The 69,888-nt window shown below is 45.0% G+C and overlaps 6 protein-coding genes and 1 long non-coding RNA gene across 21 annotated transcripts in view; 4 read left to right on the top strand and 3 right to left on the bottom strand.

Moving 5' to 3' along the window:
• LOC100861104 (zinc finger protein 596) overlaps positions 1 to 7,133 on the bottom strand; it is a 16,851-nt gene extending 9,718 nt beyond the window's left edge. For 4 of the 14 annotated variants that reach the window (XM_018042065.1, XM_018042064.1, XM_018042067.1 and 1 more), the window contains exons 1-2: positions 6,924 to 7,096; positions 3,591 to 3,730 (exon numbers count right to left, since the gene is read on the bottom strand). The gene's annotated coding sequence lies outside the window, so the exon portion shown is untranslated. Of the gene's footprint in view, positions 1 to 3,590; positions 3,731 to 6,923 lie in introns of all 14 variants that reach the window. The other 10 variants (XM_018042076.1, XM_018042075.1, XM_018042068.1 and 7 more) reach the window with 7 other exon arrangements.
• Positions 7,190 to 8,964, top strand: LOC108634092. Its single transcript, XR_001917372.1, has 3 exons — positions 7,190 to 7,322; positions 8,051 to 8,211; positions 8,691 to 8,964. It is a non-coding gene; the product is annotated as an uncharacterized LOC108634092 (long non-coding RNA).
• On the bottom strand, positions 18,100 to 22,255 carry LOC106503657 (beta-defensin 107A-like; the record flags this gene model as incomplete). Its single annotated transcript, XM_018041809.1, has 2 exons — positions 18,100 to 18,219; positions 22,049 to 22,255. Coding segments are annotated over 2 exons (327 nt in total), but the record flags the coding sequence as incomplete, so codon positions are not given.
• LOC106503658 (beta-defensin 105-like) lies at positions 28,384 to 30,271 on the bottom strand. Its single transcript, XM_018041808.1, has 3 exons — positions 30,202 to 30,271; positions 29,855 to 29,896; positions 28,384 to 28,720 (listed from the first exon to the last, which is right to left on the bottom strand). Exons 1-3 carry the CDS (start codon positions 30,269 to 30,271, stop codon positions 28,551 to 28,553), a joined length of 282 nt encoding a protein of 93 aa, XP_017897297.1. The 3' UTR covers positions 28,384 to 28,550.
• LOC106503663 (beta-defensin 15) lies at positions 32,611 to 42,950 on the top strand. Of its 2 annotated transcripts, none has more exons than XM_013975374.2 (2): positions 32,611 to 33,030; positions 42,383 to 42,950. In XM_013975374.2, the coding sequence occupies exons 1-2, from the start codon at positions 32,982 to 32,984 to the stop codon at positions 42,655 to 42,657; spliced, it is 324 nt and encodes a 107-aa protein (XP_013830828.1). In that variant the 5' UTR covers positions 32,611 to 32,981; the 3' UTR covers positions 42,658 to 42,950. The 2 variants fall into 2 exon arrangements, with proteins under 2 accessions (XP_013830828.1, XP_017897568.1); XM_018042079.1 differs by lacking the exon at positions 42,383 to 42,950 and adding an exon at positions 35,554 to 35,710 and having other exon boundaries at positions 32,982 to 33,030.
• Positions 44,110 to 49,068, top strand: LOC106501767 (sperm-associated antigen 11-like). The gene is made up of 3 exons (XM_018041807.1): positions 44,110 to 44,193; positions 45,193 to 45,339; positions 48,688 to 49,068. The coding sequence occupies exons 1-3, from the start codon at positions 44,139 to 44,141 to the stop codon at positions 48,828 to 48,830; spliced, it is 345 nt and encodes a 114-aa protein (XP_017897296.1). The 5' UTR covers positions 44,110 to 44,138; the 3' UTR covers positions 48,831 to 49,068.
• LOC102187559 (sperm-associated antigen 11-like) lies at positions 61,472 to 66,837 on the top strand. Its single transcript, XM_005698678.2, has 3 exons — positions 61,472 to 61,597; positions 63,693 to 63,883; positions 66,463 to 66,837. Exons 1-2 carry the CDS (start codon positions 61,543 to 61,545, stop codon positions 63,878 to 63,880), a joined length of 243 nt encoding a protein of 80 aa, XP_005698735.2. The 5' UTR covers positions 61,472 to 61,542; the 3' UTR covers positions 63,881 to 63,883; positions 66,463 to 66,837.

The following is a 69,888-nucleotide window of genomic DNA, read 5'->3' as shown; positions in this document are numbered from 1 at the left end:
GCAGGGCAAAGGCTAATAGAATTCTGCCATGAGAACACACTGGTCATAGTAAACACCCTCTTCCAACAGTACAAGAGAAGACTCTACACATGGACATCACCAGATGGTCAACACCAAAATCAGATTGATTATATTCTTTCCAGCCAAAGATGGAGAAGCTCTATACAGTCAACAAAAACAAGACCAGGAGCTGACTGTGGCTCAGATCATGAACTCCTTATTGCCAAATTCAGACTGAAATTGAAGAAAGTAGGGAAAACCACTAGACCATTCAGGTATAACCTAAATCAAATCCCTTATGACTATACAATGGAAGTGAGAAATAGATTTAAAGGATTAGGTCTGATAGACAGAGTGCCTGATGAACTATGGATGGAATTTCATGACATTGTATAGGAGACAGTAATCAAGACAATCCCCAAGAAAAAGAAATGCAAAAAAGCAAAATGGCTGTCTGAGGAGGCCTTACAAATTGCTGTGAAAAGACAGGAAGTGAAAAGCAAAGGAGAAAAGGAAAGATATACCCATTTGAATGCAGAGTTCCAAAGAATAGCAAGGAGAGATAAGAAAGCCTTCCTCAGTGATCAATGCAAAGAAACAGAGGAAAACAATAGAATAGGAAAGACTAGATATCTCTTCAAGAAAATTTGAGATACCAAGGGAACATTTCACGTAAAGATGGGCTCAATAAAAAATAGAAATGGTATGGATCTAACAGAAGCAGAAGATATTAAGAAGAGGTGGCAGGAATACACAGAAGAACTGTACAAAAAAAATCTTCACGACCCAAATAATCACAATGGTGTGATCACTCACCTAGAGCCAGACATCCTGGAATGTGAAGTCAAGTGGGCCTTAGGAACCATAACTATGAACGAAGCTAGTGGAGGTGATGGAATTCCAGTTGAGCTGTTTCAAATCCTGAAAGATGATGCTGTGAAAGTACTACACTCAATATGCCAGCAACTTTGGAAAACTCAGCAGTGGCCACAAGACTAGAAAAGGTCAGTTTTCATTCCAATCCCAAAGAAAGGAAATACCAAAAAATGCTCAAACTACCGCACAATTGCACTCATCTCACACACTAGTAAAGTAATGCTCAAAATTCTCCAAACCAGGCTTCAGCAATACATGAACCGTGAACTTCCAGATGTTCTAGCTGGTTTTAGACAAAGCAGAGGAACCAGAGATCAAACTGCCAACATCCAATGGATCATAGAAAAAGCAAGAGAGTTCCAGGAAAACATCTATTTCTGCTTTATTGACTATACCAATTTGACTGTGTGGATCACAATAAACTGTGGGAAAATTCTGAAAGAAATGGGAATACTAGACCACCTGACCTGCCTCTTGAGAAACCTATATGCAGGTCAGGAAGCAACAGTTAGAACTAGACATGAAACAACAGACTGGTTGCAAATAGGAAAAGGAGTATGTCAAGGCTGTATACTGTCATCCTGCTTATTTAACTTCTATGCAGAGTACATCATGAGAAACGCTGGGCTGGAGGAAGCACAAGCTGCAATCAAGATTGCCGGGAGAAGTATCAATAACCTCAGATATGCAGATGACACCACCCTTATGGCAGAAAGTGAAGAGGAACTCAAAAGCCTCTTGATGAAAGTGAAAGAGGAGAGTGAAAAAGTTGGCTTAAAGCTCAACATTCAGAAAACGAAGATCATGGCATCTGGTCCCATCACTTCATGGGAAATACATGGGGAAACAGTGGAAACAGTGGCTGACTTCATTTTTCTGGGCTCCAATATCACTGCAGATGGTGATTGCAGCCATGAAATTAAAAGATGCTTACTCCTTGGAAGGAAAGTTATGACCAACCTAGACAGCATATTAAAAAGCAGAGACATTTCTTTGTCAACAAAGTTCCATCTAGTCAAGGCTATGGTTTTTTTCAGCAGTCATCTATGGATGTGAGAGTTGGACTATAAAGAAAGTTGAGTGCCGAAGATTGATGCTTTTGAACTGTGATGTTGGCGAAGACTCTTGAGAGTCCCTTGGACTGCAAGGAGATACAACCAGTCCATCCTAAAGGAGATCAGTCCTGGGTGTTCACTGGAAGGACTGATGTTGAAGCTGAAACTCCAATACTTTGGCCACCTGATGCGAAGAGCTGACTCATTGGAAAAGACCCTGATGCTGGGAAAGATTGAGGGCAGGAGGAGAAGGGGACGACAGAGGATGAGATGGTTGGATGGCATCATCGACTCGATGGACATGGGTTTGGGTGGCCTCCGAGAGTTGGTGATGGACAGGGAGGCCTGGCGTGCTGCAGTTCTTGGGGTTGCAAAGAGTCGGACACGACTGAGCGACTGAACTGAACTGAACTGAAAGCGTAAGAGAGACTGGCATGGAAAAGAGATTGAATATTAATATTCAGATTCCTTTGCCTTGGAGCAGAACATCATTTAAAAATTATATAACAATTTTAGTGATAAGACTACAAACTATTAAAAACCTTAATTAATAGAACTTCAAAGCTTAAGTACAGGACTGAAAATAAGAGATTATAAGACATCAGAAGGAAAAATGACTTGACAGGGCTCCAAAATTTCTGAAGTAAAATAAAGATTTATTAGTAATTTAAGAGAAGAGACCATAATGGGAGATCAGAGAGAAGAGAACAGACAGTGCTAAAAACTCACTCATTTATGCTGATGACAGGCTTTAAAATGAGCAAAAGATAAAAGAACTAAGTAAAAGTCAAGTAAAAACTATTAAAAGGATCAGAGAGAAATTGAAAACTGCAAAAGACAAGTCTGCAACTTATAAAATCCACATTAATGGTAAAGATAACAAAGGAAATGATATGACAAAAATAATGTTATGATTTAATTCATAAAGAAGGATTAAAACATATAAAAAATACACAGAACAATACAGTAGAGACAAAAGTCTTAGTTGACAGGAGACGTGGAAGGAGGGAACGGAGAGCTATTGCTCCCACCATAGGGCCATTATCATTGCTGCCATTCATCACTGTGACGGTACTTATTATAACAATTATGATTTACCATTGCTGTTAAAAAACACTGGCTCACCTTTCTCTGTTCACACAGGGCACCGAGTTTCCTGAACGGACTACAGAGGGTTCTACAAATATATACAAATATTCTGATGGTTTCAAGTCATTCCAGGGCCCTTTCCAGAAACGAGTGTCCATCAATTTCCCAAGTTTCTCTCAGGAGGCCAGAAGTGGCCATTTCAACAGAAGATACTAGATGAGGACACCCTGGCCTACCTGAGCCTCTGGGAAACGTTCTAAGTCATATTGGGGACCAGCAACCATTTGATCCTGCTTGCAAGGCCTGGGAAGGAAGCCCACGGCTGGCCAGGCTCAGTGAAAATTTTCCTAAAGTCTTTAGCGGCCCTGGAATAGATACAACAGGAGAAGGATGGAAACTACAGAGGAGGTCCTTGCCACCTGGACGCCCTGCAGCATTTCCTAGATGTGCCCAGAACCAGGCAACTGATCACCTGCTCTACATCCTACGAGTATAGAAGAGGGCTAGAAGGGACCACCTGGCTGCCCACTCACAGCCCCAGGCTTGGACGCAAGATCTCAAAGTACATACCTCTAGGCTGTAGGGTGGAGCAGACCAGTCTGGGCTGAGAAAGGCTCTAGTCTTATTGTTCAGAGTAGGTGGGGCCCTGGAGGGCTGGGAAACAGGGCATAGTCCCTGAGTCTGGCCTTCTTCCCGGGAGGCCAGATTCCCTGGAAGACACATACACACATTCTTAAATGAACATGAGTGTACATGTATATGAGTGTACATCCAAACTGTAGAGACTTTTTATCTCCATTTATCCCAAAGGAGAGACTTCAGTTCACCCACTGCATCCATCAAATTTGACTGTGTAATTAGCCCCAGAGAAAATTTTAGCTAAATACAAAAGAGAGTATGTCGAATAGGCCACATAGGCTTACCACAGTAAAGTTTAAGTGAAAAAATAAACAATAATCAGTAGTAGAAACAAACTATTCTAAAGACAATCACAGTTTAAACAATAGGGTTACAATACAATCAAATCATCATTGCCAGTTAACAGTTACAGTTATTGTCACCATGGAGAACGAACATGATCAATACCATAGAACAGGGCTACGGTTGTTATCTTAAAAAAAAAATGTTTAACTTTAAATATACTTAACAGAAACAAAGGGCTTGAAAATGAATGAGCCAGTTGTTCAACCTTATAAATCAAGAGAAACTAAAAGGAAACGAGTAAATTGACATTTCAAATTGTTAGGAATTAAGATATTAGTAAAAGTTAAAAGAAATACAAAAGATTAAATAAAAGATTAAATAATAAAATGAAGAAACAGATTATTTGACAGGAATCAATTAAGTAAAAGTTTTGACAGTCAAATCAAGGAATTAAAAAAGACACATGAAAAGCTTATTTCTCAGGCAAGATCTGTCCTGTGATCACTCCTCAGTGTGGAGAACATGCCTTCAGGGCTTCAGCTCAACACACCCTTTCCAATGCCACAACCACACAGGGGAAGGAATTACTGAGTGGCACAGACAGTCTCCTGGGGCTTCCCTGGTCGCTCAGGCGGTAAAGCGTCTATCTGCAACGCAGGAGACCCGGGTTCGATCCCTGGGTTGGGAAGATGCCCTGGAGAAGGCAATGGCAACACTCTCCAGTGCTCTTGCCTGGAAAATCCCATGGACGGAGAAGCCTGGTGGGCTACTGTCCATGGAGTCGCAAAGAGTCGGACATGACTGAGCGACTTCACTTCACTCATAGTCTCCTGCTGTCTAAAGATTCAAAAGGATTCACAGGGATTCAGAAGCAGTAATCAGGAGATGAACAGGTGGATTTTTCTGTCCATTTTTTCAGAACACCCTCCCACCCTACAAGAAGCCCCACATATTTGGTGGCAGCAGTGGGTATGTGAGCTGGACTGGCCTTCCCTGTTAGTCACAGACCCCACGGTCTCCTTAGCATCTGCCAAGCACAGGGTCACCTCAGGGGAGGATGGAAGAGATTTCCCTTCCTCCTGCTCCTGAGCTTCTCAGTCTCCCTCCCACTCCTGGCTCCTTAACCCCTCAACAGCACTCCTGTTCTTTCTTCCAGCTACCTTCACAGAGGCAAGCACCCTCTAATCTCTTCTCATTGGAGAGATACTTTTGCCCTGCGCTTAGTTTAAAAAGTCTAGACGTGGACTTCCCTGGTGACACAGTGGATAAGAAGCCGCCTGCCAATGCAGGGGACATGGGTTCGATCCCTCGACTGGAAAGATTCTGCATGCGGTGGAGCAACTAAGCCCATGAGCCACAACTACTGAAGCCCGTGACCCCCAGACCCAGTGCGAGGACAACAACAAAAGCCTGGACCCTCCCTTATCAAGCGGACTCATGACTTCCGCTCGATGGAGTCAAGTGATGGAGTAGGCTAGGGGGTCAGCAGGAGAGCCCTCAGAGAGGAACTAGCACCGTCCCCACGGGAACGACATGGCCTGCCTGGGACAGTAACAGGGTCTGCCCTTCTCAACCCTGCCTGCTCCTAAAAATCACATCTCCTAATTCTGAGCAAGAGCCACTTTCTTTCATGACTTTAATCCCAGTAGTCTCAAAGGATTTAACTTCTCTTTCCCAGAATATCACACTATGGCTATCAAAAAACATATTAAGAAGACCTAATCGGCAGCACTGGAAAACATGAAAGAAAGGAGTAGCATTGGAAAACATGCAATGGAAAGAGCTCAGCAGCTTATTCACCACGAGCAGAAGCGCTCTCTTCCAACTAATTCTGAGGACAATCCAGCTCACGCGTGATCACTTTCCAAGACAAGAGGAAAGGATGTCTAGGGGGACCTCTCTGAAGAGGAGACTGTGAAGAGATGCCCTGGGGAGCACCAGGGCCCCAGGACCAGGCGAGACTCGGGAGAAGGACTCAGGAGAGGACTCGGGTCTGCAGAATCCAGAAAAAGGGCCCAGGCTTGGTTGGAAACCTCAGTTCACAGACCACTCAATTAAAAGCTCATCTAAGGGGATAAAGATATTGAATATTAGACTAACTGATTAATCTAGGGTTTGACTGTGAATATAAAAAATTACCAATACCTTAGCATGAACACATTAAGACAGCATAAACTTACTTAGCACTAAGGACTGTTTTCAATATACGACCTACATTGGAAAACCACTGAGACATCATCAACTGAATCTGACACAATACACGTGAAAGGGAATTAAGTTAGAAATTTAAGAACAAAATGAATGAATCTGGGATCTACTTTTCTTTTGCCCCTGGCTGCTACTGTGGCTCATAATAACTCCCTCCTCCCATTCTGTCCTTTTCTGTCTGTGGATCATCCTTTTGTGTCTTTTCGTTCATCCCCCTGCTTTTTGCCCAGGTCACTCTCCTTCACTCTTTACTGTGTCTTTCCAAGCCCACTCCCTCAAACTCAACTGCCCCCTTCTTCTATCCCACGCTGTCTCCCTGGTTCTCCCTAGATCTCCCTTTCTCCTCATCCCCTTGCCCACGCATTCACAGGACGAGCACGCCTTCCAGTGGGGCCCTGGGAACGACAACACACCCTGACATGCGCTGCCAATGGGATGAGATCTGAAACCACGGGGTGTCACGGGACGGGGGTGGCCGGGCGCCCCCGCCCCGGGTCTCGGGGGCCTCTCTGAGGAGGTGACTGCGAAAAGATCGCCTGGGCAGCAGTAGGGCTGGGGCCCAGGACGACGCAAGGCTGCAAAGGAGGACTCCAGAGAGGACAGGGGTCTGCGGGACCCGCGGTCGGGGCAGGCGTGACGGCCCGACTCCGCCCTCCAGGGCCGGGGGACACGCCGGGAGGGACCTGACCCGGCGCAGGGACAGGAGGGAAGACGGGGACGAGGACCGAGGCTGGAAGGTCGGGGCGAGGACCAGGCGCAAAGCGGTTTTACCAGAAATAGGTGTGGGTCCGGCCCCCGCGGCAGAGCGCCTCCAGATTAGGCGGGGCTCCCCGCGGCTGGGACGGTAAGAGCCACGGGGGCCCGGGAGTGCGGAGGACCCGGCGCTGAGCGCGTCAGCGCGCGAGATTGGACGCGAACTACTGAAACTCACTCGGTGAACCGCGCCGCCAGTCCCGCAGATCTGCTTCCCGGTTGGCAGGAAGTGGCGCCGCCGGGGGCGTGGCCGGGGGCGTGGCTTTGGGGCGTGGCCGCCCGCCTCCCCTCCCCTGGGCGTTTGCGGTCGGTGGGTACCCCGTCTTTGAGTCTCCGTCGCCTTGGGACCTTGTCCCGTGTCCGGCCACTGGCGCCGCGCCCACGTTCCCTCCAGTGAGATGTTTACAGTGCTTTCAGGTAAAAGCCTAGGGTCGTGAGGCCACTTATACTGAATGCAGAGATCTTCTCAAAAAATAGAAAAGGATTTAAGTCAAAAATCCTTTCGGGGAGCGTGTCCTGTGAGTCCTGTGATACGTTTGACATTTGGGTGGGAATGACGTCCCACATGCTGTGTAACTCATTATTCTCTTAATATATTGTAGTTTCACATTTTCGTTTGTGTTTATTATCGCAGTTACTTAAAACTAACAAGGGACACCAGGTGGCGCCTCCCAGAACCAAACTCTGACCACCCCTCCCCGCACCCCCCCAACCGGGTCCCGCAGCCCCTGACAGCAGCTGTAGGACTTAAATGTCCAGCCCAAATCCTGCTCATGTGCCCTAAGATCCGAGAGCACCTGGCCCCCTACCTCCTTGTTCCAGGATCTTCAGCAATAGGATGATTTGCTCACTAACAAGTGGTCTAATGGGCTCTAGACCAGTCAACCAGTGATATGGTGCTATGAACTGAATTGTGACCCCCCTGCCCCCAGTTTTCATACATTAAAACCTTGTCCTCCCAATGTGATGGTGTTTGGAAATGGGATCTCTGGGAGGTAATTAGATGAGGATGTGGGAGGGCGTTGGAGGAGGTCACCAAGAGAAGATGGAACCACTGGTCAACTCAAGAACTGGACCCAGGCAATTAGAGGTCTCTCATCCCCTACCCTGTCTTTGAAATGTATATTGCTCTGTTCCCTCACTAGGGTCATTTCTAGGAGGCAGCTATGAGAGCAAAGTGGTGTCGAGACCATATGGATGGTGTGTGTGACTGAGGCTCCATTAAGGCCTCTCAAAATGCTTAAGATTCTGGGAGATGGATGTGGAGATCTACCCACCTTGTAGCTGCCCAAGACAAGCCTCACATGTAAGTTCCCTTTCTTATTAAAACAGTTGCCTACCATTCTCGGGCCAGGCTTCCCTCATATCTCAGTTGGTAAATCATCTGCCTGCAATGCAGGAGACCCAAGTTCAATTCCTAGGTCGTAAAGATCCCCTGGAGAAGGAAATGGCAACCCACTCCAGTATTCTTGCCTGGAGAATCTCATGGACAGAGGAGCCTGGCAGGCTACAGTCCACAGGATTTTAAGAGTCAGACAAGACTTAGCAACTAAACCACCACCATTCTCAGGCCAGAGGGTACCCAGATATTTGGTTAAATACTGTTGTGGGTGTGTCTCAAGGGTGTTTCTGGGCAAGATAGACATCTGTGTTAGTAAACTGAAAGGACAGTTGCCCTTTCCAGGGCTGGGGAGGGAGAAGCTCATCCCAGCCTTTGAAAGTCTGAATGGAACAAAAGGCTGAACAAAAATGAACTTGCTCTCTCTCTGTCTTTTTGTCTTCAAGCTGGGACATCTGTATTCTCCTGTGTTCAGATTTGGACTGTGTCGACTGAAAAGATGCTCAACTTGAGAGCTGTGAGTTAAGTTTTATTGGGGGCAAAACGGGGACTGCAGCCTGGGAGGCAGCACCTCAGGTAGCTCTGAGAGACTGCACCAAAGAGGCAGTCGGGAAGGTCAATACACAAGATTTTGGTGAAGAGGAAGTTCAGTATAATTATTTCAGTTCAGTTCGGTCACTCAATCATGTCCAACTCTCTGCAACCCTATGGACTGCAGCACTCCAGGCTTCCCTGTCCATCACCAACTCCCGGAGCTTGCTCAAACTCATGTCCACTGAATCGGTGATGCCATCCAACCATCTCATCCTCTGTCATCCCCTTCTCCTCAATACCATTAAACACTCATTTTACAAAAGGCTTTCGGCTAGTCACGTGGAGCTGATGTGATCATGAAGGGATTTAGTGCTTTTCTAGATATGAAGAGATGCAAGGGTTGGGATCATGAAATCAGCTTCTGAAAATATCTTAAATATCTAAAGACCTGTTTGTTAGGGAAATTAAATGAATAGTCTTGTTTAGGCTTCAGAGGCAAAGCAGAGCAGGCCTCTGACCTTGCTTCTAACCTGCCTGGACACTGCCCTGGGAGTGACTATGAGTGACTGCCTGCTATGAGTGTAAGACTTGCAGCACTGTAGATAAAACGGGAGAGAAATCTTGAGATTTTAGAGACCCTGGAGGAGGCCTGGCCAACCAAGCCCCAGGCTTAACTACATTCCAAGTTTTACACAACAAAACAAACAGCATTAACATGAAACCAGAGCTGCACTGCCAAAGAATGCTCAAACTACCTACTGCACAATTGCACTAATCTCACATGCTAGTAAAGTAATGCTCAAAATTCTCCAAGCCAGGCTTCAGCAATACGTGAACTTCCAGATGTTCAACCTGGTTTTAGACAAGGCAGAGGAACCAGAGATCAAACTGCCAACATCCAATGGATCATGGAAAAAGCAAGAGAGTTCCAGAAAAACATCTATTTCTGCTTTACTGAGTATGCCAAAGCCTTTGACTGTGTGGATCACAATAAACTGTGGAAAATTCTGAAAGAAGTGGGAATACCAGACCACCTGACCTTCCTCCTGAGAAACCTGTATGCAGGTCAGGAAGCAACAGTTAGAACTGGACATGGAACAACAGATTGGTTCCAAATAGGGAAAGGAGTACATCAAGGCTGTATATTGTCACCCTGCTTATTTAACTTATATGCAGAGTACATCATGAGAAACGCTAGGCTGGAAGAAGCACAAGTTGGAATCAAGATTGCCGGGAGAAATATCAATAACCTCAGGTATGCAGATGACACCACCCTTATGGCAGAAAGTGAAGAGGAACTAAAAAGCCTCTTGATGAACGTGAAAGAGGAGAGTGAAAAAGTTGGCTTAAAGCTCAATATTCAGAAAACGAAGATCATGGCGTCTGGTCCCATCACTTCATGGGAAATAGATGGAGAAACAGTGGAAACAGTGTCAGACTTTATTTTGGGGGGCTCCAAAATCACTGCAGATGGTGATTTCAGCCATGAAATTAAAATACACTTGCTCCTTGGAAGGAAAGTTATGAGCAACCTAGATAGCATATTCAAAAGCAGAGACGTTAGTATGTCAACAAAGGTCTGTCTAGTTAAGGGCTATGGTTTTTCCAGTAGACATGTATGGATGTGACAGTTAGGCCATAAAGAAGGCTGAGTGCCGAAGAATGGATGCTTTTGAACTGTGGTGTTGGAGAAGACTCTTGAGACTCCTTGAACAGCAAGGAGATACAACCAGTCCTTCCTGAAGGAAATCAGTCCTGAATACTCATTCGAAGGACTGATGTTGAAGCTGAAGCTCCAAATCTTTGGCCACTGATGCCAAAATCTAACTCATTTGAAAAGACCCTGATGCTGGGAAAGATTGAAGGTGGGAGGAGAAGGGGACGACAGAGGATGAGATGGTTGGATGGCATCACCGACTCAATGGACATGAGTTTGAGTAAATTCCAGAAGTTGGTGATGGACCGGGAGGCCTGGCAGGCTGCAGTCCATGGGGTCACAAAGAGTCAGACATGACTGAGCAACTGAACTGAACTGAATTGAGAGCTGCACAGATTGATGATGACGTCAGTCTGTGACCCTCCTGGGATTATAAGTGGGAACCCGAACTGCAATCTTTTAAGTCTCACCCACGGAGTGGCCGTGCTGCCTGGGATCTTTTCCCGGCTGGGACTCCAGATGTGCTGTGCCATGGGACTCCCCAGCACTGATTAAGTCTGGATGTTGATCAAAACCCAATTTAATGTTAGTAGTTGAAGTAATATACATTCACTAATTATTAATACCCATTAATTAATATGAATTTATATTAATAAGTACTGAATTAATGTTTGTATTACTTATTTGTATATAATGAGTGGCTTATTTTGTTAACAAATTCTTTGAACCTGAGATGAAAGTGAAAACTTTTGGCAAAACAAACACAAATTTACAATGACCTATGATAACCAAAATGTTAAGATTTTTAGCAGTATATGTCTTGTGGCGTGTTTTACTTTTCTTTGTAAGACTTTTTATTTTTCCCTTAAGGTCTCACCCCAGTTTGAGTACATATCCAAAATCCACTGTTCTATTTTGCCATGTTTGAATGACTACTTCTCGTATTCCTCTGAGTGGCCTAGGAAAGGAGCCCTGGTCCCCTGAGGGGCCTTGGACTGTGAGAGAATACATTTCTGTCCTTCTGAATCACCAAGTTTGTGGTAATTTGTTATGGCAACCTTAGGAAATCAAGGTTGCCTAAAATGTCCTAAGAAAGATGCCATTTGTGACATCTTTCATTAAAAAAATTTTTTGTTGTTATTTTTGGCCACATTGGGTCTTTGTTGCTCGGAATTGACTTTCTGTGGTGTGGTGAGCGGGGCCTGCTCTTTAGCTTTGGTGTGCCGGCTTTTTATGGGAATCCTTGTCTTGTGGCAGAGCATGGGCGCTAAGGCATGGGCTCAGAGCATGGGTGCTAAGGCGTGCCGGGCTCACTAGCTGTGGTGCTCGGGCTTGCTTACTTTCCCTGTAGCATGAATCCCATGGGGCCAGGGATGGAACCTGTGTCACGTGCATTGGCAGGTGGATTCTTAACCACTGGACCACCGGGGAAGTCCCCATCTTTCAGTTTTTAATTGAAAGATTTTTAAGTTGATTAAATCAAATTGATTTTAGACTTTGAAGTGATTTCCTAAATTTTGCAGAATTTTAGGTAAGATGCAAATAGTATACACGCACAGGAGCTGTAAAGGAAAAAGCTTACAGTAAATCCAGCAGATACAGGTCAGCTTGTGGAAATTTTGGTATCCAGTATTTTTTTCCCTGTATTTACATCTGCCTTATCACACACACACACACACACACACACACACACACACACACACACGATTTGAATGATATTGCACCATCCATAAGCACCCATTAAGCCCCACACCATACTGCAGCCAGCACCTCCTCGCTGACCTTCTGCCATCTGTTCTGCCCAGACCTGCAGAAATCCAGACGCCTGGGTTTGCATTCTATTAGAGGTGTAGACAAGAGTTGTGCATGGTGCTTCTGACCAGTAGGGGTGTCAGTGGCCTGCACAAGCATTTCATAGGCTTCCTGGAGGACGGAAAATTGCGCAGTGGCTCAGGCTGGCACGGCCCCATCTCCATGCCTTGAAGTACAGCACAGGCATTTCTTGGGCCAATAAGGGGCTCAGGTGCAGGGGCTCAGGTGAGCCCAGGACTCCCACCTTGTGCCTCTGCTTTTGGCAACAATGATCCTGGGTCCTGAGCTACAGTGGAAAATCTCAGGATTCTCAGGCAGTCGGTAACATATTTTTCGCCTTTCCAGGATGGCAAGAACAATGCCAGGACCCCTTGGTGGAGTTAGAAGTTTGGGGTGGCTCTGGAGAACGAAGGAGGCTTCCTGGGTCTTCCAGGCCTGCACAAGACAGTGCCGATTCCTGGAGGGAACTTGCTCACATCCTAGAGGCTCAGCCAACCTGGGGATGTCCTCCACTGAACCCCCCACCAACAGGGTACCTCAGGACGGGGACCAGGAACATTTCAGGGGGCTAGTCTCATGAGAGGAGACCGAGTGGTAAAGCTTCTGTGTACATGTCTAAATTTGGGGGAAACATCTGTAGTGGTCTCTAGTGAACAGACAAAGTGTATTCAATATTATACAACAACCACCACCAAAATAATCCACCATAAGATGCACAGTAAATATAGTGATGGAAACAACAGCAATGATAGGGTGCTGGTCACAGTGACATTAATGTAATGATAATAACAAACCCAAGGGGATGGGAGATTAGAGCACAGACTCCTTAGAGTAAATGACTAGGTACCCAAACCTAGTCCTTGTGGGGTATTTTAGACCTGGACTCCTAGATTTTCACATAGAAAATTAGGCCTTAAACACAGGCAGCCTGCTGGCATAAGAAATCAACCAGGCCCAAGGCATTGGTGAACTTGCTGTAAGGCATGTCTGGGCAGGATGGTTCATGCCTTCAGTTCCTGGTCCCCCCACCCTCCCCTGCATGTAGACAGGCATACTCAATTTTGGGGTCACCTTGAATCTCTATGTGTAGCTTCTATTTTAGAAGAGCAGGGCTTGAAAAGGAAGATAGAGAACCAAGGTTTGGAATAAGGCCACCAGGACAGTCAAGCTCTAAAGATGTTTAGTCCTTGGTCAGTTTACTTAGACTCATAGTAATCCTTCCAAGTAAGGCCCTGTTGCTTCCCTTTGTCTGGGTCCACAGGACTTTGTCATGGCTTTCTCTTGCCAGCATTTTAGAACCACTAACTCTTGGAGAACTTGAGCAGAGGAGTTTTAGAGACAAAAGAATTATTAGGAAAATGTCCCATTTTCTATAACTCTGATCCTATTCATTTTCTTTCTTTTTAAAAAATATTTGTTTGGCTGCACCAGGTCTTAGTTGAGACATGCGGGATCTTTTCTTAAGTTGCTTAAAAAGATCCCACTTCCCCGAGCAGGAATTGAACCCGGGCCCCCTGCAATGGGATCATGGAGTCTTAGCTACTGGACCACCAGGGAAGTCCCTGATCCTGTTCGTTTTCACTGATGGGACAGAGATAGTTCCAGAGTCCTGCAAAGCCTCTGACAGCCACTTCACCTACGTCAGCCTTCACCTGACCTGGTATGTGGTTCATACAATCAGAAGCGATGATTCCAAGGTCAGGTAACTTTACACGGGGCTCCTCCGTGTGTAGGTCCTGGGGATTTCGTCTTGGGTGTAGGATTCTCTCAAGCTCTCATGTTCTCTAAACTTAACCAGGTTTTTGTTTGTTTGTTTGTTTATTTGGGCTGTGCTGGGTCTTTGTTGCTTTGAGGGCTTTTTTCAGGCCGCGGTGAGTGGGGGCTGTTCTTCGTTGCGGTGCTTGGACTTCTTATTGTGGTGGCTTCTCTTGTTGCAGGGCATGGGCTTTAGGGCACGCGGACTTCATAGTCCTGGCTCATGGGCTCAGGAGTTGCGGTCCCGCCTCCAGAGTGCAGGCTCAGTAGTTGTGGCGCACAGGCTCAGTTGCTCTGCTGCGTGTGAGATCCTCCTGGACCAGGAATCGAACCTGCGTCTCCTGCATTGGCAGATGGACTCTCCACCACTGAGCCACCAGGGAAGTCCCTTCCCGTGCTTTTATAAATTTGTTCTGTTACCTGGGGAGATGTGGTTCAAGAAAGAATAAAGTGGCAGAGGAGAACCACAGAAGTTCCTGTGCATGAACAGATGGTGTAATGTCCCTCAGCAGCACACTAGGGCCAGTGGAATGTCTTTGTTTGGATAATGAGGACATTTGATACTTAGTCAGGGATATCCAGGGTCATGGAGGTCCCATGAGAGCAGAATGGGCTTCCAGGGAGGACAGGGAGTCCTGGTTATGCTGGCTGCTCCGTTCTTCAGTGATGGGAATAGGCAGTTTAAATGGAAATGATTGTCAAACGGGAACATAAGCTACGTTTTTATTGACAATAGAATGGAAGTTTACCAACAGCTATCCTTCTGTTTCAGTTAAAGTGACTTAGGCTAGTTTGAGGAACCCATGGTTTTAAAGAGTGACTGGGCCTCTTTTCTGTGAACCCTCTCGAGACTCCAGTAACTAGGCAGTGGCTCCTCTCCTGTTCTGAGCTCCCCTGGGGCTCCCATCAGCTTGTGGAACTTGCCACCACGTCTGTTAGTTTGCTGGACATGGATCTGCCATGACAACTAAAGTGGCACTTCCACCCCTTAAGCTGAGCAGGAAGGTGAGCCATGTGTTCATTTCCATTCAGCATCTCCTTTCCCAATGGAAAAGTGCATGGCAGAGAAGTAGCAGCGGGTACAAAGCCCAGACTTCGGATCTGAGTCGTGCCTCTCGATTCTGGGACTCCCTGGAGATAAGGGGCAAGAGCAGTGACCACCATGCACCTCGGATGCTCCTCTGTTCGTCAGTTTCAGATGTTACGGGGCAGGAAGCTTGGTTAGAAAACTTGTTTTAAAAATTCATTTTGTTTGCTGAGGATTTCCTAGTACGAAGCATTAGAGTGGGCACAGAGCTCTGATTTTATGCATATTCTAGGTGATTAGAATCAGCTTGGCTCTGGAAACACTGGCCTAGATGAAGGCTGCTTCCAGCTCTGCTACTGCAGTGTTCCAAGTCTTCCTGTAAAACGGAGTATGAGTCTAATACCAGCTTCTATGATTGAACAACTCACATGATGTGTGTGTGTGTGTGTGTGTGTGTGTGTGTGTGTTAGGTGTGCTCATGCACACACGTGCAGCATGAAAAGGTGAAACTATTCCTTATTCCATAGAAAGCTCAAACCCAGTTATTGTTAGGTAACTGACAGTGAGAATTTGCTGGTTTGATAGACTGTAGAGACTGAAGATGGTGCAGCTCTGAACACCCAACAATGTTAGTGATGAGAGAGAAGGGAGGATGAGAATTACAATTTGCAGATTCTAATGAGCAATTTATGTAGATTGATGTAAGGAGTGAATTGTGTGATTTATGAGGCAAAGAAAGCTTTCCTGAGGAAGCCATTTTTCACCTGAGTGTCTGAGTAAAGGGTAACAATATTGACTAAGATCTAGAATATTAAATGAAGATCAGTTGTGGAAAGAAAGTAATATATTGAAATAAAGGTAAGTTACTTTTGAGGTGTCTATCAGAAATCCATTTAGAGAAGACCTAACCCTGGTGGCTCAGCTGGTAAAGAATCCACCTGCAGTGTGGGAGACCTGGGTTCTATCCCTAGGTTGGGAAGATCCCCTGGAGAAGGGGAAGGCTACCCACTCCAGTATTCTGGCCTGGAGAATTCCATGGACTGTATAGTCCAGAGGGCCACAAAGAGTTGGAAATGACTGGACAACTTTTACCAATAAACTTCGGCAAGAAGTTCAAGTTGGAAACAGAGTGTAGTTTTTCTTAGACAGGCTTTACTCAGGTGAGCAGAAACCATACTGAATATTTGAAACAGAGTGGATATACTGCAGGTAACTGGTTGCACAGGGACTGATGGGTCAAAAGGGCTAAAAACCAGAGGACAGAGTTACCACCTGCATGCCACAAGGACAAATGATGATCAGAGATCTTTGAAGTTGATGCTGACATCATTTTTTTTTTTTTTTTTTTTTTTTTTGCTACACTGTGCGGGTTGTGGGATTTTAGTTCCTGGACCAGGTTTTGAACATGGGCCACAGCACTGAAAGCGCCAAGTCCCAAACGCTAGGTCCTCAGGAAACTCCTGACCCTGGTATCTTCAAGAAGAAAAGAATGACTAAGAGGCGTCTCTCACTAGACAAGTCCCAACTGTGTGATGAAGACTGAAGATGTTTCTATAGATTAGGAAGCAACTAGGGTGACAGAAAACGTATAGTACCTTTCAAGTCATTTAGTGAGGAAAAAGAGAAAAGGAGAGAAGGGAGAGAGAAAGTCTAGGTAAATTTAGATTCTCAAAGGCAGTTAGTTTTATCTGAGCCTGTTGATCAGGCACTGCTGGGAAAGCCAGAACCGGAGACCATTCCTCTGATTCCAACAGGTCATGTCCTCAACCTGTTGCAGTTTTCAGAAATGAGCCGTAAAGATAAGTGATAATACCAGAATATTTTCCAAAAACAGTTTATTTCTCAAAGCCTTTTACAAATTGTCTCGCCCCAGGAAAGTTTGTTTTTCTGCATTCTCTCCTATGTATTAATATATCTTTATAGGAAGCAAGCTTAACCCAGGAGATGAGGGAATTCTCTAGAGCAGAGCTGAGGGATTTTGCTGTCTTCTGCTTTGAAAGGGTATGGTGTCAGCCCTCGAGGATGAAAATGGCCCATAAGATAGGTTTTGCTCTGCCTGAAATCTGGGACTCCATATTTTGGCAAAACAGGATAAACGTAAGCCTCAATTTGCTCCAAAGAGCAAGGATCCCAGGAGAGATTTTGGAAAGTGTCCACTTTTTTTTGCAGCTGCTTTCAACTTTTTGTTCAATCTGACTTCTCATTTGAGCTGCTAAAAACTGTCCCATCTTTACTGTTGGCCTTGTTCTGTGCTCATCTAGCAGTTTTCTGTGGACATCCTGAGAACATAAGACCAAATGAGAAGTCTGAACAGAGGAGTCACTAAGCCTGTAACTGTGTGATCTTGACCTTGGATCGCTTCACCTATAATGAGGGTGTTGAATTAGATAATCTCTGGGGAGCTTACTGCTTGAACAGACCATGATTTAATCAGCTCTGACTATAAGTGGCCAGAATGAGGATGCTACTAAGTCTGTGGCCAGCTTAAATTTGGACAAGGTCCAAATCTTTGTGGAACTCAATGTTCTAGATCAGACAAGGAACAGGAGACATTTTAAATAATTCCTCCGTATAAAGGAGAGAGAGGAGGGTGCTGCTGAGGAGGTCACAGCTGGTGTCCAGCAAGGGGTCGGTTTACCACAGAGTTGAGTCTCCTCACATTGCAAATAGCAGAATCTCGGTGGAGACAGCCCCAGGTCACATGTCTGGTAGAAGCCAGGAGTATAACCTTAAAACTCAATTCTTTGACTTGCTCTTCAACCTTTCCATTCTACCTCTTTTACTAATTAGTCTACTCACTTTATCCATCAATAAAGTAATAAAGCCCCTATATGAGGAAGGGGGATGCAAAGCAAACAAGACAGAGAGCTTCCTGCCCCGCCCCCAACTTCTCCCCACCCCAGAAGCTTAGAGCCTAGGAAGGCTATCTCCTGCAGCATCAGACTGGACTGACAGCTTCAGAGAATCCCGACGTAGACACAAAGGAGGGAAGATCCAGAGAGGTTCGCTGAACTGAGATCAAAGACAGAGTATCTTCACCTCTTTGATCTGTGTAGCTGCTGCTTAGCTTTTAATTATTGACTCTTTTTCTGCAGCAAAATGGTGTCAGTTCAGCTCTGCAGCCCCCAATCTTATCCTCAAAGGAAAGGCATTCGACTTCACAGCGACCATCCATTTTCAGACAGCGTATCTGTCTTTGAAGGCTTCTTGGGGCTAGAAAGCAAAGAAAGCAATTAGTCTTCAGTTATTTAGTACTTAATTACCACAAACTTCTCCATCCAGGCCAGCTTAGAATTCCCTGTCACCCAAATTCCAAGGAGATACAGAGTGTGAATCTAGCTATCAGATAAAGCAGATGTGACCTAAACAGCTATCAGATAAAGCAGATGTGACCTAAACAGCTGTGTCTGAACTCACATCCCTGGTTCAGTATATACAGTGTCCTTCCATTGTATTCAATTAGGAAAAATGAAAAAGTTCCCTCTGCTGTTGTCTTGATTGGACGTATCCAAACAGAATGTTTCTTCCTGGGAGGAGACGATATACTTTTGAATTCCAATGAACAATCATTTCCAAGAAATGCTTTTTTTTTTTCTTGTCTCCAAAATAATAGTCTCTGATAAGTAACAAAAGATAAAGCTTGTGCCATGTGCATTATAGGCAAATTAGTACTTTGGCATATGGTTGTGGAATTTCACACTTTTGCTATAAAGATCGAAAGAAACATAGTGCAATAGCCTGCTCCATAAATACCATCAACAGAATATTATCTTTACCAGCAACCTTAGGGCGACTGAGGCAGTGTGTGCTCATTCAGAACAAAGAGACTAAGCTGAAAAGAGTAAAATGTTTCAAGAGAGGAGTGATCGAAAAAATATTCTCTGGAAAAATAATTGAAAGAGCTGACAGTTATTCTCAAAAAGTGTAATGCTTATGCTTGCAAAGCTACTCTGGGAGGGAAGTGTGCATATTAGCTGTCACGCATCCCAGACATTACCATGCTGAAAGCTTGTTGATACCCAGCGTAGGACTAACCAATGGGAAAAAAAAAAAAAAAAGCGAAGAACTTAGATTTCTGCTCAGAGTAAAGGGAAACATTTTCAGTAGTCCAAAGTTGAACTCAGGATATTGTGAGTTATAGATCACTGAAATTTATCCAGCATCAGAGCAGTCAATTGACATGTCATGTTTAAATTGAATTGGGGCAAAGAATAACAATAATAATGATAAGAACAATGAGAATTGAATAATAATAATAGTTAACTCCATCAAGTGCCCCTGGAACTGTTTAAGCAGTGTATATAGAGACTGTCCCCAAGAAGTCATTTTCACCTTTCATCTGTTAGTAAGTAGTAGAGCCTCTGAGTTTTGGCTGGCTGCTCAGGGAAGATTCCCTTGGAGAAAGAAATGGCAACCCACTCCAGTACTCTTGCCTGGAAAATTCCATGGGATATAATCCATGGGATCGCAAAGGGTCACACGACTGAGCTACTTCACTTTCACTTTTCAGATCCTTAGCTAAAGATGACTGTTTCTGGTTTTCTGTTTCCGTCTGGCCTCGTGAATGAGTTTGGACCAATGAAATAGGACTGGAGTGATACGAGCTGTTTCTGTGTAATCTTTTACTCAAATTTTATTCCTTCCTTTTAGAGCATCTTAGAATCAGTGACATAGTCACCTATTTGGGATGGTAAGATTGACCTTCCTCCCTGGTCCCAGCATGGCTTACCTAATGCAGAAGAGCCTTCTTCCCAACCTACTCAATTCCCTATTTTGGAACTTTTACATGAGAGAGAAATAAACTTCCTTTTTTTCTATTACTCTAGTTTAAGGTAAAGTTAACCAGTTAGCCTCTGCTCTAATTAATATAATAAAATGTCTTAATCTTGAAAAAATGCCCTATTGTTATTATTTCCATTTATAGGAAATAAATTGAAACACAGAGTTCATAAATCTTATGAGGACTGGAGCTGAGATCGGCCTCAAATATGTTGGCATTATAGTCTGTGTTCATCACCTCTTTTATCAATCATTAAACCCACTTTCAATGCTGAGATTCTATGTGATTGTTGTGGTGGTGGTGGCCCTAGACTGTGCTCCTTATTGAGAAACAAGCAAGTCTGAGCTGAGTTTTGGAAATAAGATGCTCTTACACATCTCCTTGTACAGTTGATTCGAATTAGCTGGAGTCTGGATGGAAGGAGATGGAGAGGACAGCTTAAAACTCATTTCCTTAGCCTGGATTCGTTGTCTGACTTCACCCCCACCCTGCCCCCACCCCCAGCACCCCAAGAGACTGAGGCCGAAGTTAAGAAACTGACTTTACAAGAGATGCTTTGAAACATGAGGGCAGTGTTCCTCAGGTCTGTTCTTTATTTCTAGTCCTGCGGGTTTTCAAAATTTTCAAAAGTGCGATGCAAACAACGACCTTCCAGGAAGCCTTTCCTGGTCTCCCCAGTTGGAAACAAACTTCTGCTTCTGTGGCTTCTCTTTTACTTTTCTTCTTCATGGCACTTGTGAGCACTGTTTTGTATCATAGTCATTTGTGATATATTTGCATTCTAAACTTATTGCATGCTTATTTGTTATTATGGGCAACCTATTTTTGACCAACACAGAAATAATAGGCTAATAAACAGTAAGTAAAAGAGCAAAGGCCACACTCTAATGTTCACCTCCACTTTACCTCCTTTTGTTGTAGTCCCTAGAACAGTTTCTCATTAGTGGTAACACACATTCAGTAGATATTGGGACAGGGGAGCTTGGCATGCTGCAGTCCACGGGGTTGCAAAGAGTCAGACAGGACTGAGCAACTGAACAACAAAAAGCTAGGTACTATGGATGTGAGAGTTGGACTGTGAAGAAAGCTGAGTGTCGAAGAATTGATGCTTTTGAACTGTGGTGTTGGAGAAGACTCTTGAAGTCCCTTGGACTGCAAGGAGATCCAACCAGTCCATTCTGAAGGAGATCAGCCCTGGGATTTCTTTGGAAGGAATGATGCTGAAGCTGAAACTCCAGTACTTTGGCCACCTCATGCGAAGAGTTGACTGATTGGAAAAGACTCTGATGCTGGGAGGGATTGGGGGCAAGAGGAGAAGGGGATGACAGAGGATGAGATGGCATCACTGACTTGATGGACGTGAGTCTGAGTGAATTCCGGGAGTTGGTAATGGACAGGGAGGCCTGGCGTGCTGCGATTCATGGGGTCGCAAAGAGTCAGACACGACTGAGTGACTGAACTGAACTGAACTGACCTGAACTGACTGAGGCCAGATTGCGCAGTAAGTAAGTGTAGCAATTCAGAAACCACGAAGAAGAAATAGACAAGATGCTGTGCGATGCATGGAGAACCTCATGAGGAAAGGCATCATAACAGAAGGAATGAAGGATGTTTGAGAAGGGAATGAACAAGAAAGTTGATTAGGGATAAAGTCTTGGCTGTATTGAGTAAAAAGAACCCATTTCTAAGGATTCAAGGACTTCAAAGAAAACTAATCGAGGTGTTAGTGCTTTAAAGGATATAATTTTCCATCAGTGTGTAAGAGCCAGAAAAAAGGTCCAGGATAATCTAGGATTAGGAGATTTGCACCAGTTAGTTAGACTTGAAAAAATAGACTAAGGACCATCATAAGTTTAGTTTCTCTTAGGCTACAGAGGCTACATTTCTCTAAATTACCAAGTTCTTTTGGAGTTTGTCTCTAACTTTTTCTCTCATTTTAAAGCAATCACTTTGTCATACTTTGCAGTTAGGTCAAAGATTATAAGAGGAAAGAGATTTAAACATAAAGAGAACTCTGAACCCCTTTGTAGAGCTTTTAGGGAAATTAATGAGATACTCTTCTGGTTGAAGTTGGCCTGGATCAGTGTGGCCACACTGATTTGTGTCTAAGCTTAGGAAAAGATTTCCTGTAACTGGTTTGTTCTGGGACCTTTTCAGGACATAGGGCTGAGTCATGTACTCTTCTGAAAGCTGAGCTTTCTTCTCAAAAGACAGATCCTGAACAGACTGACATCCTTACATCAGTGAAGATTTCCCGCTTACCTGAGAAAATCTGACCAAGAAGAATCGTGGCAGCAAACATGAAGAAGAAGGTTTTCATGGCTCCAGGCTTCAGTGGAGAGAGGATGAAGGAGGCGCAGTGGCAGGAATCTCGCTGTTTTATCAAGGGAAATTGATCAAAACAAGTTCTACAGCTCTGAAACAGTGGGACGTCAATTTTGGTTTGTAGTGTTCATTGAGAGTGAACTATTCTCCATGCTCCACTGAATAGTATGTGGGCTGCTGGGTCAGGTTTTACCTAAGTAAACACTTAGGAGAGAGTACCTTGTCTTCTCCTGTCTTCCTACCTGGAATGCTGTCTTCTACATCTCTGTCTAGATTTCTCCTATGTTCCCTAAACCCCTTCTCAAGCCCTACCACTTCCATAGGGTCTATAACCCCCATTCCTTTTATCCTTACCTAAGATTTTACATGCAGTTTGCTTTTATAAGATTCACTCAGCCATTATTGATTGGCACCTGGTATATATCTTTTTCAAATTATACTCTATGAGAAAAATTTATCTCCTCATTTGTATTATAAACTCCATAAAGGAAAATAACTTTCTTCTCATCTTTTTTCTTCCCATTCATTCCTTACAACAGTATTTTTAACAATAGGTGCTCAAAATATATGTATTTGACTTATTGGTTGATAGCTGCCTGGTTAGAGGAATCCGTGAATAATCAAGCAATCGGTATGAGAACTGTCATTAATGTTCAAAGTTTTTACACATGTAAGATATTATTACTCAGGGTAATAATGTTAGTATTACATATGCCTATAGTTTATATTTTCTGGGAATAGCATTTATTCAACAAATATGTGTTGGACAATAAATACCATGTGTATTTGTATATTACTAAGAAATTTGAATTTTATCCTAAAATCAAAGGAAAGTCATCAAAGGGTTTTAAGTAAGGGAATTATCCGAAAGATTTGACATGAAATAGATATAAAGGGTTTTATAAATCATTATGAGAAGAATAAACATTTCTATAGAAAAATGGACTAAAGACATGAAAGAGCAATTAAATAAAGGAAAGTGAAAGTGTGAAAGTAGCGTCCAACTCTTTGGAGTTCCCATGATCTATGTAGTCTGTGGAATTCTCTTGGTCAGAATACTGGAGTGGGTAGCCTCTCCCTTCTCCAGGGAATCTTCCCAACCCATGGATCAAACCTGGGTCTCCCACATTGCAGGCAGATTCTTTACCAGCTGAGCCACAAGGGAAGCCCAAGAATATTGGAGTGGGTAGCCTATCCCTTTTCTCCAATGGATCTTCCCAACCCAGGAATCGAACCGGGGTCTCCTGCATTGCAGGCGGATTCTTCACTAACTGAGCTATCAGAGAAGCCCAATTTATAAAGGAAGAAACATGAAAAAAATCAAATGAGGAATTCCATTTTTAATAAACTGAAATGAGCTCCTAACAGATGATCATTTCCATTGATAACAAGTGAAAGTCTGGAGGAAAAAACAACCTACGTGAAGGATATGAAAGTTACAATAAAGACAGACATGTTTTGGAGAAAAGTCAAATTTGGAAAAATGGACCAGAATGGAATGAGTTCTCTGATTACAACGTGGCATGAAGCAGTTAAAGCTCCAAAAATAAATATGTAAAAATAATCTGCCACCTTGCTAAACTTAGGACAGGCACAAGGACAGAATCAAAGTTACTTAAAGCTGGGGACTTCCCTGGCGGGTCAGTGGTTAAGACTCCACTCTTCCAGTGCAGGGGGCGTGGGTTCAGTGTCTGGTTGAGGAAATAAGACCTGCATGCAGTGTGGCCAAAAAGAATAAGAAAATAAAAGAGCATTCTGGAGGCCTGAAAGAGGGGCAGGTATTCCCATGCAAGGTTACAAGCCCAATACAGGCTGGGTGGGCTTTTTATCTCTCGATAAAGAAGCGTTCCCAGCCCGAACTTGCCTCCTGTTGCTGAGTAGAGGTCAAAAGACAACACACGCAAGACTGCCATTACCAGCAGAATAATAGAAAATGTTATTACCAACTGTATGCCTAAACATTCAACTGCTTATATAAAATAGGAATGTTATTGTTAATCAAAAGATGGCTTTGAAAGGGCATCTTTTCACCCCAAAATACAGAATGAGCTCCACATACTAAAAAAAAAAAGGTTTAGTTGGCTCTTCATTTTTAGTTTCTAAAGGTAGAAAATGACTTTATTGATTTGATATCGTTTTTCTTTCTAAATACAGGCATTTGAAACTATAATTTTTTTCCTCTAAGCATTGGTTTAGCTGCATCCCATAAGTTTTGTGTTTGTTTGTTTTTTTACATTTTCATTCACCTTGAAACATTTTCTAATTTTTCTTACGATTTTTTTCTTTGGCTCATTATTTATTTGGGGGGTGTGTGTGGTTTAATTGTAACACACTGGAGACTTTCCTAAGTGTGCTTCTGTTATTTCCTCGTGGTTGGAGAACCTATTTTCTATGATTTCAACTCTTTTTATTGAGGATGTTTTCTGCCTAACATATGGCCAGTCCTCGAGAATACTTCATGTGAACTCGAGAGAATCTGTGTTTTGCTGTTGTTGGATGGGCTGGGCCGTAGATGAGGTCTCATGGGGTTTACTTTTTATAAAAATGTTCTTTTGTCTCTAGTAGCCAGTTTGTCTTAAATTCTGGTTTGTCAGCGTTTAGTGTAACCGTTACAGCTCCCTTTTGGTGACTGTGCGCAGGCTGTCTCTCTTCTCACCCTTTTCCTTTCTGTGGTCCGTGAGAATCACACCCATCCCTCTGCCTAATATCCTAAGGGCAGCTACCCGGCGCTGTTCTGTTCTTGTCCTACCGTCAGAGGCGGCCCCAGCCACAGCTCTTTCCAGGCGTGAGCACTACAGGGTGACTGGTCTAGCTCTCCAGGCGGCCTTCCTTGGATTCAGTCTCTTAAGCATTGATGTGAACGTGATATTTTCCTCACCTTTCCCCATGAGAGGCTGAGTGAAGTCACAGTCACAGCACCACAGAGAAACCCTGCCCCTGCCTTCTCTAGGTTTCTTTTATACCCTCAAGTAGGTGCAAGGCTGTGTTTCAGAACTCGTTTTGAGGTCAGCCTCTTTACTCTCCTTGCCTTTGCGGTTTAGCACCTCAGTCAGGACTGTGGAAGTTAACGATACTTAGCATTTTGTCCTCTGCCTTTTGGGAATTTGGGCCAAACTGATCCGTCTTGCTCTGTAGGCACCGTCGTTTCCTTTCAGTTATTGTGAGAGGGCTTTGAAGTGGAACCCAGAACCAGGAAAGGGTGCTAGCCATCTAGCATAAGGCTTACAAAAGCTACAGCTTCGGAATTGATGGAGTTCAGTGCTTGCTGACCAGGAGCATTATGTAGACCAACTCAAGTGGGGACACTGTAGGAGAGGCCCAGCCCCAGGGTCTCTCTTCCTTGCCACTTCTCTCTGCCCCATCCATCACCTAGAACCTTCTTCTTCAGAAGATTCAGCAGAAACCAATAATCAGAGATCTCCATAATTTACTGAGGAATCAACAGACACTTACCTGAGGCATCCGCTTGACATCTGAAAGGACTGACTTTTCAAGTAACAAGAAGCTAATGTGAGCTGAGACTATATTATTCTGTAGGAAGGACTGGGTGTCTCAGAGGAAAAAAAGGTAACTGAATAGAGAATTTCTAAAAGGAGCAAAGTATGGAAGAGAGGAGAGAGCAAGAGGAAGAAGGGAAATTTGTGAATGGTTGAACATTTATGAGAGGTGCCCTCTGAGACCATAAGCCATCTGACTCTGGATGCTGTTTAGGGTAATGATTAAGGTAATAGCAGGGCACAACCACTGGTCCTCCACTCTGTAGGACTCTGAGACACGTACATGAATTCTGTAAAAGAGCATTAGTTTGGATCCAGAATACTTTCAGTTTTTGGAGTCAAGCAGTATGGGATGTGGGATGAGTAAGGAGTACCCTGGCTTTGTGATGTTCTATGAGTCATCAGCTGCATGCTCACTGTGGAGATCCGGGGAGAAGGACCATCCTCTGGCAGGTGGTGACTCACCCAGATTTTTAGGATCAGATCCTCCACTTCCCACTTCCCTGAATTGTTTCCTGTGAGAATGAAGGAAACACTGTGTAGAGTCCCACAAGCATTCTGTCTTAGATCTCTTCTGGAGAACAATTGATCCAATGTAAATAGTCAGGCTCTGTTGTCTGATTTATTTACATTCATGTCAGACATGAAATGGTACCCACACCAGAAGCTTGAAGAAATAATTTAATTTGGACAGGTGGTGATAAAGTGTTGGAAGAACTGAGCTTGTAGAATGGGAGCAGTGAGGCAACCCTAACATTAGCCACAGCTGAAATACCCCTCTGCTGGATGGTTGGAGGAAAAACAAGAGGCTCTGGTGTGAGCTCAGGAGCAAGGACGAGACGGTGGGAGCTGGGCCTGAAGCAGGACTTCTGGTGAGGGAGGTGAGGATGCAGAAGCTGAAACCAAGAGAGATAGCGAGGGAGGGAAACCCCGAGTTCTCCTGTTCTCGTATCCACCATTCAGTTTCCAGGCACTTGCAATAGACTGATACCAGCCAGAAAAACCAGAAAGATTAGAGAATGTACTTTGCAGACAATATGCCAGTTATACAGAGCACAGTAGGAAAAAGACAGGCATGGATCTGAGCGCAGAAAGACCAGTGAGGCCATGGTCCTCTCAAATGTGGAGCAACATAGTCATATATTAAAATTGAGTGAGCGAGTTTGAGTAGGGCCTTTATTTTGTGAACTGCAAATTTTTTCATAAGGCAGAGTTATAGAGTCAACCATTTATGCACTCCCATGTTGAACACTTTAAATTAATCTGTACCATTTCACCCATTGGCAGGAAGAGAAGGGCTTCCTTGGTGCCTCAGAAGGTAAAGAATCTGCTGCAATACTGGAGACCTGGGTTCGATTCCTGAGTTGGGACGATCCCCTGGAGGAGGGCATGGCAACCCACTCCAGTATTCTTGCCTGGAGAATTCCATGGACAGGGGAGCCTAGCAGGCTACAGTCCATGGGATCACAAGGGAAGAGAAACATAAAGTTGGTGTCCTGGACCTTAACTGAGTGGATGTGAAATGTTTTTTAAAAAATACACATCAGACACTCTCTAACACCTGTTGTCTTGTGTCTTCTTGATTATAGCCATGCTGAGTGGTGTGAGGTGTGGTTCTGAGTTGCATTTCCTTGAGGAGTAGTGATGTTAATCATCTTTTCAAGTACCAGTTGGCCATTTTAATGCCATGTAGATGAACCTTGAACATGTTATGCTAAGTGAGATCATCAAAAAAAGACAAGTACTGAACGCCATCTATTATATGTGGACCCTAAAAAAGCCAAACATGTAAAACACAGAGTGAAATGGTAGTTACCAGGAGATGGGAGTGGAGGGCTGAAGTCAATGTTGTTTAAGGGCACCGACCTGCAACAGGTAGTAAATAAGCCATAGAGATCTAATGCACAGTATAATGAATACAGACAATTTAGCTGAGAGACTAAAACTTAATTATCCAAGCAGTAAAAAGAAAGGATAAGTTTGTCCTGTGATAGAGGTACTCAACATCACTACAACAGAATCATATTATAATATAGAAATGTATCAGACTAATATGTATGTCTTGAATTTACATAGGTTTATGTCAAAGACAGTCAATAAAAATACACCAGAAGTACCAGAGTAAGGGAGTGACAACATATTGGTACAGAAAGAAATGATGTGGAAAAAAGTAATTTGTTACAGAACTATTAACTCCATTAACAGTGATGTGGATGCCACGTCCATTTATGCTGTGTTAGAATTAGTCCATAAGGATGAATACACAGAACGTGGTGGTGGTCGGCACACCCTTTGCTGGTTTCCAGCTAGGACCTTGAGCAAATGACAACCTCCCTGGTCTCAGTTTCTTCAAATATAAACAAGGACAATAAAATCTACCATACAAGATGTTTGTGAGTCGTATGAGAAAAGTACACGGGCAAGATTCATAAGTTATAAGGGACTCTATAAAAATATAGTAATAGTATCTGACTGTGTGAGTAGCTGTTAGGTACCAACTCATGTCTTGACTTTTTTTAAATTTAAGTACAGTTGGTTTACAGTATTACATTTTTTCAAGTGTACCACATAGAGATTCCATGTTTTATAGATTATACTACATTTAAAGGTATTATAAAATATTTTTATTTCCAGTGCTGTACAATATATACTTATAGCTTATTTATTTTAGACATAAACAGTTCATACCTCTTAACCCCCCAACTCCTACTCCCCCCTTTCCTTCCTTCTCTTTCCCCACTGGCAACCTTTTTAGAGATTATCTTCAAAAAGAAGCAAAGGACCAAAACAAAGGGAGAAGGAAATGAGAATGATCCTGAATTCACACTCACTGTGTGACTAGGTTAAGCTACATAACTCCTCTCCACGTTCCTTGAACCTCCAGTCCCATTTCCGAAGCCAGAAGAGAGCTGGTGTGGCTTACAGGATCCTCCGCCGGCAACAGAAAAAGTTCACTTTGCAATTTCCAACAATCTTCTCGTCCTCAGCGCATATCTTCCTGCATTTGCCCCGACCGAGCCAGCACGGCTCACAGGGAGACGTATCACCTGCACCAAGAAAGAGCTGCTGACTTGACCTTCCTGAGGACTCTCTGGGAATGGGGGAAGGCCCCAAGGCCAAAGAAGAAGGGAGGGTTTGTGCTTATGACTATAAAGAGTGTTTTCAAGAAACAGCCTGGACTTCTCCAAAGACCTCCACTTCTTTTCAGAATAGAGTTGGGGAGTTTAATGTTTAAGCAAGAGGAAGATGCAATCCCTTTCTCTATGTGTTTAACAACTGCATGGGTCAAAAGTATAAGCACAGTGGGACAATGTCATGTATGTTACAGACTATAAAAAAATATATACCTGATGCTGCTGCAAAAGCCACAAAATGAAAATGGGAGAGAGATCTTGTGGTTTTGAAAGATCTTTGAGGGTAGAGTTTCAAGACTTAGGTTCAGTTTTGTTTGGGCCAGGTAATGGCCATGTGTCCTCACTAAACTGCTTAGTCTCGTCTTCCATAAAAATGGTGGTTATGATAGAATCTGCCTCAAAGGGATGTTTTGAAGATCAAATGACATAAAGCTCATAAAGTTGTTAAGAGCTTGCCTGGGGCATAGTAAGCACTCAGTGACAGGCAACCTTAGTCGCTCTCCCACTCTGAAATTCTGTCTGAACACTTTTAAATGTTGTTTAGAATTACCCAGGAATATTTCTTTCAGTTCTGTTTATAATATGCTTTTTTCCTATACTGGGTAAGTTTACAAAAAAGATCACTGGGCTATTCATTATGACCAAGTCATTGGCAGTGGTGATGGATTTTCACTGAAGTACCCTGACCCCCTTTTTAGACCACTGGTATACATGCAGGACACAGTTTACTGGATTTAGGAGCAGAGGCTGTTGAGAGCTGGGTGAGCGTGCTCTCAGAGCAGTGTTAATTGGCTGGTACAAGCTTGGTCCTGTGACCTTGGTTTAGTTAGTACCATAATGTCATGAGAACAGCCATGAAATCCAAAGCACCATGACCAAAATGACAAACCAGTAACAAAGAGGTTTCTCTGTGAAATGGAAAAATCCAGATAGATGCTTAGAACAAGAGGAAGACAAGGTGGAGTTAGTCTGGATATCAGTTGGTCTGGGATATCAGGCAGTTCTATTTCCACGGCTTCCTTGTCTCTGGGAGTTCAAGGTACCCGACAGGGCCAGAGTTCCTACAAGTAAAAAAGGGATTTATCTTACCTGCTGAAAGTGGCTGGGAATACTGGAGTCCTGCCTGGCACCCTAAATTCAAAACAAAGCACATTTTGAATATGAAAACCAATGCAGGGAAATAACACTGGGAAAACTCTTACACAGAGGTTGAATCTTATTCTATTTTTGAAGGCTGGAACTCCTGGTATCCAATAAGTTTCTTTTTTTTTTTTTTTAAGGAATCATAGTTTGCTTTTAGAAAACGCTATTGCTAGTTCAAGACTTGCCATGAGAAGTGCCCTGGGGAGCTGACTGTCGCTCCTCTTCAGGGTGGTGCATAGAAGTCATCAATCTTTATGATCTGCCCCGTCAAAATCCCACCTACTCTCGTTTACCTGACGGAAATTGAGCCAACATGAAGAAAAAGGCCAAGACAAAATAAAACATCTTCCTGCTCGACGCCATCTCTGCAGGAGGACTCTTCAGAAGGGAGATTTGTGATTCCTTTGAGAGGACGAGAGGCTCCCTTATATTTGAAAGTAATGTGATGTGCTCTTGGTCAGTGAAGTGAATCCATAAAGAAAGTACACTTACATGCTCCGTTTCCCAGGATCAAGGACCGGGGTGATGCCCTTGGCCTCCACAGGTCCTTGTGTTGGGGGAATGCCTGCTGGGCTGGTAGAAGGGACGCCAGGCCAAGAGCTGAGAGACCAAGGCAGCTCAGCCCTGGTGCAGGGAGTAGGAGGAAGCCCCAGCCCACTCTCCCAGCTCAGCGAGCTCATCTGTCAAGCGAGGACCAGCTCACAGTTGTTGAGACTGAGCACAGTCACTCTCCTACCTCTTCCGGCTGGTCTGAGGATCTGGTGTGACGATGGCAAGAATGAGTTGAACACGTGGAATGCTCCCAGGAGCCCTGGTGCCCTGTGAGAGAGCTCGAGAAGCGTGGAGTATCACTTCCCTAACTTTCCCAAGGAGAAAGGGAGGGGTAGCAGTCATTTTGCCAAGTTATTTCTGAGTCCTTGAACCTGTAACAACCCCACTGAGAAGACCAAAGCCATAACTACCACATCTCTTTAATTCATTAAGAACACGGGTATTGGGACTTCCTTGGTGGTCTGATGGTTAGCACGCCTTGCTTCCACTGCAGGGAACCTGGGTTCTATCCCTGGTTGGGGAACTAAGATACCACAAGCCTCAAGGTTTGGACAAAAAAATAAGTAATGCTATGAAAATGGATGAAATAACCTAGGGAGCTAATAGACCGAACACACACGCACAAAACCATGGGTATGAAAGTGAAGTGAAGTGAAGTCGCTCAGTCGTGACTGACTCTTTGCGATCCCATAGACTGTAGCCTACCAGGCTCCTCTGTCCATGGGATTTCCCAGGCAAGAATACTGGAGTGGGTTGCCATTCCCTTCTCCAGGGGATCTTCCCAACCCAGGGCTTGAACCCAGATCTCCCTCATTGTAGACAGACGCTTTACTGTCTGAGCCACCAGGGAAGTCCTATGGGTATGAAAATTATACCCATATACCCATATCAGGCTTCCCCGGTGGCTCAATGGTATAGAATTTGCCTGCCCATGCAGGAGACATGGATTCAGTCCCCGGTCTAGGAAGATCCCACATGCCCCAGAGCGACCCAGCCCGTTAGCCACAACTACTGAGCTTATGCTCTAGAGCCCGTGCTCCCCAGCAGGAGAAGCCGCTGCACCAAGGCGCCCCGCACCGCAACTGGAGAGGAGCCCCTACTTGCCACAACTAGAGAAAGCCCGCATGCAGCAATAAAGACCCAGCGCAACCAGAAAACAAGTAAATAAATTTAAAACATCAACGAGATGACAAGATAATAGATAAGATAAATGAAACTGTGTATCACTGAGAATATCCAGAAGTTTGTCTTTCCTTGGGGGGCTTCAGTCTGCTTAGGTGAGGTTGGAAGGAAATAGGAGAAAACACATTGTTTTGGTGAATTATTCCTAACTGGATATGCATAAAGAAATATCTAACAAAAACATGCTGACAAAGGCCGAAGATAGATAGGATATTCCCCAGTTGCTTTTTAAAATGCAGTTTTTAGTCTGGAAAAATTTTAGATTTCCTGGAAAGTTGCAAAGACAGTATAGAGTGTGACCACCTACCCACTACCCCCAGCGCCTCCAATGTTAATGTCCATGTTGAAAGTTACTCGTGTTAATAACCGTGGTTCACTTGTCAAAACAGAGAAAGGCACAGGAGGACGTGACGACGTGGTGAACGCCAGGATTCCAGCTTCTCCGATGTTTTCTCCTGACGGGGACTGGGTTTGGGGTTTGGAGAAGGAGAACAAAGGGTGGTGTGTCCTTCCCAACCTATTCATCACATCAGGGTCACATGATGCCAATGTGACGGACCCCTCCCGAGATGACCTTGACCACCTGACAGGCTGTCCTGCCAGGCTCCCCCAGTCTTACGTGATTGTTCTTCTCCTTCCACAGTCTCTTCTTTGAAAGCAACTCACTTTCCTTTAAGCTCCAGCTCCCGGATCGGGAGTATCCACAAGTACCGACTGGAATTCTTCTGCTCAGAAACATGTCTGTTTTCTCGAATGTATTTATATGTTCTGTCACTTATTGATATCAGCAGAACATGAGGAAGTGAACTGGTGAACTTATCCAGATTACATATGAAAACCACCTTTGCATAACATAGCTTTTGAGGCATTTGTGGTTGGCTTGTTGTCGATTTAATTAATTTTTATGGGAGTATAGTTGCTCTACAATGTTGTGTTAGTTTCTGCTGTGCAGCAAAGTGCATCAGTCATATGTATGCATATATCCCCTCTTTGGGGGAGCTCTATGGTTGTTTCAACAAATACTTCTAAGGTATCTTGACATTAGCAGTCATCATAGCAGCGGGGCGATGCGGATGGATGCATAGCCCCCTAATTCCACGTTGTCCTAAAGAGAGGCATTGTGCTCCCTCTCTCCCAAGGGGGAAGGTTAAAGTGGACAGCTCAGGTCTTCCTCTCCCCCCAGGTGTCCGTGGGCTACCTTGAGAGGAGCACAGGCACATCTTTGCTTCTGCCACGCCTCACTGATCAAGAGGCTATCAGGCTGGAGAAATTTATAAATGTGGGTGCTTGCTGCTCCTGCCTCGTGGTCACTGTGCTGATCTCTCGAGACCTGCAAGTCATGAGGACGTCCCTCTTTCTCTTTGCTGTCTTCTTCTTTCTGGCCCCAGGTAAAACGAGCACTTTGGTAGGGAAGGTTATTGGAGGTGGAGGCCCGGAGAGAGGATCTGTCTCAGTGAGCTCCCGGGCACAGTCAGCTCTAGAATGCTGTGAGCCCCCTTGGCCAGGAGCCCTGCAGAGGGGACCAGAGGCTATTTTCCTCTAATGCCTCTGCTGCAAATCCTTTGCATTTGTTGTTGTCTAGGATGGGCTGTCACAGGTTTGAAGATATCACGATATGCCAGGAAAGATACCTTTTGGTCCTCCCCAGTCTTACGCTCACTAACAAAAACTTGGAAAAAAAATTAAAAGCAAGGTTAGCCATTGATGGATCTCTTATAAAATAGTTGTGATAGAGATTAAGACTGGGAGGGGAGAGAGACAGAGAAAGGAAGAAATGGATGAGAAAGGGGGTGGAGCTTGGAGACACTGTGTATCACGCTGGTCGTGGTGTTAGCACTTAAAACAGGAAAGCTTAAACTGCCGTTCCTTAATCACAGGCTGTAATGCTGGATGCTGAGATGAAGCCATCATGTAATGAAATGCACTTTTCTCTCCAGTGCCAGAGCCTTTAAGAGAGACTCCGTCTTACCTCTAATTTAGTGATATTCATAGCAAACCTCTTTGGCTTGGAAGGCCAAGCCAAATACATGTTACATACCCGTTACATAATTCAATACATGAATACATGTTACATGTATTTCACAGCTGTAGAAGTTAAACTTTAAATAGGCTGAGCAGCTCCTCAAAGTCCTGCGGAGAAGCAGGAGGGAAGCCAGGACATGAAGCTGGATCTGTCTCACCCCAGGGAGGGGAAAGGTCCTTTCCCAGTCAGAACCCCCGTCATTGACCCCAGGACCTCCAAGGGCTCCATTTGGATCCCGCTCAAAAGCATAGTCCCAGGCTAGGCTCGTCCCACATCCCAGAGAGCTGATCGAAGGGCTTTCTAGAACAGACAGTGAGTCCGAGTCGGTACCAAATACCAGTGATACCCCTGACATGATGCTCAGAGGTCCCATGGCAGCTGCGCATGTCTCTGGCCTGCTCTGCAGTTACCCTGTGTGAGCGGATTCTAGGGCAAGTACGCATGTGGGGATCTAGCACCTGAACTGTTGCTTCCACTGGCTTTGGTGGACACACTGGAAACTGACCAAGGCACCCTTTCTAGATCACTCGTACTTAATAAACACAAGACGATCTACTATAAAGTTATCTAATGCAGCTAAATGAAACTGACCTATCAATGAGCCGTGCGTGCATACACAGGCAGGCTCGGGGTTCTGTCACCCTCTAGACGGTGTCTGCGATGGTCCGGAAGAAGCCCTGTAGGCACGAGGATGCATGCTCATTCCAGAGGCGTTCTCTTTCTGGGCCATCGCTGTGAACTGGACTCTTGTCAGAGTGAGGTCCAGCGCCCCTGGCCTGAGACAGCCCTCTACTGTTAGGACGGCAGAAGGAGTGTAGTTTCCTGGGGTGGGAGCCAGCGTTCACTGAGCTTTGAAATGCTGGGGTATTTAAACTTATAAACTTACATGCTGATGCTCATATGATTAGCACATATGCTGACACTAATCCATCTGGTTTTCATTTTATAGGTGTGTGAATTAGGTGCCTTTATAAGTTGGCATGAATTGCCATTTGTGTGCATCTGACACTTTCATTACATACACCCAAATTGTGCCACTCTAAAATGTTGATACTGCTAAGATGCACTGCCTGGGGAATTCTCTGGCAGGCCAGTGGTTAAGACTCTGTGCTTCCACTGCAGGGTCACGGGTTTGATCCCTGGTTGGGGATGGGTGGCATGGCCAAAAAAATAAAAAATAAGCAAACCAAAATGTTAAGAAAAGAAAAGATCCACTGCCTGTCTTTAAGTTGAAACTGGCTACTCCAGTGATTGCTCTTCCTCGAGTACTAAGGCCAGAACTGGCCTCCCGTGCAGAGCAGCAGAAGGAAAGTCTGGGAGAACCACTCCCAACAGAGTCCACCTTCCTGGTCTTCAACACTTTTGATGGAATGTGGCGAGAAAATGAGACTGAGCCTCTTAAAGCAACCTCTCCACTTCTGTCCACTACAGTAAATGTTTTGTTTTCTATGCATTTACTTCTTTTCATTGCAGTCCGGGGACATCTCCCCAGCCTCGCGTCTTGCTCCACCCTCACCAAATAGCACTTCGAGAGTGTGTTGGGGAAGCTTACCAGCACAGGTGTTTATAAGAACAAGTTGATGATGTCCCAACAGATTTTGATAAAAGAACATTAGCTTCTGTTTCCCAAAGTTCCCCCCAGCCCCCCAACCCAACGTAATCCAACATGCTGGAAGACAGATCTGTCCTTCCTGGCCTTTCATCCTGTGTGACAAAACGACAGGGAAGTCAAATGGGAAACACTCCCCCACTGCCATCTCACTTACTGAGATGAGGCACTATAACAACTTATAAAGAAATCCTCGTTGGTCAATTAAATGACTGTACCTGGTAAGTAGGCATCTGTGAGAGAAGAATTAATCCAGGTGGCTCTTTCTTCCTTGTGTAGCCAGGAGTGGATTTTTTGACGAGAAGTGCTTCAAGCTTAAAGGGAAATGCATCGAGTCTTGTCAGATAAATGAAGAGCTTATAGGTTTCTGCCAGAAGTCTCTGAAATGCTGTGTGGCACTCCAGCCATGTGGGGTAAATAAGGAAGGCAGTTAAGATCCCAGAGCAACACGGATGACCCAGCTCCATCTTGCTTTTACACTGGCTTCCAGCAAGAAGACACTTTAATAAAAATAAATGACTGTCCTTGATCCCTTTGTCAAGTGCTTCACTTAGAAGGGGAATATGAGTAGCTAACCTTGACGGTTCCCGACTCTTGGCTTAATTTTCTGTAGTTTTTTGATAAGGGGCTTGTCCCTAAGCCACCTGATATTTCTTTCTAAAAGAGGACGAGAAGTTATTGTAGTCAACAAACCTCTAGTTTGCTCTCAGGCCGTCGTCAGCCTCTACCAACCTACTGAGATAGATAGATGACAGAATGATGATGGGTAGTTAGAGAAACGAACACATATCTAGATGGATAATCATATTAATGATATATGAATAGACAATCAATTTATCAAGGACTATCCTGTGTTACACACCTGTCTAAATTTATCATCTTGACTCCTTGCCTTTAATTGTAGCTGGAGACAGTTCCTATGGACTTATTCCTTATCTATAAGTCTGGAATCGAATTTGCTGATGGGCACAGAGATTGTTAATATCTCTATAATTGCTAGTAGCTCCAGTGACCAGGATTCTGGTCCCACATTGACTTTCTACTATTTTCCTAGGAACTGGCTAAGTGCCAGATCACCTTCTGACTCTAGACTCTCATGTTATGTAGTTCAGTCCTTATCTGAACTAGGGAATAGGATAGCTAAGCACTCATGACAGGTAAGGACTCCCTGTCATCTTCCCTAGGCTTAAGATCCAACATGGGTTCCCTGCTGGGTCAGAAATCTTGCCTTACCTCCCTTTTAATTCCTCAAGGTCAGTGTGCTTAATTCTATTGGAACCAATGTCCCTTTTAATGACATCTTTCTGTTTCGAGACAATTGTGGAGTCACACATGACTGCAAACAAATAACACAGGAACATCTTCAGCAGGTAGGGCTACACAAAGAGTTCTTAGACTTGCTAAAAAACCAAGATCCATAAAAAGAAAATACATGCGATCTCGCAAAATTTGCTCTGCAAAATATCCTGTTAAGAGTTTGAAAAGACGAACTGTGGATTGGGGATAAGTGTCTGAAAACCATATATCCAAACAAATAACTAATATCAAGAATATATCAAGGACTCTCAAAACTCATTAGTAAAACCAAACAAAAAGCAACCCAATTGGAAAATAAACACGTGACAGATATTTTACTGACAGATGTTAAATATCATTAACATTTAGAGAGTTGCAAATTAAAATCACAGTGAACCGTTAATATACTCTTACCAGAATGGCAAAAATTAAAATTAAAATAAATTGGTGACCACTATTTCTAGACAATCCTGGCTAGAATGTGGACAGGCTAGATCCCTCTTATGTTGTTGACAGAAATGTGGACTGGTGCAGGCATTCTGGAAAAGAGCTTGGTATCCTCTTTAAAAACTTACACTTCTAGCACCCAAAGGACATGGCAGTTGTACCCTAGGACATTTATCTCGGATTATGAGAACGTGTGTGAGGTTTTATGTCAATCTGACTGGGAGTTGGGCTGAATTGACTCTTTATTGCAGCTGTAGGTGTCAGAAGTCTCGGCTTCCTCTGACATCCTTGTTTTTGTCTTCCCTGGTATATTTGGTTTCCCTGGAAACAACTCCTTTTTAACTTATATTTTATTTAACTTTTTATTTTGTACTGCAATATAGCTGATTGGAGGACGGCATGGCAACCCACTCGAGTAAAAGAGCTTCCCTGGTGGCTCAGTGGTAAAGAATCTGCCTGCAAGGTAGGAGACCCAGGTTGGATCCCTGGATCAGGAAGATCCCCTGGAGGAGGGCATGGCAACCCACTCAGGTATTCTTACCCGGAGAATCCCGTGGACAGAGGAGCCTGACTGGCTACGGTCCATAGGATTGCAAAGAGTCAGACATGACTGAAGCAACTTAGCACTCATAGCTGATGAACAATGCTGTGATAGTTTCAAGTGAACAGCGAAGGGATTAAGCCAACCTCTTTGTGACCCCGTGGACTGTAGCCCTCCAGGCTCCTCTGTCCATGGGATATTCCAGGCAAGAATACTGGAATGAGTTGCCATGTCCTCCTTCAAGGGATCTTTCTAACCCAGGAACTGAACCCATGTCTCCTGCTTTGGTAGGCAGATTCTTTACCACTGAGCCACCCGGGAAGCCCATACATGTATCCATTCTTGCCCATCTCCCCTCCCATCCAAGCTGCCACATGACGTCGAGCAGAATTCCGTCCTACACAGGTCCTTTTTTGTTATCCGTTTTAAACGGAGCAGTGTGTGCATGCCCATCGCAAACTTCCCCTGGCAACCGTAAGTTCATTCTGTTTCCCTTTTGTACATCAGTTCATTGGTATCATGTCTTTTTAGATTCTGCATGTAAGGGATGTCATATGATGTTTCTACTGCCCTGTCTGACTCACTCCACTCACACAAGTCCTTTTTAAATAGATTGTATATGCAGCTTTTGTATCTGTGACCTGTTGTTCCTACACTGGAGCCCCGTGGATATGGGGAAGGGAAGCAGTTTATACTTTTACAATTAAAGCCCAGTCCTCTCCTGCCCTGTGTCTCTGCAGAGCCACCTTCACAAGTATTTCTCAGCCTATCCCCCCCCCTCTTCCCCACACCGAGGTGAGGCAGGAAGGCTGGTGCGGCGAGCCCCTTCTTCAGGATGGGCTGTGGCTCTAGTGATGCTCTCCCCGGGGAGTGAGTTCTTGTAGCGAATGCTCTGGACATATTTCACACTATTACTCTTCCTTTCTTCCTGCCAGAGTCAGTGGGGGTGTATGTTTGGTTTTTCCACTGGGATGACTTGGTGGATTTCCTGGAGTTAAAACCCAGGAGAAGGGGCTGGATCTTGGCCTGGGGCATTCAGCACTTTCCACCTCTCCTGCTCAGACTCTCACAGCTTGTCAGACCTTGAATTTAGGCTGTCTTTTCCCTGAGGCTCATCATCAAAGATCACTAGCCTGTGCTGTTGACTGGAGAAGGAAATGGCAACCCGCTCCAGTGTTCTTGCCTAGAGAATCCCAGGGACGGGGAGCCTGGTGGGCTGCATGCTGCTAAGTCGCTTCAGTTGTGTCTGACTGTCTGCAACCCCATAGATGGCAGCCCACCAGGCTCCCCCGTCCCTGGGATTCTCCAGGCAAGAACACTGTAGTGGATTGCCATTTCCTTCTCCAATGCGTGAAAGTGAAAAGTGAAAGTGAAGTCACTCAGTCATGTCCGACTCTTCGCGACCCCATGGACTGCAGCCCACCAGGCTCCTCCGTCCATGGGGTTTTCCAGGACAGCACTGGAGTAGGGTGCCATCGCCTTCTCCGTGCATGCAAGCTGTTGACGGTCAGGCAGAGTCCATGGTTTACACCCATGGACGCTCCATTTTGTCTGCTGCGCTGCAGTCCCAGGCTCTTCCGATCCGCCCCCACCTCACCTCCAAAGAGGTCAGGCCCAAGACAGGGTCGCAGACTCTCCCTGCCCAGTCCTGCTGCCCCCTCCTTTAGCCTCCGCAGGCATGTGCTGTGTCAGCATCTTTCTCTCCTGATCCCTTTCACCTGCTCCTTGGAGATGCCCGTTGTCCTCATCCCACAGGTTTTCTGTCCCCGAAATGTGCTGAGCTCTCTCCCGCCTTCACACCATCCTTCTCTTTCACAGTATGTGCTTATCGATCTCTGTATGTTTGTCTCAGAGTGGTCCTGGGAATGACAGACTGCGTCCCCATTTGCCTCGGCTATAATGTCAACAAGAAGCCCCAGGCTGCAATTTACCTGGGGCAATTTAACGCCAGTTGAACTGAAACAGAACTGCAAGTCCTTTCATCTGAATCAAAGAATATCTTAGAGAGACCATCTAGATCCAATTCCTGTTTCAGATGGGGAAACAAGTGGAGGCACAAACAACTCCTCGAGGGTCTTTCCCCGCCTCCCCATCCTGAGCACTGTCTCCAGGCCACTAGGGCTGTCCCTAGCACCTGCCTTCATGCAGCATGCGTGCTCACCAGGAAATGCTGCTTTTTAAAATTCTTCTGGCCATGTTGCACTGCATGTGAGATCTTAGTTCCTGGACCAGGGATCAGACCTGCATCTCCTGCACTGAAAGCATAGAGTTTTAATGACTAGAGCACCAAGGAAGTCCCAATAATTGCTGGTTTTGACAAGCGTGGGCAGTCTACAGCATCGCTCTGCCGTAACCAGAGCTGCTCCTCTCCTGCCCTGCGGTGACCCCTGCAGACTCAATTCTGTGTCTCTCCAGCGACCAAGGGACCATGAGGATCCTTGTCCTGCTCTTACCGCTTTTCTTCTGCTCTCCCAAGCTTCTCCAAGTAAAAAGAGACTCTCAGCTAGAAACCCAGGGAACTGCAGAGGACAGGGGGTGAAGAAAAAGCTGCAGGGGCTGCAACCTTCTTCCATCAATCTTTAATCTCAGCCCTCCCTGATTGAGACCAGGAGTAATCTGCAGTGAAAGGCTGGGCTGGTGTACACCTCCCGGCAGCGAGCTTCGTGACTCAGAAATGCAGGGACTTTAAATGTCCCTGGGGGATTCACTAACCGTCCTGACTGCATTGCAGGACAGTTGCAGTTATTCACTTGGGATTTTGTGGAAAGAGATGCCTGCCCCTCCACTTCCCATCTATGGCCCCCATCTGCTCCTGAACACCTTTGATCTGCACAGAAAGGGACCCCACTCACACTCCTAAAATTTTCATGTCAAGTCTGAGGGTTAGGATGAAGAGAAATGCTGTGATTTCAGTAGGCAGAACAGAAATGTATGGATAACACAAATAGCAGGTGCCTCTGGACACTGCTGAGAAACTTTCTAAGTTACACTGAGGCGTTGGCAATCTCCTGACCCCTGTGGTAATCTGTGTACCCAGAGGCAAACCATTAGCTTCGGCAGGGACTCTAACTCCCGCCTCCTAAAGGCTGAGCCAAATGCTCCACAGCACAGTGAGGGCAAGTCAGGTCCTCCGAGCCTCAAGTCCAGCTGTGCTGGGACGACATCGATTGTTTGACTCGGAGAAACTCCCTGATCCTCTCCAAACCATTTGGTGGATTTCCAAAGCTCCAAAGGGTACCCAACCTTGTCCCCATCTAGAGTGAGTTCCTGCAGTAATTCACGTGGGTCATTTCTTTATCCTGGAGGATTCATGTTTAGCTCAACTCTTCCTTCCTGGTTCTTTCTTTCTGGGCTGTTTCCCACGGACACTTCTTTGAAGTCCTGCTATCAGCATATTCTAGGCCTGTCAAAGTATGGTGGTAATTTATTTATCAGAAACCAGCTTCCCTTTGACCTGTGATCACAAGACGAAGAACCTGTTGCCACAGAAACCTGGGTCTGGGGTCCCTCCAGGACCAGGGGATGGTCACATTGAGCTGGTCACCATTGCCTGAGTTTGGCTACTGAGGGCTGGGGCAGGGTGACCGCTAGAGTCTGAGCCTGAGAAAGGCCCCAGGACGCGGGCGATGTTGGGGGAGAGTGGGGGAGTGGAGTCCAGACTGCCATGACCAGCCGTCCACATCTCTGCCGCTCCTCCTCTCGGTGACCCTGGCTCTTACGTACCCGCAGCCCCTTGAAATGCCCATGAAGCAGGAAAGTGGGTACATAGGAGGGTGATCCGTTATATAAGAAAGACCTAGGATCACTGGGTCTACCCTGAATGCACTCGTCTGGTTCCTGCACTGGCTGTAGAGCCGCCTTAGGCAAAGTCCCGGAGGGAGGCTCTTCCAACCCACCATCCACCCTCCCGCCATCACCTGTGCTTCAGGGCTCTCCTGGCTCCGCTGTGAGATGCGACCAGCTTGTCATGTGAGCACTGACTGTTCAGCCTCAGAGCACACACTGAGTGAGGAAACCGCCTCTCTCGCTTCTGCTCTGGGTCAAGGGTCACAGGATCAGGATTCCACCTCCTCCTCCCCAATCCTATACTCCTCTCCTCACTCCAGTCCAGTCTCTCCAGGCATGTGCCCAGCAGGTCACTATGAAGCGCACGTGTGTACCTGTCCTGGGCGTGCAATCGTGAGCATGAACACAACATCCTCCTCCCACTCAGGGAACCTGGAATTCAACTGAGAAGACCAAATTACACACACACATACACACTATTTGGGATACAGGTTATGAAATAATAAAAAAAAATTACATCAGGAAGACAATAGTTCTGGGGCACTGAGCCACATGAGGAGCACCAGGCAGAGTTCCCTGCCATTGACATTGAGGTAGAGAGGGGAAGGTTCAGAGAGGTTATTTGTGGGAAGAGGAGGAAAGTGTTCCAAGCAGAGGGAAGGGGGTGAGGGAGGGGACCCTGAGACAGACAGGGGCTGGTGTGCAGGAGCCTGCGGAGTCCAGGGGGCTCTGGATGTGGGGGAGTGAGGGCCGCTGGGGAACAGCTGGAGTCTGAAGAGAAGGCCCAGGCTCTGAGCAGCCAGCTCTGTGGGCCAAAGCTAACAGGCTTGGCTGGATTTAATACAAAAAATTAATAGCAAACTTTTGCAAGGATTTTAAAAAGAAGTGTGACACGAACCAATTAACTTAAAAATAAATGAATAATAAAGCCGTGCTGGAAGCAAATCAGATGGTGAAGCCGATCAGCGAGGACGGTGGAGGCGGTGGGGTCTCCGGGGAGGTACAGTTAATCACGCCCTGCCTTATTCTGTTCTTTAGTGGGAAGTGACCTTGACGCAGGCAGGATATGCGGCTACGGGACTGCTCGCTGCCGGAGGAACTGTAAGAGACAAGAGTTCAGAGTTGGAAAATGCCCCAACACCTATCCGTGCTGTTTGAAAAGGTGGAATGTCAACTCACTGAATCCTCAGAAGGACGGAAAGCCGAAGGGAGCTGGGCTCCTAGAAATGGCCGCCAGCCAGACCTCTGAGCCTCCCTTCTCCGGGCCTTCCCGCTGGACGGTCCCCAGCGGAACCAGCCGTCCGGTTGAGTGAGGACCGGCCGAGGGCGCGCGCGGAGCCGAGGCAGGAGGCGCAGTGAGCACAGGCCTCTGCCTGACAGCGGAGGGCAGCAGCGCAGCTTAGATGACTGTCCCAGAGCACTTCAGGAGGTGAGCCAGAAGCGGGTCCAGTCCGCCCCAAGCCTAAGTGAACATCATTTTATTCTTTTGCCTGAATCATACTGATTGATCTTGTAACATTGGGTTTCTTTTCTGATCAGCAGTTCTGCTCAATAGTTATACGTGTCTTTTATTAATTAAAATGGAATAAATCAATACTGAGTGCAATTTGTCTGGCATACACTGCAATTCACAACACAGACCTCCAGGGAGACAAACCAGAGATGCTCTGTGAGAAGGGTTGACCTCAGTGGATGTGTGGAGGGTTCCATCCGGCAGATGGCAGCAGAGAGCGCTTCCGACCCTGGCTAGGTGCGTGCTCCCGGCCTCCTTAGCCTGAAAAGTGAGGTGTGATAAAACACTGGACCTGGGGTTCCTGCCCAAACTGTACTTCAGTGAGCAGTCCAGCTAATAAATGAAGGAGGGGTGATATAGAATATCACTATTTTGCAAACACCCAGGGAAAGAGTGATCTGCTAACGAATGTCAACAGCCACTAAAATGAGAATAATCCTGCATTTGGTGTCTCCTAGTAGAGATACTCAATGCCACCTATGAGCTGTGAGGCTGATTGTGCTCTTTCTCCCCAAAATGAAAAGTGACCCTTCCTGTTCGTGTCACCCAGTGTCAACACGGACTCAGTCTTGTTTCTCCCTCGATAAGCTCCCTTTGCTGGGTTGTCTCCAAAAACACTCACCATGTTCTATCACACCTTTGGAAAATACTTTGAAATATATAACTCAGGGAAAAGAACTTTTTTTTTTTTTTTAATGTGACCAGAGGGCTCTTACTATACTTGGAAAATTCAGTGCTAACTCCTTAACACAGTTTAAGAGCCAACCAGAGTTCAAATGACGCTGGTCTGCTTCAGTCAGAGTTGTTTTCTTATAGGCAAAGCAAACATGTAGAAATAAGTTGCCCATATACTGTAAAACTTGCATCATTTTTGAAGATACATTCTGAGGACAAGAAAGCAGTACTGTGACAGCTTTATTTATGTCGTTTTAACGAATAGCAATGCTTTAGCCATCAGCACTTGAAACCGGTGATTTTCCCTTGATGCCATTTTTCTTGCCTCTCTCCTCTTCCTCCTCTTCCCCTGACATATCTTATTCACTAAACCTACCCAAGGCATTCAGGCATATTATTTACTTCCTGAGAAAAATGGCTCAATGTTTGTTCTGCTAGCGGTGGGAAAATAATGCATCTACCTGTGTGCTTTTGTGAGTAGGAAGTTACTGCGGCTGCAGCCCCTCCCAGCCGGCACCCCCCAGCCCGGCTATAAAGGAAGCCCTCCCTGCCGCCCACCCGCCCTCAGCCAGCCCTGGACGTCAGGGCTGCAGCCTCCTCGGCGACATGAAGCAATTCCTCGCTCCATCCACTCTTCTCCTTGTGGTTCTGCTCTTTCCAGGTAAATCAGAAACGGGACCTGGGCCTGAGGGCCAGGGTCTCTCTGCGATGGTCATTTCCAGGGTAGGAGTCCCCTGGGCCTTGAGCAACTCAGCTCTGGGAGCCCAGCTCCTGGTGGGTGGCTCAGCAGGTGTCTCTGCCTGAGTTTGTGAACAACTCTTTTTTTTTTTTGGTGCGCCCCGAAGCTTGGGGGATCTTAGTTCCCAGACCAGGGATCAAACCCATACCCCCTGCATTGGAAGGCGGGGTCTTAACCACTGGACGTCCAGGGGAGTCGTGTCAATGACACTCTGAAGGTGCTGGTGGCGCAGCTTCCCAGGAGAGAGGCTCCCAGTGCTGACTGTGCTTTTTCATCCTTTTAGCACCTCCTTCCCTTACAGAGAAGGACAGCGTGTGTCAGGAAGGACCTTGACATTCAGGGGGTCTCTAGGACTACCTTGGTGACAGCCTGGCGGCTGCTCAGCTTAACTTCCACGGGGACTCAAGCTCCACTACTTCCCATTCCAGACATTGCTCCTCTCTGTCTCTGCCTTTCACACACACAGGTCACGTTTGCCCCTCTTCCAGCCCACTCCATCCATCCGCCCCTTGCTGTTTCTGCAGCTTTATTGAGGTACGGTCCTCGCACAGGGCGCTGCACCTACTTCTGTGCACAATGTGATGAGTTTGGACGTGTGCAAACGCCCGTGGCCCTGTCCCCATGGCCAAGGGGGTGGATGCCTCTGTGCCTCCCAGAGCTTCTGTATCGCTGTCTGTGCTGTCGTCTTCCTGTGGTTACAACACTTAACGTGAGATCTTCCCACCCAGCAAGTGTGGAAGCACACAGGCCGTGTTGTCACCTAAGCTGGACAGCAGGCCCGAGATGTGTCCGTCCCGCATGACCACTGATGGATGACTCCCCAGCCCCTCTCACTTCCACTCTTCGCTCGTCGCTTGGAGCATAAGCCCCTCACTCTCCTGGGTCTGTGAACATTCTCTGCTGTGTGTTCACCCTGAACAGGACTTTCCGGAGTCACACATGCTAACCACCAGGACCCCGAGGGTCCCAGGAAACAAGAAGAATCCCCGGGACGGGGAACAAACAGGTCTCACCCACTTCACCACCAAGTAAAGCGCTACCTTGTGCCTCGAGAGCCCCCCTTCCCGGGTAAGTGACAGAGCCCGGGATGGGTCAGTCCATGTGCAGGACCTTCAGAGGAAGAGTGGATGGGAGGTGACTGTGGGGGCCTGTGGGCTGAGCGGTGGAGTGTCCTGAGACAATATATGCATGACGTAGTCTGCTCTGCCTGTGGGGAAAGTTAGGGAGGGGTATGACAGCCCCCCAGGGCAGACCCCCGAAGGTCTCGTGAAACGTGGAAGCATCAGGCAAAGAGAGTGCAAGCAGAGTGTGACACAGTTGGCTTGGAGACTGACTGTGATGCTCTCAGAGTGGTCCACAGACTGTGATCTGCCTGCTGGAGGTTCTGGACCACATGACTTCTGTGTCCCCAGTGTGCTTTCCCTATGTCTCCAAAGTCACGTGCAAACTAGTGGAGAATGTAAACCTGAGCAGAGAATTAGAGATCAGCTGCCACGTTCACTGTGTAAAGCCCAGCAGGCAGAGCAGGACTTAGCATGTTTCAGGTTCAGTAATGATGTCTTGAGTCAATACTCAGGTGAATTGGCTTTGCTTCATGAAAACAGTGCTCAGTGGACAAAATATTGTTATAAACTTGCCTTTATGGTACAGAATCGATCATAACACTGGATCGTTTTTTCCTTATGACTTACGGAGGCAATCCAGAAGACTAGGACGTTATCACAAACAATAATGATAATATTTACATTCTGCTCACTTAATGTGGGTCTGTTCCAACTGCTTCCCATAATTTCATTTAATCTTCATGTTAGGCTTAGGAGATAAGCCCTATTATTGTCCCTGCTTTGCAGCTGAGTAAACTGAGAACAAGTGGGCTTGTTCCATCCCCCCAGGGGATGGCAGAGCTGTTAGCAGCTGGGCCAGCCAAAGGTCTCCAGATACTCTGCGATCTTTCCTCCGGTTGCTCCTACTGATTGGTTAGAAGATTCCAGGGCCAGAGGCTGCTAGGACCAAAGTATGTCCGACCTGTTTTAATTAACAGGACAATGATTTGTGTATAATAAGCACCTGCGGTGTGCTGGGTGCTTTGCGAGAGCTCACATACACTTAGAAGGTAGGCTTTATCACCTCCTTTTGAAGGTCAGGCAACTCTCAGCTCCTTGAAGAGTTTCTTTCTTAAATCACGGTCACCTAAGCAGCAGAAAAGTCGTGTGGATTCAGAACTTCTTCCCCCAGAGCCTGCAATATTATCTTCTCTTGTTTCCACTCTGAGTACTAGTTTTCTGAGTGTTTTAGAATTCATTTTGGTGACTAGAGATGCAGATTGAATGGGGGTCTGGACTGTGTGTGGGTGCAGTGAGAATGAGCTCCTCGGTTGGGTGACGGGTGTGTGTCGCTTCTTTCTCCCACTGGAAGGACCCGAAGAGGACAATCAGACAGTACAAAGGCCTATTCCAGAAGAACCTGAAGGCAAGCGACCTGTGTCATCCTGAGACTGGGGCATTTGGAGGGATACAGTAGCTCCCCTAAGACAGGATGATTTTGAGTAGCTCTGAACACTAGACAAAGCCACAGAGTGAACACATAGAGAGTGTTGGATCCCCCAAAGAAAGGGATTCCTAACGATGACTATTTTGCAGCTTTGGCATGGGGCACCCTAAACATGACATTTCTCAGCGGCGTTGAGACAATTCTGGGGTCATCTGCCATCGAAGCCATAATGCAAACAATCTTTGGATTGTGTTGGGGTTTAACTCAATGGTTAATAGATCTGAGGAGATAACTCTCTGTCTTGGAAGAAACAGAGCTATATACCTGGTCTTGATCTTACAGTTTTGAACTCGAAAACATGAACCTTATGGGGTGTTGAAAACAATCAAAGACAGAGGAGCAGACAATAGCAACGTCTCTGGGGTCCCCAGAGGAAGCAGGTAGAGAAGTCAGTGGAACTGTTGTCCATTAGGACTAAAGTTTCAGTGATGCTAGAGGTGTGCTGTGCGTCATAGAGCCTAGAGCTAATGGTGCGGGCTGTGCATTTAAACAGTTGTTAAGAGAGTAGATCTTATGTTCTCACCACAAGAGAAACAAAAACAAAACAAAAACACAGGGACACAGGGAAATTTTTGGAGGTGATGAATGTGTTTATGACTTCGTTTATGGTGATAGTATCAGGGTTTCTTTCTTTCTTTTTCTTGCAGGATGGGGGCTGGCTGTGTTGCATGGCTTGCAGGATCTTAATTCCCCAAACTGGGATCAAATCCAGGGCCTTGGCAATGAAAATACTGCGTCCTAACCACTGAACTGCCAGGGAATTCCCTACATTCAGGTTTTTATAGGTTAAAAAAAAAAGACTATTGTTCTGAAAATGAAGTGATAAGAAAATAATTTGATGGATCAATTGATTCATTGATTTAATCAAATAATTGTAAGGCTTATTGAGGACAGAAATTAGGACAGGAAGAGGGTAACACCTCTTCAGATCTCAACGGTCAAATCTCACATCAGCGGCAAGTGCCTCTGATAAACAGAGCACCCTGGGCATGGTATCCATCAGAAACCTTCCCCACTTACTTCTAAGTCTCTGACATTGTGCCTCTGCTTTCATTGTGTTCATCAACTTTTTCTTTTGTTAAAAAATTTATTTATTTCTTTGGCTGGGTCAGGTCTCAGTCACAGCATGCAGGAGGTTTAGTTGCTCAGAGGCAGGTGGGATCTTAGTTCCCAGATCAGGGATCAAACCTATGTCTCTGCATTGCCAAGTTGGATTCCTAACCACTGTACCACCAGGGAAGTCTCCCAGCTTTTTCTTTCATCATTGCACCATAATATATTATTTAAGAGAAAAATTTGTTTACCAATTTCAGTACTTGAAGTACCGAGTAAGATATCAATACAGTTCCTCCAGTAACTTGACTCATGTTTAAGTTATCGGATCCAGGCACTCTCTCACAGCAGTGGGGAGAAAGCACATCTTTTAAACTTTTTGAGTGCTACCCTCTGCTGCCCCTGCTCACCGGGCCCAGGTGTGTCATCTCCCTCAAAGGGTGGCTCCACCCACTTTCCTCAGGGACCTCTGCACTTAGGACGCGTCTCCTGAGGCCATGGTACGTCACACTTGGCCTCAGCAAGTCCTTCTTTGTCCCTCTACACAACTTCTAGATTATTTAAAGTACAACCTTTGTGTCCTAAAGCATCCCTCACCATTTCTCTTGCCAATTGCCTCTGAATTGAAAGTTCATTTTTCAGGGAGAGTGAAGGTGACTCTTAAGCCAGAATCAAGGATCTGAGTTTGATGGTAGATCGTAGACAAAGAAGTTTATTTCCTATCCCTTGCCATTCTCCACCGTACGCCTTTGGGTTAAGATAACTAGTGTTTGGTCCTTGAGATGGTCTTACGATGCTAATGTTGACTGTTTCTTTATACAGATACAGAACCAGGATTCAAAGTTGTCAGGTGCACAAAAGGCGATGGCAAATGTCAAAAATTTTGTAATTACATGGAATTCCAATTAGGATATTGCTCTAAAAAAAAAGATGCCTGCTGCTTACCTTTGAACTGAGGTGTTGACATGGAAGCCAAAACTCTGTCCGCTGCCTACTGGGCCATCAGTCCTAACGCAGGTGTTTTGGACAAAATCTGAAAGGCTGAGCAGAGAGGAACTGGGGCTTTGTCGGTGGCACCAGTCTAAACTTTCACTGGAGCAGAGGAAAAGATGAAAATTGCCACACGTGATCTTTTGACGTGATCTTAGAGAAAACGGCTACCTTGAGATATACAATATTTTCCAGATCAACACAATTTTTACTGGTAGATGTGGATGTAATAAACTCTCCCAGGAAAATATTCAAATCATTTGCTCTTTTATTTATTTATTTATTTTATTATTATTATTATTTTACTTTACAATATTGTATTGGTTTTGCCATACATCAACATGAATCCGCCACGGGTGTACACGTGTTCCCAATCCTGAACCCCCCTCCCACCTCCTTCCCCATACCATCCCTCTGGGTCAACCCAGTGCACCAGCCCCAAGCATCCTGTATCCTGCATCGAACCTAGACTGGCGATTCGTTTCTTATACGTTATTATACATGTTTCAATGCCATTCTCCCATTAGCAAATGAAACAACTGACAAACAACTAATCTCAAAAATATACAAGCAACTCCTGCAGCTCAATTCCAGAAAAATAAATGACCCAATCAAAAAATGGGCCAAAGAACTAAATAGATATTTCTCCAAAGAAGACATACAGATGGCTAACAAACACATGCAAAGATGCTCAACATCACTCATTATCAGAGAAATGCAAATCAAAACCACAATGAAGTACCATTTCATACCAGTCAGAATGGCTGCGATCCAAAAGTCTATAAGCAATAAATGCTGGAGAGGGTGTGGAGAAAAAGGAACCCTCTTACACTGTTGGTGGGAATGTTCTTTTATTTTAAACATATTTTTGAGTACCTCCTTTGGTTCCTAGGCACTGGGGAATGTAATGAATTGGAGGTAGGACTATGTGGGGAGAAAGATATCTCAATAAATAAAAACAAGAGGATGCTACTTATTCTAAAATGTGCGTGTATCCAGCATGTGGGGAAGATAAATACAAACAGAATTAAGAAAGGGTTCCTGAGAAAATTTGAGCAGGATTTTGGAGTATGATTAGGAGTTTGTTAAGTGAAAGAGAAGCAGCGATTCTCAGGCAAAGGGTGCAGTTGGTAGAAGTTGCGGAATCTTGAAAGAATGATTTGCTAAGAAAATGTGGAAAAGCTCAGCATAACTGTAGAAGAGAGGGACTGATTACAAGTATCACACGAGGAGGGTACAGGAAAAGTGTGTGACATTGTCAAAGAAAGAACAAACACTATACTAAAGACTTGAGACGGTTAAACAAGAGAAGGTTCCCAGGTGCTCCAGGGGTGTGAACATAATCATACTTGAGTGTTGGAATGTTTATTCCAACAAAAGAATTGGGCCTGGACTGGAAATGTGGGAGACCAGAGGCCGGAAAGGAAGAGATGCTCCTGCCAGTGGAGGCCACGGTCAGTGACTGTAGTGGAGACAGTGCTTAAAGAGGGAACAATTAAGGGGTTTCTGCAGAGACTGGGGTTACACCTTTGGTGACGGAGGAGAAGGAAGGAAGGGAAAAAGTCCTGGGGATCAGGCAACATCAGGAACAAGGAGAGCAGGAGGAGCAAGGGGCTGGCTAGACGGGTCTAGGGAATGTTGGATTTGAAGCCTGCAGCATTCACCATATCCACTGGGACCTGGAGGAACTTGATGAATTCCAAGAGAGAGGAGACAAGAAATAAGAGTCAAGGTGAGCCATAGAAAAGGATGAAATAAGTGGACAAACGGCATTATTTGTCCATAATAATGCCAACAGGATACCGTTTTTGTATATTTGATGTAAAATTAATTGTGAAAAATATATCCAAAAGCAAACAAAAATATTTCCATTTCCAGTGTTAAGATTATTGGTGATTTTAAGTGATTTTATCTTAAAAAATGACTCTGTCAAGTTATTGAAGTACTCTTCAATTTTACATTTAAAAAGACAGAATTGATGTGCCTAAGGATAAATAAGTTTGTATGTGTAAACAAAGACTACTTCAACCCTAGGCAGAGCCAGTCTATAGTAGACTTAAAATGGCCTCAAGAAAGTCATAAATTTAGCATAAGGACGGACTTCCTGGGCATTGAGAATATGAAACAGTAAAGCATGTTATCCAGAGAGGATTTTGCATTTCTGCCTGGAGACAAGGGAGTGAGCCCCCTGGCTCCTCAGGGTCAGTTCTGAGCCAGCAGCTCTGTTAGTCACCTTGTCTGTCTTTTCAGGGAAGCAGCCAAACGCAGGCCCCCAGGCCTGGCCAGGCTTGTAGACACCTGCTGTACTCCTGGTGGGAAGAGACCCTTTAGGCAGCGGGTTGCCCTGGGTCATTGCAGAGCCAGTCGTAACACACCTGACTGCCTGCTGTCTGCTCCCCTCGCCCACTGTGTCCTCTCTGCCCACTGCACCCGGAGAGCCGTCCCCCAGAAGGCTTTGATCACTCTGTTCCCACTGACTCATCCACCCTCCAGAGCTTCCCGGTCATCAGGAAGCCCAGGGTCTGCTGGGGCTGGGCCAGGGTGGCCCGGCTCTGTCAGTCACATCCCCATTTGGCTTCCTATGACTAATAATGGCCACACCTAATCTCTCCTTCCCGTCCACACATGCGGTGGTCATCACGGCCCTGCAGGTTCGGCCTGCTCTGAGCTGGTTTGCCCTTATCTCTTGGGTCATAGGAGGAGATCTTACTAGACCCAGGGAATCTTTTAGCAATAAAAACACAAATTAAAATTAGTCTGTCCTAATGAAGAGAGTCAGACGTGACTGAGTGACTAACACACTGACTTTAACACTAATGAAGAGAAATTGAGTTCATTAACACTGCATCTTTCTTGATGGACCAGAGAGGTTTCCTGGGGTCAGATGAGTCGAATCAGTGTTACTGATGAGGACAGCAGGGATGGGATTGACCCCAGCAGCCAGGGGCAGGGGCTGCATCCCATAGGGGACTGATGGAATGGCTCTGTTAGGTCTTTGGGCTTCCCTGGTGGCTCAGAAGGTAAAGACCCCACCTACAATGTAGGAGACCTGGGTTCCAGCCCTGGGTCAGGAAGAGCCCCTGGAGAAGGAAATGGCAACCCGCTCCAGTATTTTTGCTTGGAGAATCCCATGGATAGAGGCGCCTGGAGGGCTACAGCCCATGGGGTTGCCAAGAGTCAGACATGCCTGAGCAGACATGCCTCAGTGGGCACTGTGGTGAAGCTTTCAGGAGAACAAGAAGGCCTCAGAGGATCTGTTGTTTCTCTTCCAGCAGCTTCCTCCTTTTTCTGAGTTCTGAGAGCTCCTCTAGGAAAGCTAGGTGCTACTTCCTACCTGTCCATCCAAGACTCCTGTGATGGGTAGTTCTCATGTCTGCCTCACTGTAGGACAAATTAAGAGCAGAGTTTGTTGAGCCAACCTAGATGAAGTGGCGATCAGGTGACACGCCAGGACCCTGACCCAGCTTACTTTGAGCCAGAAGTCTCAAGGTGTGGGTGTGGGCTTTTCTGCCTTACACAACTTTGCTATACCTAAGACAACACACATCCCTTTCTCAGGATGTTTCCTGGCAGCACTGACTGGGACAGGTTTCTCAACAAGCCCTGGACAAGGGCTTTTCGGGCTGGAAGGCTCGTGGCTCTATGAGTCCCCAGTGACTGTGGATCTGAGTGTATGAGTACAAGCAGCCCTTGTGGGAAGGCCAGGTACTTGGATTCTAGTCTCAACTCCAATGGTGATTGTGTTGATGCCATGGGTAACTCTTGATGAGCACAGTGGGCAAAAATGTCCTGAGCCCAGCGACTTGTGATTGTGTGAATGAGTAATTCATCCTGGGACGCAAGTAGCATGACCACAGTTGGTGAAGACCGTGAAACAGACAGCTGTTCTGGAGCTCTATTGCCATCAGTTATTTGAGAACCTTGGGAGACAAAGAAAACACGACTGTACGGGCTTGGTGAGCTCCCCCGCAAAGAATCTTGTTGAGCCTGGAAGAGAAAAAAGACCTGCAAGACAAATGAGACAAGAGTTTGGTGTAAGATGTTGAGAAAATGGTAAATAAGTGCCCCAACTTTCTCCCTGGCTTAACCGAGGATTGGGTTAGCTGTACAGGGGGGTTGTGTAAAATGGGGGATTATAGGAAGTAACTGAAAAATTGAGTTAGGGTAGTGAAAAGAGAGCCCAAAGGAGTTTCCAGGGCTTGGAGGACAGGAGGCTGGTTATGCTGACCAGTTGCTCTTTAACTGAAGTTCCCAGATGGCTTAGTGCAAAAGATTCTGCCTGCCAATGCGGGAGATGCAGGTTCGAGCCCTGAGTCAGGAAGATCGCCTGGAAGGAGGAAATGGAAACCCACTCCAGGATGCTTGCCTGGGAAATCCCATGGACAGAGGAGCCTGGTGGGCTACAGTCCGTAGGGTCACAAAGAGTCAGACACGACTGAGCACAACAGCATGCAACAGCAGGAATAAATACGAAAGAAAGACTCACCAGATGGACTCTGCGATGAGAGGAAGTCAGCGGGAAGATCACTTCAAATGGATGTTGTGGCAGGAATCCTTAGCCACAAATAAGAACAACTGCCCTCAGCCAAAGTCAGGTGGTGGGGGCCCAGTGTATTACTTACTTAGTCTACACGCAAGGGCTGTGTTGATGTAATTCATGTATCTGGGAACCAAGGACTTGATGGAAGCCTCTGGTGAACAGAGAAATTGGTCTTAGAGATAATCAAGAGTCTCACTATGGCTTTTACGGGAGTGTGAGATAATTCCATTGGGATACCGAAGGCTGAAAATTCTGCTTATTTTTTCGGGAATAAAAGGGAGATTAGGAAACACTCTGTGTGGTGAAATAGACATATGATGAGTAAGAAATGCTTCAGTAAAAGTGAAAAGCCAGTTTGGACAGAGAAAACATAAGCATGAACCTAAGCATGACTGGGAGAGGGAAAAGATGAGTTTAGCCAACCACTGAGTACTTTTCACTAGTAGCGTTACTTCCTGAACCAACAGAATGGCCAAGCCACAGAGTTTTAACATGGAAGGTCCTGCTGTCTGTCCTTTGTTACAAGGACACCTGAAAATGAGTTTGAAAATCGCAAATGTAAAGGTGGGGAATAGCATCTGGTATTCCTTTTCTTAAAAACAAAAACAAAAAACAGGCACTGTAGTATAGAAAAAAAGGTAAATTTTATAGCATTTTCAAGAATAGCATTTGGATGTAATATTTTCTGATTCCTTGAATAGTTTGGAATGATTTTCTTTCTTTTCTTTTATTTAACCCATAAGAGAGAATCAGTTAGGGAACCAAAGCCTTGAAACACAATTTTCCTCTTTAAATCTCAAAGGTGCCAGTTCCTCATCTAGCGTTTAGAATCATGTGAGAGATACATAAGGTAGGTCTGCTTTTGTTCTCTAACAGGACTCCTGATTTTTGTAGGCTTTCATTTCTTTTTGTTTATGCTTTCAACATTTCATTAAGATATATGTAACTGCAATTCTCATTTAATTGGTTTTACCTGAAAATTGGTAAGTCTTATCAACTGGCTTATTTCATTAATTTTCTACTTTATAAACTATTTTAAAATTGTATTTTAGCACTACTTGCTTTTAAAAAAGTAACTTTATTATGATAAAAACACTTAGCATCATATCTACCATATATATGTTAGGAGTACAATGTATCATCGTTGACCGCAGGCGCAGTGTTGAATAGCAGATCTCTAGCGCTTATTTATCTGAAATGTCACAGGTGTTGATTAATAAATTCCTTCCCTCCAGCTCACATTATATCTTATCTGACAATTCTGTTTCCTTCTCAGGAATGCCATAATCTTTAGGTAGGTTGACTTGCCTTCCTCTGACTTTCGTGTCTCACTGTCTCTAACACTTTTCATGTCTGTGTCTCTTTCCTCTTCTACCTGGAATGCCAACCAGTGAAAAGGGGAAAGACACTCCCTCCTCGTGCTGCAGAGTTTTGCTACCTGGAAGCTCCAGTGCCTTGCTGTCATTGACAATCAAAAGAGCAACAGCCTGTTCTTTCAGGAGGCTGCAGCAGACCTCCAGTTCATTGGGCTGTCCCCAGCAGGTGGCTATTATCTACCAAATATGCCTCATTGCAAACGTGGCGTCTGGAGTTTTACTTGCCTTATTTGTAGTCCCCAAATAATCCCTTGAGGAAACTCTTATTGATTCCCTTACTCAGATACAGAAACCAAAGTCATAATCAATGGACAAATTAATGTTTATTTTTTTTAAAGAATATAATTTTCCTTACAGGTTCTAAAGTAATAGAGGACTGGATTAAGCTTGCTAAGAATGGGACAGAGAAAAGGACTTGTCCTTTTATAGAGTCTTCTAGTGATTACAGTCACATCCTTAATGTACAGAATATTGTGTGTATGCTCAGTCACTTCAGTTGTTTCTGGCTCTTTTGCAAGCCCATACTAGCCCACCAGGCTTCTCTGTTCATGGGGTTCTCCAGGCAAGAATACTGGAGTGGGTTGCCATGCCCTCCTCTAGGGGATCTTCCTGGCCCTGGGATCAAACCTGCATTATCTCCTGTATCTCCTGCATTGCAGGCAGATTCTTTACCTGCTGAGCCATCAGGGAAGCCCAATGTATAGAATATTGATATCAACCAACTGATGATGAAGCTGCTCCTGCTAAGGAGTTCCCAGATACTGGGCTACTGGTGTTAAGAGTCTGTTAGTTAAGCGACAAGGTAACAAAAGTGTGACAATAAATGATTAATACATTAGGAAGGTAGAGTTTAAATTATGACCAGCTATGTAGGCAATTAATATTGCACAAGGAACCCAAAGATCCCCATGCTAAAACCTATGGTTATATGTAAACTTATACCTGCCATGCTTCTGTTTCTTAACTATTAAAACTGGAATAGTGATAACTACTCTTGTCTAGATTATGAAATTGCTAAAGAGATAAAGCTTATGAAAGTCAATTTTTAATTGTAAAAATGCACAAGGTATTATGATTAATCTATAAAATAACTTCATCATTTAACTTCTAAATTCTTCTATTTCATGTTTCTTACAAGGCCAAAAAGAAGTGTAGAAATGTCATGGAAATACACATCATTTTGGGGTCCAAAGTGCATTTTCATTATGATAGTATGTCAAATAGGAATTTTTCTGGCAGTTAAATGATAGGTCAATTTTTAAATTTTTATTATTATTTATTATATTCCCCTGGAGAAGGAAATGGCAACTCCCTCAGGTATTCTTGCCTAGGAAATCTCATGGACAGAGGAGCCTGAAGGCTACAGTCCAATGGGGTCACTAAGAGTTGGACACAAGTTCATGAATAAACAACAACAGCAAACAATTTATTATATTAATGAATTTTAGAGGTAGGATCAAAAATTGCATAGCTTTCAGCCTCCTTAGGATTTAAAAATCACAAGGTTTCATTCCATAGATAGAGAGATGGAGACTCTGGCCTGAAATTTATTAAGATTTTAGAGACTATTGCATTGGTGATGCTACGTCCTCAATTTTGTAAGGTTAGTGAAATATATTTCATTTTGTTTGGATATGTGTGACTGAACATTCCATAAAGAATGAATTCCACAAACAATGTGGAACTGAATCCATAAAGAATTCTTTTCTCTTTATGGAATTTTACATAATTTTATCAAGAAGTCCTTTGTCCTCAGGTCCAAAAGCATCACAAATTGCCACCTAGAGACATAAAGGTGGAATTGAAAGAGTTTTACTTTATATTTCACAAATAAAATCAGAGCGCATTCTATTTGGAATGAAAACTGACCTTTTCCAGTCCTGTGGCCACTGCTGAGTTTTCCAAATTTGCTGGCATATTGAGTGCAGCACTTTCACAATATCATCTTTTAGGATTTGAAATAGCTCAACTGGAATTCCTTACCTCCACTAGCTTTATTGGCAGTAATGCTTCCTAAGGCCCACTTGACTTCACATTCCAGGATGTCTGGCTCTAGGTGAGTGATCACAGCATTGTGATTATCTGGGTCTTTAAGATCTTTTTTGTACAGTTCTTCTGTGTATTCTTGCCACCTCTTCGTAATGTCTTCTGCTTCTGTTAGGTCCATCTGCTTCCAGATCAGGAAAGGGGTACATCAAGGCTGTATATTGTCACCCTGATTATTTAACTTATATGCAGAGTACATCATGAGAAACGCTGGACTGGATGAAGCACAAGCTGGAATCAAAATTGCCGGGAGAAATATCAATAACCTCACATACACAGATGACACCACCCTTATGGCAGAAGGTGAAGAAGAACTAAAGAGCCTCTTGATGAAAGTGAAAGAGGAGAGTGAAAAAGTTGGCTTAAAACTCAACATTCAGAAAACTAAGATCATGGCATTTGGCCCCATTAGTTCAGTTCAGTTCAGTCACTCAGTCGTGTCTGACTCTTTGCGACCCCATGAACCACAGCAGGCCAGGCCTTCCTGTCCATCGCCAACTCCTGGAGTTTACCCAAACTCATGTCCATTGAGTCAGTGATGCCATCCAACCAGCTCATCCTCTGTCATCTCCTTCTCCTCCTGCCCTCAATCTTTCCCAGAATCAGGGTCTTTTCAAATGAGTCAGCTCTTCGCATCAGGTGGCCAAAATATTGGAGTTTCAGCTTCAACATCGGTCCTTCCAATGAACACCCAGGACTGATCTCCTTTAGGATGGACTGGTTGGATCTCCTTTTAGTCCCAGAGACTCTCAAGAATCTTCTCTAACACCAAAGTTCAAAAGCATTGATTCTTCGGCGCTCAGCTTTCTTTATAGTCCAACTCCCACATCTATGCATAGCTACTGGAAAAACCATAGCCTTGACTAGATGGACCTTTGTTGACAAACTGATGTCTCTGCTTTTTAATATGCTATCTAGGTTGATCATAACTTTCCTTCCAATGAGTAAGCGTTTTTGAATTTCATGGCTGCATCTGCAGTGATTTTGGAGCCCAGAAAAATAAAGTCTCTCACCGCTTCCACTGTTTCCCCATATATTTGCCATGAAGTGATGGGACCAGATGCCATGATCTTTGTTTTCTGGCCCCATGACTTCATGGCAAATAGATGGTGAAACAATGGAAACAGTGACAGACTTTATTTTGGGGGCTCCAAAATCATTGCAGATGGTGACTTCAGCCATGAAATTAAAAGATGCTTGCTCATTGAAAAAAAAGTTAGAACCAATCTAGATAGCATATTAAAAAGCAGAGACATCACTTTGTTAACAAAGGTCCATCTAATCAAGGTTATGGTTTATCCAGTAGTCATGTATGAATGTGAAGTTGGACTATCAAGACAGCTGAGCGCTGAAGAATTAATGCTTTTGAACTGTAGTGTTGGAGAAGATTCTTGAGAGTCCCTTGGACTGCAAGGAGATCCAACAAGTCCATCCTAAAGGAGATCAGTCCTGAATATTCATTGGAAGGACTGATGTTGAAGCTGAAACTCCAATAATTTGGGCACCTGATGCGAAGAACTGACTTATTTGAAAAGACCCTGATTCTGGGAAAGATTGAGGGCAGGAGTTATAATAAGGGGATGACAGAGGATGAGCTGGTTGGATGGCATCACTGACTCAATGGACATGAGTTTGAGTAAACTCGGGAGTTGGTGATGGACAGGGAGGCCTGATGTGCTGCAATCCATGGGGTAGCAAAGAGTCGGACATGACTGAGCCACTGACTTCAACTGAATTGAACTGTATTCTATTTTATATGGTGAGGGATAGAGTGGTCTGTGTGTACATGTGTGTGTATGTACTTAGCACCACAACTCATCACATTAGTGGAAGAAATACCTTTTGGCTGCTCAAGGATCTGGTTCCTGGGAGTAAAAGTAACCATCCTTGTGTCCTCAGGTGAGTTATTTTCTCTAAGATGAGGTGATTTTAACAACACAATTATTAATTAATAATGTATTAGTTGTCTATTTTATATATAGTAGTGTGTATATGTCAATCAATCTCCCAATTTATCCCTTCCTTCCCTTTCCCCCTTAATAACCAATAGGTTGTTTTCTATATCTGTAATTCTATTTCTGTTTTGTAAGTAAGTTTCTTTGTACCATTTTTTTAAGATTCCATGTATAGCAATATCATGTTTGTCTTTTGCTGTCTGACTTACTTCACTTAGTATGACAATCTTTAGATCCATCCATGGTCCTTTACATAGCAATTCATTTTTCCATTCATCCATTGATGGACATTTGTATATTTCTACTTTTTGGTGATTGTGGATAGTGATGCTAAGAGCATTCATGTACAAGTTTTGTTTTAATAAATAAAATATTATTCAAATACATAAAATAAAAATAAGTATTTCCTAAACTTACTGAGGAAGCATCAAACTTTTTCAACAATAGCTGCACCATTTTACTTTCCCATCAGCCATGTATGAAGGTTCTGATTTTTCCACACTGTTACTAATAGTGTCTACTTTCCAAAATATTATTCTTGTTACTTTTTGTTTTTTTAATGACTATCCTAGGGCAAGTGAAGTGGTATCTCTCTGAGGCTTTGATTGCCTTTCCCAAATGATTAATGATGTTGAGCATCTTTTCATGTGCTTGATGGCCATTTGTATTTCTTCTCTAGAGAAATGTCTAAGTCCTGTGCCCAATTTTTAATTGGGTTGTTTGGCTAATTATTATTTAATTGTATCAAGTTTTTTTAATATATAAAAATGTTTGATGTTGTTTTTCAGTCTCTGAGTCATGTCTGACTCTTTGCGGCCCCATAGACTGCAGCGCGCCAGGCTCCCCTGCCCTCCACCATCTCCCGGAGCTTGCTCAAACTCATGTTCATTGAGTCGGTTATGCCATCCAGCCATCTCATAATGGCATAAAAATGTTTAGCTGTTATCAAATGTTTCAAACCCGTGTATCTTTCATCTCTCCTTATACTCTTTTCTTCTATTTATAAGTGTAATACACACCAGAATAATTATCTTCTGTGTTGGAACAAAATGAACTTTAGTTTCTTTCAACCCTATAATTATAGAAACCAATGAACCTATGACCAGATTAATAAGACCATTCAATGAACTTGATTTTCTACTTTAGCTTCCTTAAGAATGGCACACCTGATTCTCCAGACTGTTTATGCAATTCTTCCTTAGCGATTGCATTCCAAGTCTGTGACTGACTTGAAAATAGATTAAAGTATAGGGGGAAAGTGTGGGTGATAAAACTTGATACTGTTAAATCATTTCTCACCCAAATGAGCTGATTTTCCAACATAGTTCATGAAATTTCCAGCTGTACAGAAAACAGTTTCCAAACTATAATTTCACAACTATTTGGGCTTTAATGCTAGAAAAAATATACCATACACCTTTACCTTAAATGTTCCCTACATCAGGTCGGTATAAATAGCGAGGATGAATACCAATTATAAAGCATTGTGTCATTTACGTAGGTGACTTTTTTAAAAATGACCCATACGTTTGGGTATATGCACTTTAGTGTTTTCATTGAACAATAATCCTTAATCTCTTATAGAGAGATCCATTTAGAATTGTAATTATTCATTGGAATCCTTGAACTTTTAGGATGTATTGTTTTGGTATGGAAGCCTGTTTTCTCAGGGTTAAATCGATCTGTTTAGACATTTAAAATTTCAGTTATTTTTAATTAGCAGATAATTGCTTTACAATCTTGTGTTGGCTTCTGCAATACATCAATGGGTCAGCCATAGGTATGCATATGTCCCCTCCCTCTTGAACCTCCCTCCTACCTCCCACCCCATCCCACCCCTCTAGGCTGGCAATTTTTACGACAGGTGATTTCAGACATAGGTTCAGAGCAATGAGCCATAAAAAAAGAGCTGCAAATTTTAATGTTTATTATTTACTGTTTGAATCACACATAGACACTATCTTAATATCTATTTTATAATTACATAGTGCTTTGTGAACCTTTTTGTTGGCACAGAGAGGTAAAGTTCCCAAGTAACTTCCCCTTAAGCCCTATTTTAGTAGGTGCTTTTACAAAGTACAGACAAGCCAGTGAATAAGGGTATCCTTTGTTAGGACCTACTTCCTTTGCTTAATCTTTTTAGTACTGGAATCTCTGAACTGAATGTCTGTCCCTTCTTCTTCTGGGTGCCCACTCTGCTCACCTGTGTCCTGACTCACCTCCAGAAGTATGGGGCTGCCACCTGACATCTCTTTATCAAAATCCATTTTCTCAGTAAGACTTGTGGTCAAACATGTTTGCTGCAAATTGGTTAAACAGGGGCAGGAGACCACCTATAAGTGGTCTTGAAGCTATTATGCACCTGGGAGTGTGTCCATGTGCCCAACTGTGGTAGATGCTGGCCAGTCAGAAGCTACTAGAAGGTGGGGACCCCGTCTTTGCACGTCTCTGTCCCCATCACCTGGCCCAACACCAGGTGCTAAGTAACCATCACTCCAGTGGTTCTTCTGCCACTGAAGCCAAGTTATTGGTCAGGTCCTGAATACGATGAAGCCTGTCTATTTTTAGGCAGAAGAGTATCCAGTAACTTCTGCCCACAGCCTTAGTCAGTAGACCAGATAAATGTGCTCATTCCTCATTAGTGTTCCCAAACCTATAAATGTCCCATTTTTGTGACCTGTCCTCTCCATTCCACTTGGCTCTTTCATCAGATTTGCTTTTCTGCACAGCAGGGCGGGGAGACCTGAGGGAACTTTAAAACATGAAGGTCCTCTTTCTGTTCACTGTTCTCTACTGTTTGGTCCAAATGAACTCAGGTAAATGTCTCCTGGTCAGGGTAGAAAGCTGCTCCCAACCAGTAGGGTTGAGCTGGGGCAGGCTGGGGAAGGCTGTGCAGGAATTCCCCGGATGTGTGTGTCCCTGGCGGGGATGGGCAGGAGGTGTCTGTGTGTTGGTGGTGGGTGCAGGTGGACCTCTCTGGGACTCAGCTCTGGACCATTTTGATCTTCCCTACAAAAAGGTTTTGAGAGGCTAAATATGAGTTTTCAGGGTCATAAAACAAGTCATAGAAGCATCTTTGCTCCAATACAAATGGAAAAGATTCATCAGTCTGAGAAAATTCACAGAAAGAAATTACCGTCACCCAAATGTCAAAGCTGGAAGGGAATGAATCTTCTGTGGAAGCCCCACATTTTACAGGGAGAGGAAACCACACTCCCAAGAAAGGCTGCTGTCCTGCAGAGCAATTTACAATCATGGTCACAGCAGCAATTCCTATTGCCGATAGCATTCCTCCAGCTTCCACAGAGAGCCTATTTTACAGAGGAAATCCGAAGCACAAGCAGTGAAATGAGTTATCTGAGGAGAAATCATTAGCTACTGGGAGAAGTGAGGCCAGCTCTGATCTCCAGATTTCTGGGCTGTGGTTCTTTGACCTTCGTTAGGTATGTCGCCCATCACTTCATTGGGCTCCTCTCCAAACCATGGTAGAGCTGAGATGACCCAGGCTCAGAGAGTATACCCCATTTGGATATGAGATGCTGTGCAAGGTTGTTTTTTTAAATCATGTAAGACCAACACTGTGAGTGTTTTGGTTTTTGAATAATTTCATTTACTTATTTTGGGGTGCACTGAGTCTTCATTGCTGCACACAGGCTTTTCTCTAGTTGCAGCGAGCAGGGGCTACCTTTCCTCACAGTGTGCAGGCTTTTCATTGCGATGGTTTCTCTTGTTGGGGAGCATGGGCTCCAGGGTGCTCGGGCTTCAGTAGTTGCGACATTTGGGCTCAGTAGTTGTGGCTCCCAGGCTCTAGAGCACAGGCTCAATAGTTGTGGCACATGGATCTAGCTGCTTCCTGGAATATGGGATCTTCCTGAATCAGGAATCGAATCCGTGTCTTCTGCATTGCAGGTGGCTTCTTTACCACTGAGCCACCAGCAAAGCTTTTTTTTTTTTTTTTTTTGAGTCATGATAGATTGACTTTTGCAGATCTGATATAAGACCTTTTTTCGACCATCTCGTTCCCAAATAGAAAATGCTGTTTTTTAAAAAATTGAGATATATTCAACATACAATATTAGTTTCAGGTGTACAACATAATTGTTCTATTTTTGTATAGATTGCAAAATAATCACCCTAAGTCCAGTCAACATCCATTACCACATGTAGTTCCTCTTAATTTTTTTCTTGTGACAAATAGAAAATGCTTTCTTTATGGGAACTTTGGGTAGTTCTGCTTGACCTATAAATCCACAAATCATGGTGAGAAGAACTCAGTTTTCTTTTCTTTATTTCATTTTAGGCTGTAAAACTGAAAATTAGGCCACTGACTGAGGATCAGAACACTTTCCTATTTTCCTAAAGACCAAGACTCATCCTTCCAATTATTCCACTCTACTCTCCAAAACTGTTTTTCCTTGTTGAAGTAGCTCACATCCACCACCAGGAGGCTTGAGAAGCCTGATAGAATACAATAATGTACACAAATACATGTATTATATAAACCTTCCCAACAACTTTTAGGAGTATGTATTATTGTCCCTGATGCTGGGAAAGACTGCAGGCGAAAGGAGAAAAGGGCAGCAGAGGATGAGATGGTTAGAGTCATGTTCATTCACGTTCATAGATTAACCATCGACCCAATGAACGTGAATCTGAGCAAACTCTGGGAGATAGTAAAGGACAGAGGAGCCTGGCATGCTACAATCCATGAGGATGCAAAGAGTCAGACGTGACTTAGCAACTGAACAACAACAAAAACAGTTATCGTCCCTGTTTTATTGTTCCAATTGAACTGGAACCTGGCCAGACAATTTTTTAAGAGTATGATAAACATTGTGGAGGTGGCCTATGTTTATCCTTTATTTTTTGCTGTGAGAACTAATATGTTAATTTGTTCTATCCTATCCGTAGGGGATGTTCCACCTGGAATTAGAAATATTATCTGCCTTATGCAACATGGAACCTGCAGACTTTTTTTCTGCCGTTCTGGTGAGAAAAAATCTGAAATCTGCTCTGACCCCTGGAATAGGTGCTGCATACCACATTCAGAGGAAGAAAGAAAATACAGACCAGAGATGGACGGCGGGTCAAGCACCTAGAACGTAAGCTTCCAGAAAGCAGGCGGGATCTTAAAGTATGCTAAGGGTTTAGAAGAATGTGTGACTCACAGCAGGTGCTTAACAAACATTTATTCAATGAATCCAGCATCAAGGGTGAAGGTCTGATAAAAGATTTTTCCCAAAAGCTTGCCTACTTTCCTTTTTTCTGTTTTTTTTTTTTTTCCTCTTTAAAGACTCTCAGAATTTCATAATATTCACCTCCATTCCAGGGACTGCCCCCAGTTAGGGGTAGACCAGAAAGCAAAGTACAAATCCAGCTCATCTTCAGAGAGTCAGAAATGCAGCCAGTCTACTGGCCTCTTTTCCACCAAATGACATCTTTCTTCTCATCAAACCCAAGCCCAGCCTTATCCCATTGATTCCCAGACTATCATGTACCTGGTTCCCTTTCCACGGCCTCCTCAAGTCACAATAACAATAGGTCATATTTAAATAGGATTAAAATTTTTTTCAAACAATCTGAGGTTATCTCGGTTGATCAACGCAGTCTTATGGAGTATATGATAAGGTTGAGGCAGTTTCATTTTAGGGATGGGAAGCAGATGGAAATCAGAAGGTTAAGTGAATGTCCCCAGGTTAGCAGTTCACAAGTGGATTCCTGGCACTGGTAATATCAACCCAGTGCTCGTTGCTCTGTGTTCTTTCTAAAGAGCATATTTCTGAGTAAACAAAGCAAGGCAGGACTTGACGTTCACAACCCACTGTCCTTTGTTTTTCTCTGAATCTGCTGAAACTTGTCACCCATCCCATATCTTTGAGCAGTCATCCGAAGGGCAGTAAATATTAATTACCGGTAAGAAATGTAAAAGAATGATAAAAGCAGTGTCTTGATGTACGAGACCACATGCCAGGCTTTTTCTAGACCAGTTAGAGAGCCTGATAAGGTACCTTCTCTCTCTGTTTGTGTTCACTGCCTGAATCCAGTTTGCTCTCCCGTAAGCTGAATTTACTCTAAGAGTCACAAGGAAGATCTGCCTCTGGGCTCCTGTCTGGATTCCCAGCTCAGGCATCCAGCCACACTGGCCCAATGCCTTGGCTTCTCCCCAGGCCCTCCTACACTCACTCTTGGTTGATTCCTAAATACCATCAGACAGGCTCATGGGGTTGTGAGGAGTGGAGCCTGTCTTAATCACAAGCATCTCTGCGAAGCCCTTGGTCATCTTCTCAAAGGACTGAGGGTCAGTTCCAGACATGCAGGGACTGTCTGCTTGGGGAGGGATCTCACTCAGGCTTAGGTCTTGCTCCCAAGTGAAACATGACGCTCTCCATGCTTCAGGGCAGGCCGACAGATACTGTGCCAAGAGTCCTGCCATTCCCAGTCCCACATCTCTGTCCCCTGGAGACTTCACACACTCGTGTGTGTGCACAGACACAGACACACACACACACACACACACACACACACAGGGAGGGGCCCATGTCCAGAATACTGGGGAACTGGAGTCTGGTTCTGCCTCCTCTCTTGACCTTATTTTCCTCAAAAATAAAATGAGGGAGATGGTTTAGACCTCTGAGAGCCCTCACAGCTTCCCACGTGGGTGTAGAATCAGGGCCTCATCAATGATCAGGGATAGCTGGGAGCAGGGCAGCGGGGACACCCAGGATTTGGGCAAGTCTCTTCCCTTGGTGGGAATGGAGTTGGGATCATGGACCCTCTACTGACCCAGGAGGGGCTGGACTCTTCCTGGTGGTGCTCCTGGGCCATAGAGAGCCACGAGAGGACAGAGGGACTTGACTGGGACCAACAGGGTCCGGCATTTCTACTCGGGAAGTCTATACACCTTCTCCATGCCTATTTTTTTTTCTGAGCTAAATATAGTTATCCCCCACCATTCATCTCAAAGAAGCAGCTTCCTCTTCTGAGATGGCTAATGAGTAACAGGACAGGCCCTCCCTAGACTCCAAAGGGCTCCAGTGTCCCCCACGCAGGCCCACCCCGACCAGCACAGCGGAATCCATCACTGTGGCTCATGGCCCTCAGGCTCCTTGGCGCTTCCCTCCTCCCCTTTTTTTGACTTCCCTGGTGGCTTAGACGTAAAGATCCCCTGGAGAAGGAAACGGCAACCCACTTCAGTACTCTTGCCTAGAAAATTCCATGGACGGAGGAGCCTGGTAGGGTACAGTCCATGGGATTGCAAAGAGTAGGACACGGCTGAGCCACTTCACTTCACTTCCTCCCCTTTCAGGACCTGTCACTCTGCTGCTGTGATTTACGCACATGTCTGCGTTTCTCGCTGCACTTGGAAATCCTCAGGACAGGTCTGGGTCTTACTCCTCTGCAGGACTTTAGTGACCGGCCAAGCGCAGTCAATGTGAAACAGATGAAGGAATGAATAATTCAAGCCTCAGACAGATCTCCAGTCCACCGCTGCTGCTGTCCTTTCTGACTTGAGGACAGGACGTGGGATGCCCCCCTGTGCTGATCGCCACATCGCTGTCACAGCCTAACGCCTGCCTCCCCTCTTCTCTCTCACAAATGGCCAGAAAGTAGGACAAAGCTCTCGGCAGCTCTGCCCTGTTGTACTGCCTCACAGCTGAGCACGTGACCCTTTCATTTTCAGGGCTCCCTGCTCCCCCTGTGAGCAGCAGGGCTGGAGGAGCGAGGCTGGCAGAAGCCCTGAAGAGTCTCCACCACGAATGTTCACCTGCCACCCCCTGCCCGTCAGACACGGAATCTTAGGCCAAAAAGGGCCCCGAAAGGTCATTTAACAAAACCACCTGCTGTCCCCACCCCCACAAAGGCAATACAGTGTCATGGACTCTTCACCTGATCTTAGCCAAAAGGCCGAGAAGCAATCATGGAAAGACTCTTGAGCAAGGAATCAAAACCCCCGAATTCTAGTCCTGTAACTCATCCCTGTCACGCTCTTCATTAGTGATGTGGTCATACGTTTGTATCCGCTGATCTCAAACGCGTCATTAAACTTTTGTTATTTAATGTTGGAATCTTCTTGATTCAAATAAGACACAGGGAGAGTGATCTGAGATTGTTTATCGATGTGGAAATAGTACGCATTGTATTTGTTTGAATTCCTGTAGGTGGAGCAATTCAGTAATGAAAATAGAGACATGCATATACATGGGAACATTTACACAAGCTCTTTCTCTGTACAGTTATAACATGAGAGGGTGTTTTAGCTCTTCATGGGTGAAACAGTCCCTCAGCTGAATGTCTATCATCTTTGTCGAGTTCATCTGGACTCTTCAGATGAAGGCACTTGCTCTCCCCATGTCTTGGGGTCTTTGAAGACAGAGCTGAGAGGGGCTTCCCAGGGGGCTCAGTGATAAAGAATCTGCCTGCCAAGCAGGAGACACAAGAGATGTGGATTTGATCCCTGGGTCAGGAAGAGCCCCCTCCCTCCCACAGGGAGGAAATGGCAACCCACTCTAGTCTTCTTGCTGGGATAATCCCATGTACAGAGGAGCCTGGTGTGCTACAGTCCCTGGGTTCGGACACAACTCAGTGACTCAACAACAACAACAAACTGGAGAGAAAAGTGAGAAGCTTGCCCCCTCACCTGCCTCTGAAGATGACCTTTGCCACCAGATCCCAACTGTGAAACCCTGTGCTGGGGAGGTGAGTGTGCTCGTCTCATGAAAAATCTCTCAGGCCAGATGCCACCTGCTTGTTTCCCAGAGCAATTCTGTGCTGTCTGAAAACCACGCTGTCCTTGGAGGCGATGCAGCAATAAAAGACTGAGATGAAATTTTAACACCACCACCAACAACAAAAAAGAAAATCGTTCAAACTAGCTCTTGTGTGAGGCCACAGGCCCTACAGGCTCGCAGTCATGTTGCTCTAGCTCAGCCTGTTAACCTCCCTCTTCCGGAACCGCCCACAGAATCCTTCTCCACAAAATGCCAACATGTCGTCTTCACAGAAGATGCACAATCGTGTACGTAAAAGCCAGGGAAACCCAGGCCCCTAGGAGCTCAGAAATCCACCGTGGTCCCAGGCTCCATCTGTTACTTGGGGGTGAAGTAAGGAGCCTCCAACTCAGGAGTCTGCAGCCTGTCTCTGTGTCTGAGAACAAGAGTGAGGCACCAGGCCTTGTCTTCAACGAGAGCTGTTGACCTCCCTGAGGTCAAGGCCCAGTACTCTAAGTTTCTCCTCGGGGAATGCTCTCTCTCTCTGTCTGGAATGGGGTGTTGCCCATCTGACATCTCTCCTCAGACCGCTCTGTCTTTCTCCATACAAACGAGCTCACCTCCCCCGGCCCCCAACAGTGAGGAATTTCTTCCAGAATGTGCCTGTCTGTCTGACACGAAGTGGATCATGTGACCCGTCTCCTCTGAGGGCGCCTTCTCTCTCTCTGAGGAGGAGGGCCAGCCTTTCCTCTCACAGGTTTTCAAGGGTCTGTGGGATCATGTGGTGAAATTATGTGTATCAGGGTTCACGGCGACTTCTCTGTGTTCCACTCACTCGGAGCCTTAGCTGTTGGGTGGCTGTGGTGGTGCCGGCGGTCACGTGACTGCAGAGAAAGGTAGTGAATTGCTGGAGGGGCTCCCGGGGTCCCCAGCTCTCTACCTGAGGCCGTGGTTCTCAGTCTGGATACACAACAGTCTCACTCAGGTGTCATTACAGAGTCAGCTAAGGACCCACCCTAGATAATCCGTCAGACCCTATAGGCGGTGTCTTGGGGGCCACATGTAATTCTTAAATGCTGCCAAGATGTCCCTGAGGACCACAGGGCTAGGGAAGACGACTCCTGAAGGGGGAGGACCCGTGCCTGGACTTGGACTGAGAGCTGGTCCATCTGAGCTCCCCCAGCTTCCTCCCAGGAGCAACATGGTGACAACAACAAGTGAAATGTGTGGCTTTTCCAGTTTCCTGTGGTGCTCGCCTGGAACTGCACCACACCTGCAGCAGGCATCACACCTGAACATCTTGTTCCGTGAGTCACCGCAGCACAGCCGTCAGCTGGTCAGGCCGCAGTGGAGCCAGGGAGCCCCAGGCTGGCTCAGCGTGGGAACCCACATCCCGGGAGCCTGGGCGGCCCTCCCCTCATCCCTGTCATTCAGACATCTCCGCCCTATGCTCTTGTGTAGGGAGGACACCGTGAGTCTTGGGAAAGGAATTCGGTAGAGAGACAGCTCCTCTTGAAAAGACAGATGGAACACCAAGACGGCAGAAAGCCTCGTTCTAGGATTTCCCACTCCAGCAGCTTTCCTCTTCAGGTGCCAGACCCTATAGGTGGTGCCTTGGGGGCCACATGTAATTCTTAAATGTTGCCAAGATGTCCCTGAGGACCACAGGGCTGGAGCAGACGACCACCCCGCAGTGGGCGAGGGTCTTGTGGTACCTGTCCTCTCTTTCCTGTGTTGTCCCCTTCCCGGTGGCATAGCTGATGCATCCCCGTGCAAGCCCCGCACCCCCGCTCCAATAACCAGCTATGGAAGTGCCATTCGAGAAAAGACTTTAGGCTCTGGTTTTTGACTAGAAACTTTCCTTTGACACCTTCATTTAAGATTAAAAATATATCACCGTCAAAATTTTTCTAATGGGTGTTGGCATCCTTGAAAAAAGTCCAAGTTAAACAGTCTTATAAGAATTGCTTCCTTAACATGAACAGTATTCTTGATACAGGAACACTTTTTTTAAAAAACTCATTTAAAAGCATAAAATAAAATAAGAAATTATGTCTAAACATATTTCAGAGTTCATTCAATAAATGTAAAGTTAAGATTCCATGTGATAAAAATACATTGTTCATAGTTCAACTTTTTTTAATTAAGGCATTAAAAAATGGTGCATTTTTACATTTGATGGCATCTGTGGAGACAAAAAGAGTGAGAGAAGAGATTTGTGTCTAATAGGAAACCCCCTATTAGACAGCTCAGTAACTGTCTTCCTGGAAATCCCCCCTCTACCTCTTCCAGATAATTAGGCCCCTGCTAATAGGGGGACATTGACTCAAAGTTAGTTCTCCAGATCCAAACATGAACTGACACCAATTTGCTCAGTGTTCATTCCTGCCTGCCAGCAA

This window comes from Capra hircus, chromosome 27 (assembly GCF_001704415.2).
Source record: "Capra hircus breed San Clemente chromosome 27, ASM170441v1, whole genome shotgun sequence".
Classification (NCBI taxonomy): Eukaryota; Metazoa; Chordata; class Mammalia; order Artiodactyla; family Bovidae; genus Capra; species Capra hircus.
The sequence above is the reverse complement of the archived record's forward strand: the minus strand, read 5'-3'. Positions and strand labels throughout refer to the sequence as shown.

Excerpts from the sequence above, each read along its gene's own strand:
- LOC102187559 (XM_005698678.2), top strand. The coding sequence starts at position 61,543 with ATGAAGGTCCTCTTTCTGTTCACTGTTCTCTACTGTTTGGTCCAAATG. Across the intron at positions 61,598-63,692 it reads TTTGGTCCAAATGAACTCAG|GGGATGTTCCACCTGGAATT; the intron begins GTAAATGTCTCC and ends TCCTATCCGTAG.
- LOC106503658 (XM_018041808.1), bottom strand. The coding sequence starts at position 30,271 with ATGGCGTCGAGCAGGAAGATGTTTTATTTTGTCTTGGCCTTTTTCTTC. Across the intron at positions 29,897-30,201 it reads GTTGGCTCAATTTCCGTCAG|GGTGCCAGGCAGGACTCCAG; the intron begins GTAAACGAGAGT and ends TTTTGAATTTAG. Across the intron at positions 28,721-29,854 it reads TTCCCAGCCACTTTCAGCAG|AGTCCTCAGGAAGGTCAAGT; the intron begins GTAAGATAAATC and ends CCATTCCCAGAG.
- LOC106503663 (XM_013975374.2), top strand. The coding sequence starts at position 32,982 with ATGAGGACGTCCCTCTTTCTCTTTGCTGTCTTCTTCTTTCTGGCCCCA. Across the intron at positions 33,031-42,382 it reads CTTCTTCTTTCTGGCCCCAG|TGGGAAGTGACCTTGACGCA; the intron begins GTAAAACGAGCA and ends TCTGTTCTTTAG.
- LOC106501767 (XM_018041807.1), top strand. The coding sequence starts at position 44,139 with ATGAAGCAATTCCTCGCTCCATCCACTCTTCTCCTTGTGGTTCTGCTC. Across the intron at positions 44,194-45,192 it reads TGTGGTTCTGCTCTTTCCAG|GACTTTCCGGAGTCACACAT; the intron begins GTAAATCAGAAA and ends CACCCTGAACAG. Across the intron at positions 45,340-48,687 it reads TCGAGAGCCCCCCTTCCCGG|TTTATACAGATACAGAACCA; the intron begins GTAAGTGACAGA and ends GTTGACTGTTTC.